Source organism: Equus przewalskii, chromosome 15 (assembly GCF_037783145.1).
Source record: "Equus przewalskii isolate Varuska chromosome 15, EquPr2, whole genome shotgun sequence".
In the NCBI taxonomy this organism is placed as follows: Eukaryota; Metazoa; Chordata; class Mammalia; order Perissodactyla; family Equidae; genus Equus; species Equus przewalskii.
Window position 1 is genome coordinate 85960781 of NC_091845.1, and position 60948 is coordinate 86021728.

The following is a 60948-nucleotide window of genomic DNA, read 5'->3' on the forward strand; positions in this document are numbered from 1 at the left end:
CTCCCCTGCCCAAGCACAGTGCTTCTGCCCCCATCCCCTTTGTCCTTCTCTCCCGTTTCTCAACTGATTCTGTTTCTCAAGACAAACCTGCTTTGCTTCTTTGCATCGAACTAAAGCCTACTTGTATCCTAAATGACAGCCTGAGCCTCATGTCTTAGGAAATCTTCTGGACTACTCCAACACTTAATAAGCTCTTTTTCTCATCGCTGTAACTTACTCATTCAACAAGCTTTTGAGTTGCTGCCTACAGTAAGCCATATCCTCTGCCCACACCACTGTCAGTCGTAGTTTTTAATCTATGCCTCACAGAGTCCTTGAGGGGACTGAGGGATCATTTTAGTTGACCAGGATGGTGGTGACAAAAGGCCTTGTCTTTCCAGTTTAATCGGTTTTACTTTTATTCGTTTTCTATGAAGAACTTGTGTGCATAAATATACAAGTTTCTGCTAATTTTTTTTAAGTCTGAAAATTACTGTTTTGATGAATTAAATGAAAAATAAACGGGTGATTACAATTGGCTAAGTCATCGTAGCTCCTCATACAGGTAGGGGGCATCTGGGAGGGGCACAGCTTCTTATTTCTGGTTGTCTTTGCATACCTATTTCCCCTGAGCTCTCTTGAAATCCCCTTGTTGACAGGAATCATCTCAGACCCTGCGCTAGAATCCACGAGGGCAGGATGCTGTCCGATTGGCTGGCTCTGTGCCCCTGATGCCCAGAGCAGCCCCTGGTCCAGTGAAGCACTGCCCTTCACCGGTTGGATGGAGGAGTCTTCCAGTTTATCTGCCCCATTTTGCCTACCGTGTGTGATGTCCCTAATAAACGTTCATGACATATTTAGCAAGTGAATTTTAAAAGAAACACATGTCTTGGTGCTAGATGTTTCAATCTTGACTATTCTCTACCCTTTCGCGCAAGAAGCAAGACTTTTTAACATGTGCAGAGAAAGGCAGGCAGCACAACGAGGAAAACAAAGTTCTGGGATGGATGTGCTCCTTGGAAATCCCTTATCTGAAAATAATTTTTGATACGAAAATGAAAGTTGAATTTAACTCTCCTTTCCTTGGTAATTTTTTAAATTTTTATGCATTCTTTTGGTTAAATTATTACTTAACCTTTGTTTTAAAATTTTTACTTTGAAAGAGGCTTTTGATAAGCAAAAATAAAAGCCAAATATTTTTTTCAAAAATGATTTTCTGTGTATCACCATGAGACTTAGGACCTTACCTTTAATCAAGTGATCTCAATGTCTATTCTTCCTAAGTGTCATGCAGGGTATGAGTGACAAGGGACATTATTAACAGGAGTCTCACTGGGGAGGAGGAGTCTGGCTGCATCCTTTTCAGAAGCAGGGTGGGTTGGCAAAGGCAACGAGCAAATTCAGGAGAATTCATTGGACAATAGCAAAAGGTAAGTTCAACAAAGGTTAGTTGAGGCAAAGAGTGGATATTTCCATTAATACAGTCAATCAAGCCATGATCAACCCATGCTGTTATATGTTATAAATTGATACCCCCAAAGGGACTCTTGTATGCCAGACTTGGATTTCTGTACATCTGCTCACGAAGGAACATTTGAAACTGATACATGCCTGCTAAAAATTCAGTTTTAGCTGCATTGAGGTCTTTGTCAGTAGAGTAGGACCATGCTTATGCAATTATTTTAATACATTATTGCAATGTCTTCCCAACATTGTTTCTTCTAGCTCCAGAGGTTTTGCAGTGTTGCTTATTTAGGAAGGTGGGGCAAAGGAAGAGAATGATGGAAGTAGGGAGTAAGATGACTTGGCACTAAGTCTTTTCTTTACATATGGAACTTCAGGTAAGATTTTATTTGTAAAAAAAATAGGGGGGTTGCTAGCAAAAGGAGTTTGAAAATTATTGCCTTTTTATAGAAGAGTGAACAAGGGAAAATGTGTTGATGCTGATGAAGGAAATTACAGGTATTGTATATTTAAAACTGATGCAAAGATAGAAAACGATAGTAACAAATTCTCAGCCTGAGTTGGACGCTTGCTACTCCTAAGCTGGTTGAATGCCTGTTGCTTGGTGGAAGAAGGGAAGTAAAGCACACGAATAAAAGGCCACAAATAGGAACAACTGCACCTCACAAGAGGGATGTGGCGAGGGATGTTTTTAAACTTTTTTTTTTAGCTTTTTGGAAACACAGAAACCATGGTCTTTACGATGAGTATTGTCCCGAGTGCCGTAGGATGTTTAGCACTATCCCTGGCCTCTATTACTAGATGCCACTAGCACTGTCTCCCCTGCGCCCGCAAATGTGACAAACAAAAATATTTCCAGACAGAGCCAAATGTCCGATGGGGGAATCATCCCCGCTGAGAACTACTGATACAACCTGTAAGACCAAGTCTGAGAGAGAGAGCATGACCTTAAAGCGAGGCTAGGATTGTTTCACATGCGTTCTAGAAATCAAAGTGACACAAGAACATTATTGATGAAAGTAATTGTCTTTCAGCAAGTCACAATTCCCTAATTGTTACACTTTAGGTCTTGATTTCCAGGCATTATTCTTAAATGGGCAAATTCAGCTGAGGCTGTTATGTTAATATTGTGAACCTTATTAATTTACAAAACATCATTCTACTGCTGTTCCGTACTTCCCTTCTGTGTCTTATGACCTATAAAATATAAGATCTAAGTGAGAGGTTTATACTTTAATATGAGAACCTTTGAAAGTTCTTCGTAGGTAAAACAAATGCTATAAAATATGACCTGATTTTGATTGGGTTTTAAATAAAAATTGTCGATAATTTGAAAACTCTCTTTTTAAATTTTTAATAAAATTTCTAACTACATCAAGTTAAAAATTGTGGTAATTTTTATTCTGTGAATAATTTACAACACAGGAGGGTCTAATCAACAGCTTCTATGAACTATTCAACAAATACCAAGTCAGCACAGCCAAATGCAAGACACCTAGAGTGAGCGACAAATGTGCGTTCAGTGCCTTCTTTTAAAGACCCTCGACTGAAATTGTGTGTTTTCCACCTTTCCTCATGTGTTGGTTTTGCTACCCCTTATTCTGTATTATAGATGCGGGGTAGCGGTCAGCTTGATGTTCTTTGCCTCTACAATCTCTTGGCGATAAAACCCACTTTTGTAGGTTTAATAACTAAATCTCCGTATTCAACCAGACGTCTTCTGAGCTCCAGACCTTCATCCCAGCTCCTCACAAGTCAATTCACTTCAATCTTCTATCAGCACCGGAAATGCAACAGATCAAAATTACCTTTATCCCACTCTCCATCTTATTTCCGAATTTCCAGCCTGCCGTGTTGTGAGAACTGATGTCTCGATGCGTTTATGGCCGCTTCCACAGACCTGGTCCAGAGCTCATCTGCTACACCACTGTTGCCTCATCTCCCCAGTGCCTACCAAAATCAAGTAGCTCTTCATTGTCATTCCAGGCCTTCTAAGGTGACTTTAAACCCACCTCTATATTCTGTTTGCTCTAAACCCTTGACTCGACCAGGCTGACTTCCTATTGTCCAGACCTGCCAGGTACATCCCTGCCTTTCCACTTCTCTCACAAACGAATTAAAAACCAATTACTGCCATGAGGGATCCAGCTTCTAGCTTATCCAATTTAACCTTTCTCTGAATTCTATCATTCCATGTTATTCTACGTGTTTTTTAAATTTAATTTTAAAAAAAGCAGATTATGTCCGTCTTGCTTAAAATCTTCCAGCGCTTTCTGTTGCAGTTAAAATAAACTGAATATGTCTTATGATAGCATCTTCAAATTTAACTGGGCATACTGTATTTTTATTTACTGAGTCTGGCAATTCTAAACTTAAACCATTCACTTAAACTGGCCGCCTTTCTCAAGGCCCCCGAAGGCATCAGTCCTTGTTCTATCTCTGTAAGAAATAATTCTGCACTTGATCACGTGCTTCCTCTTCTCTTTGTTCATGCTTCAGTTCAAATTTCATCTTCTCATACAGGACTTCCGTTCTTACCTAGTGAAAATGCCTCCACCCCCTTTTACTTTCTCTATAGAACTTATTTTCATGTATGAGTAATGCGTTAGTTTGTGTTCTTCTGTATTTTTTGTCTCTTTCATTAATATAAGGGAAGTTCTTTCTCTGGCTCACCCTCTTATCTCCAGAGCTTTGAACAAGCTTGACACACAGTGCTAACAAATATTTAAAAATATTTTTTGAATAATTGAATGAATAAACATATGTCAAAAATGGAGCAAAGAGTTCTGATTCCATGATGGCCAAGTAGCTCCTGTTATATCAATCCTCTTGCAGATAACAACTATAGGCTACAGACATGCCCACCAAAAAGCAAACAAAAAAACAAAAAACACAACTTGAGAGCAGGGTCTAGTCTATGCCTTAGGATTAACTAGAACTTTAATAGGAATTTTCATTCTTGCTTGCATAAAGAATAAGATGATTGGGCCAGCCCCAGTGGCCTAGTGGTTATGTTCAGTGCGCTCTGCTTTGGCAGCTGGGGTTTGGTTCCCAGGTGTGGACCCACACTGCTCTATTAGAGGCCATGCTGTGCTGGTGGCTCACATAACAAAAAGTAGAGGAAGATTGGCATGGATGTTAGCTCAGGGCTAATCTTCCTCAGCAAAAAGAAAAGAACGAGATGATTGACTTCTATGTGAATAGGTCAACATGAATGTGAGGGAGAAAATTTTCAGAGAGGAGGAATTCACTGAGGGAGAAGCTTAAATTCTGTGCCTAAACTCTGCCCCAATTTCTGGCTTGGCCCTGAACTAAGAATGAACTATGAATATGCAAGGCAGATGCAAAGAAGCCCAACTCTACAGTTAACTTCACATTTCAGCTCAGCATTTTTCTTTTTTATAGTTTTCAAATTGTTGAAATTTCCCATGGTTCATTCATAGGGAACCATATCTTCCTTTAATTCTTTGAAAATATTTTAGTTCTTTGAAAACATGTATATTAGCTGCTATATCTTTTTAAATCCAACATCTGGGTCTTGTGAAAATCATATTCTTACGACATTCTTTTATGCTGAGAATGAGTCACACTTTCCTGTTTCTTAACATGTCTAGAAATTTTTGGTTGAAAATTGAATATTGTAGCAACTGGATTGTGTTATGTTCTTATGATGATTTTGGTTTAACATTCTAGTGGGCAGGTAACTAACCTGAGTTCGAACGGTGAAATTTGTCTTCTTCATGGCATGCAGCCGTTGATATCACGCTCTGCCCAAGCCTAAAAGGCTTCAGTGTTCTGCTACGCACTCAATCTGTGCACTCTTGGGGGAATGCACTCAGCTAAAAAACAGTTACAAACTCACAGATTTGGCCCCAGTGCAGTCATATCCTCTCTCTTTTCTCGTTAGGTGCTCTGGAGTATTCCCTGTGAACATATAGTTCAACTTTCAGATATTGTTTTGGCAGAGTTAATCTCAGATTTTGGATATCATTACCCCCGCAGTTCTCTTGCTGCCAAAATTATCCCTTTAAATTCATGGCTGTTTTTTCAGCCCTGAATTTTTACCTCCAGTGTCTGGAACTGATAAGGATGAGGTTTTCTCCTGCCAGATTCTGCTGCTGTTGCCCTGGATACTGGGGAGCGTCCTCAGGCCAGAATCCTACATTCCCATAATTCTTGCACCTTCCAATTGCAGATTTTCAAGTGTGGACTCTCATGTGGCCTCTTTCTGCTTTTGGATTCTTTCAAGCTTCTTTAAATGGTTGTTTTATAATATTTTATTCAATTTTCATAATTGTCATCTCTGGAAGTCCTCACATGATCCTTCATTCCAGCCATCACTACCACACCTTTTTAAATTTTGTTTTGAAATGATATTTCTGGGTCTCAAAGAAATACCTCTTATTTTGGAAAATACTAACATATTACCAGAAAAGGAAAAAAGTCTCTGAGTCCCACAACTGAGATATACTTTCTCTAATTAAAAAAAAATCTATACCATCGTCCTTTTGGAGATTGTTAAATTTCTCTAAAACACTTTAAGTTCTTTGTCAAATCTTCTGTTTCAATGTATATTACTTTATATTTTTATTATATACAAATACATTTATATCTGAATTTTCATTGAAGCTAATCATTCTAGTCACAAATTAGATAAAATCTGAGTATCTTTTAAGTCCTGGTGTTTTACTAAATGACAGGTATCTATTATATATGAATAATATCACTTACAGAAATTCTTACAAAGCCATGATTTACAATAGAGTACGAGTTATTCCACGAATCAAATTAACACACAAATTATGGTTGGTCGATAATTATAAATACCCACTTTTAAAGATAGAATGTGGAACCATTAACCACTGTTAAAAATTTCTCATTATTATCTTAATTTTGAGCAAGAAGAGACCTTAGACATTTTAATAATTGTCTTTAATACTTAATATTTGTGACATAAGAAAAAAGTCAATGATAGCCTGGAAGCAATATATAAAAAATACCATTGGGCAGGAAATCTGTAATTTGCGTTCTCATCACCCTCGTATTGGTCGTTACAACATTCTTTTGGATTAGATTTCCGTGTCCCCAGTAATGAGCAGAGCTCTGTCCGTATCTGCAGAGGATGTGCCAGTCTCCCACCTCAGTGCTCCCTTCAGGGCTCAGGCACTTATTCTTCCAACTTCTAAGGGTGTTGGCTACTAACGGCCCACAGAATTGCCTTCAGCCAGAAGGAATTGTCCTACTCAAGATTATTTCCCTGGTTCAGACCACATCCAATGGCCTGTCAATGCCTAGTCCCTTCTTAAGTGGAAATGGCCATCCCATCTCCAGAGTCCCCGATGGAATTAGCTGAGGCCTCTGTTGCAACGGCATCAAAATTGAACCTCTCTCTCCCCAGTCTTGCTCCTCGCACACCCCTATGGATGTTGTTTCCAAGAGCACTTCCCAATAAACCCCCGACAAACTAATCTTTATCTTAAAGTATGTTTCCAGGAATTCAATCTAAGATAATAATAATATGAGGCATTCAAAGCCTGGCCCCACCATTTACTATTGAAGCCATTTATTTAGTTCTTTGGGAAACTTATGTAGTTTCTTTGAACTTTTCATGGGTTTTATAAAGATTTAATGAAGAAATAGATCTGTAAGTAATACTATATGGAACAATGTTCATAAAAATAAGCCTTGTTTAAGGAAAAAAGTTCATAAAGGTGTTACTTACCTGATATGCTGTACAACTAAAACTCTCCTTATAAAAAAAAACCTTTTAAACTTGAGGTAAAAATCATAAACTAAGGTGAATTAAATGAAAAAATCATGAGTATACAGCTAAATGAATTTTTACGTATCTGCCCACCTGTGTAACTACCACCCAGATCAATCTATGAACATTTCCAACACTGCACGTCCTCCGCTTTCAATACCACCATCAGAGACAACAATTATTCTGACGTTTATCACCACGTTAGTTTTTCCTGCTCTCGAACTCTTACACATGGAATCATTCAGCAGGTGCTCTTTTGTGTCTGGTTTTCTTTATGCAACATAACTTGGTTCGTCTGTGCTATTGTGGAAATCAATAGTATGTTCTCTTTCTAGTCACTGTGTAGTTGTCCATTATAAGAATTTACTGCAATTTACCTACTATTCTGCTCTTGATGATCGCTTAAGTTGATTATAGTGTTTGGCTATTAGAACAAAGCGACTATGAACATGTTTGTACTTGTTTTCTAGCAGACAGATGCACTCATTTATCTTCAGCAGATAACTAGGAGTTGAATTACTGAGTTATAGGTTAGGTGTACTGGGCAAATGAATCTTGATAAAATATGCCCAGAGTTAGCTAATACTTAGGAAATTCCTTTTGCTGAGGATTTGAGGACAAAAACTATATATCACTACTAGTTAACTTAAAATTAAAACATAAATTATGAAGATTATGAACAAAACCTATGAATACTCAACGAGGCTGACAGTCAGAAGCAGAGGAAATGGTTACTTAGAACATGAGTGAAAGACACAATGAGTTCCTTTCTGCTCTTCAGCTCAGCTACACAAACACCAGGGAATCAGTGTAACCAGAGTTCCACCCTGCAGTTCTACCTCAGGCCTGCACAGCTGCTCTTAACTTACAGACAATGTATCGAAAAGCCGTATTGAGTATGCCTCCTCCTGCACACAGGTTGGTGAAATAGATGAGAGCCCCTCCCTGTTTTGCCTGCAGTGGGCTCGGTAGTAATAATATAGCAAAAAGAGAAGTAAAACCGTAGGAGGATTCGGAGCCCCACTAATTAGGAGCCACTCAGCAGCTGCGCTGTGAAAATAAGTATCCTTTGTTGCAAGGTCTTCTGATTTTTCAATGATATGGGATATATGACATTTTATGGGTGTACCAGGAAAGAGACATCATATTCAAGCGGTATTATTGAGGAAAGCTTAATGAAGAGGCTATTTACAAAGGTAGAGGCAGGGTTAAGGGAAACCGGCAAGCAAAGCAGGGAGCCTTAGGACTGAGAGGGCCTCAGGAGACAGTCAGCAAGCCTAGGGAGCGCTGTAACCAGAATCTGGAGAAGTTAGCCCAGTAAAAACGGCGGCCTTAAGTGGATGGAAACAGCCAACTGGTGGCGCTGCTGCAAGGAGAGGTTTTAGAAATAAATATTCTAATTTCATTCTCCTCCTGCCTTCTCAGCTGCTGGAGCATGTGTCAATTCTGGGTTATTTCCATAGCAAATTGTCTTAAAGCTAGAATTAATAGGTCATAGGGTATGAATTTTTCAGGACCTTGATATGTTGTCAAATAATCTTAAGAGATGGTTATACTAGTGTATATACACAAGAGGATATTACACAAGAGAGCAACAACTGTAACAACTAGATAGGTAGAACATTTTATCTTATTCTTTAATTGGCCAGTAGTTTTTCTCCTGTGAATATTTTGTTCGTCTGTTCTCTACTCCTTTTATTGGTAGAGTGCTAATGGTTCCCCTATTAATTTGTTAGGGCTCTTTCATTTCATATAGTTAGAAACCATTTTTGTAGAATAATTCTTAGTTTTTATTTTTTGTTGTGATATAGAAAATGTGAGGCATAAATTAGGTAGACATATATAGGAAAATAAATTTTTAAATATTTTTTGAGTTACCAACTTCACAGAATATTTTTAATTCTAAGAATTTTTTTAATGCAATTAACTTAATGGTTATATAGATAAAATGTATTCAAAAATAATTCTACTCCTTTCTAATAATGATAACTCCTTCTTCAGGGGAAAAAAAATCCTTTGTTTTTATTGAGTCAGCCAAGATACTTAGAATAATGTAAGTAATAATGAAATTAGAATTATATTTTTTATTAATTTTATTTTTCAGTTATGGGTTACCTGATAATCAAAATTGTTTCATTGCACATGAATGAACATGTAACTAGATACAAAATTTGGGCATGTCTCAGTCCTTCTCTCTCAATGCTTTGTCCTTATTCTTTTTTTCTTTCTATCTCTGCACTTCAAATGTTTGCTAGGATTTGTCTAGCCATAACTTTCCTAATTACCATAATTTGTTGCGGCACTTAGATTTCTCCACTGCCAACAACATGGATTTTAATTCTACTGCAAAGTTTTAGTTTCCTTGAAAAAGTTCAATGCGGTTTTTTATCTTGAAATAGTCTTTTTTTTCTTTTAAAACATTTGAAGCCTAATAAGACTAATATAAAGTAACTTTTTAAAAATACATTCTGATATCTATAGTAAATAAGTCTGAGGGGTACCTTTTTCTTCTGTCAACTATGATTTTTGTTTTCTTTGCTCTGTAGTTTTTTTTCCTTAATAAGAATATTGTTAATCTTTTTCTGCTTACCGATCAAAGAACAGAGATCTATGAAGGCCCAGTACTTGTCCAAAACAGTGTAGGTTTCCTCTTAGTTCTAAATACTCTGACTTAAATGGTGATAAAAACAACCTCTCAGAATCGCATTTTGACAAAAGCCCCAATTTCCAGAGTTTAATAAGTATACACAGGTTGCAAGTAAACTGACATAAATTTTCTCTTAATCCTCAGTTTTCCGACGCTTTAAATAAAACTTATTAAGTGCAAAACCACAACCGCCAGCAGGCATGTCAGCTAGGAAGCTTCCTGTTGCCACTGCCTGCCTTCCCTCACTATCTTTGACCCAGTGGTTTTCTGATCGCCTTGTCTAGGAAGGGTGAGGTGGTTTTGCTAATGCACTGAGCAAAGACTTTATTGATCACGAATTGTGATTGCTCAACTCAGCGTCATGAATCTTTCAGTGAATAGGATTGCCTCCAAGATGCTTCCTTTTTCAGAATTGATGACTTCCTCTTTTTCTCTCTTTTTTTTTTTTGTGATTATTTGAAGGAAGGGTGTGAAGGGCAACATCAAGAAGACTAGTCACATATCACTGATGCCACAGTTAATTGTGTCTTAATGGAAGAGTAGAAATTCCCTAGTCAGAGAAGGGGAGGGAGAGGCATCCCCGGTCACACAAATGCGGCTCAAGGACAGAGCAGTGTGACAGAGCAGCGTGTTTGGCAGACACCATTTCAGTGCAGGTTAAAAGCAAAACGTGCAGGTGGTGAGAATCTTCTTGGAGGAAGAAATGTTCAAGGCTAGCTGACTGCAGATCCGGGAAAGCTGGACGTGTTTATATCCGGGTTCTGCGGTTAGTGGCGAAGCTTGGACGGAGTTCGCCAGAACAGTGATGTGACTGTTCTATGATTCGAGACAGGTGGTGATTGTGTGCAAGACGGATAAACAGGAAACAGAGATGTCGGAGTGACCAAGTAAGTGTCTATTCAAGAGTCTCAGTGTCTTAATAAAAGTCTTAACTAAAGCAAGGCCAGTGGAATTTGAGAGCTATTTTAATCACGGAATTAAGAAGACACTGATGACTGGGAGGTATTTTCAGAAGTGTGGGGAGGGCTTCAGATACGAAAGAGGGAAATTGATGTATAATGTGAATAATGGAGAAATAAAGCTGTGCGAGAGTAAATTGGTTCAAATCTCATGGAGGTCAATTTGGCAAATAACAGCAAAATATATATGTGTAATATACAATATATAATATATACAAAACCTTTGATCTCATAAACCCACTTCTGTGGATTTCTCCTATGATATTGTTGAACACATGTTAAATAATTTATATACTAGTCTGTTCATCACCTGAGTGTTATTTACACTAAAAGATTGGAAACACGTCCAATATATATCAGTGGGAAATTTAAATAAATTATGATATATCCGTCCAGTGGATTACAAAACAATGGTTTAAGGGGGAAGAAGCTTGTTTCTATGTATTGGAATAAAATGATCTCCAAACTAAGTTCATTTTTTTTTAAGTGTACAGCACTGGGCAGGAAGACTCTTTCTTTCCCTCTTTCTTTTTCTTTCTTTCTTTGTTTCTTTCTCTCTTTTTCTTTCTTTCTTTCTTTTTTTTTCTCTCTTTCTTTCTTTCTTTGTTTCTCTCTTTTTCTTTCTTTCTTTCTTTGTTTCTCTCTTTTTCTTTCTTTCTTTCTTTGTTTCTCTCTTTTTCTTTCTTTCTTTCTTCTTTTTCTTTTCCTTTCTTTCTTTTTCAGCTTTATTGAGATATAATTGATTTTCAATGAACTGTACATATTTCAGGTTAAAATTTGATGGATTTTGGTAAATATATGCGCAGATGAAACCATCATCTCAATCCAGTTAAAGAACGTATCTGTCACCTCCTAAAATTTCCTTGCACTCTTTGGTAATCCCTTCCTCCCTTTCTTAACCCTCCTTCACCCCATTCTGGGTTTTGTCACTGATCTGTTTTCTGCCACTATAGATGAGTTTGCATTTCATAGAATTTGATATATGTAAAATCTAATAGTATATTGTCTTTTTGGTCTTTCTTCTTCCATTCAGTATGTTTATTTTGTGATTTAGACACACTGCTGTCTGTATTAATAGTTGTCCTTTTTATTGCTGAATAGTATTCTGTTGTATGATAAACCGCAATTTTTTTACTCATTCGTATTTTGATGGACATTTGACTTCTTCCTAGATTTGGGTATTACAAATGAAGCCATTGTGATCGTTGAGTGCAAAGCTTTTGTTGTCTTGGGTGAATACCTGGAACAATGTTTGAGTGATCGGGTAAATGTATGTTTAAGACTTTTGAAGTTGTGAAACTATCTCCAGAGTGGCGGCACCATTTTGCGTTCCCACCGGCCGTGGATGAGAGTTTAAGGGGCTTCACATGTTCTCCAAGATGGAGAGTGGTCAGACTTTCAAATTTTAGCCATTTTATTGTGAGGATGGTGGACTGTTATTATGAAATTCATTAGCGTTTCCCTAATGATTAATTATGCCGAACCTATTTTTATGTGATTTTTTGCTATCTGTGTGTTTCCTGGGAGAAGTGTGTCAAGTTTTTAGCCCACTTTTCAGTGCTGCTGCACGTCGACTTATTGTGGAGTGCTAAGAGGTACGGATTCTAGATATGAGTGCTTTTCAGATAATAGTTTTGCAAATATTTTCTCTCAGTTTATGGTGTGCATAATCGTTTTCTCAAGAGTATATTTTGAAGAGCTAAGGAGTATAATTTTGATAAAGTCTAATTTGTTAACTTTCCTTTCATGTATTTCCATTCATGTATTTTGTGTCATGTTTAAGAAATCTTTGTCAAACCCGAGATGACAAAGATTTTTCCTATAGTTTCCTCTAGAAGTTTTGTAGCTTTAGCTTTTACATTTAGATGTATGATCTATTTCAAGTGAATTTTTTGCACATAGTATGAAATAAAGGTATACTTTGATTTGTGCTTTTTTTTTTCATCTCTGGCTGTTTAACTTTTCAGCACTTTTATTTGAAGAGACTGTCCTCCATTGAATTGCTTAGGCACTTTTGTCCAAAGTCAACTGACTGCACGTGCTACATGCATGGATATATCTGTTCCCTTCCATCTCTTCCCTTGATTCACACTCTGGGACTTTGTGCCCATGTCAAAACAGAAAGAAACTGCTTTACTGCCCTGTGAAACCAGAAGAGTGTGTGCCAGGCAGAATCCTGGCAGGAGGGAGCGGGAAGCCCCCAACGTGATTTCCATGAGGGGGACTTTGACAAAGGCTCACACAAGAAGGGAGCAGAGAAGGACGTTGGTTTTGGGAAAGAGAAAGAACCTAGGACTCTCTCAGGTAGACTAGCCATCATGAAACACCCCCATTTCAAGCATGTAATTACAATATGTAGTAACTAATTATGAGGAAAGGTGCACAGTGTTTTAAAGACACATAACCACGGTCAGAGAGTGCTGACCGAAAAAAAGAGTTAAAGTTAATTGGGTAAATGGCATTCCAAGTAGAGGGACTATCCCATGTGATGAGCCTCTAATGAAAGGTAAAATGGTACATGTTTTTTAGCTATAAAAATGCCAGAACGGTTGAAACAAAGTATGAGAAAATGCACCTGGAAGGCCAGCCACAGAGGGCCTCACAGTCAAGTCATAGATGGGGATCTTTATTCCAGGAGCAAAGGAAGGCACTGAGGAGGGAAGTGATGAGTGAAGAGCCATGTAATCCACTTTGTAATTGGAAAAGAATTCTCGTCTGATGAGCGCCATCAGACTTTCCACAGTATAAAAGATGGTGAGCCTACTGAGGTAGCTACTGCAATAATTCAAGAGAAAGATTTGGAAAGGCGACAGTGGAGAATAAAGTAAGATCACTGGATTTCTTGATGGAGTTGATAAAGTTAGACCTTACTGAACTTGAGGAATGAACTTTAGGAAGACCCACGATGCCTTTACTTTGGTTCCCACTCTATTGAATGTTTTGTAAGAACTGGATCCATTCTGGGAGCAAATAATACTCCTCTAGGCAGAGAGCCAGTTCTGGACCTATTAGCATTCAGATCCATATTTTCGGTCCGTTTCTGCTCTTTTTCACAGCAGCTAATCCCTGCAGACTGCATTTACCCAGCTGACTTTTGGTTGTGTTCAGCCAATATAAGGCACTTGCAGGAGACTGAAGGATGGGAGAAAGATGCCAAGGTAATTTGGTGTCTCTTTCTCTTTCTCTCTGTCTTTCCCTTTCTCTTCCTCCCTCTCTCTCTTTCTCTTTCTCTTCCTCCCCCTCGCTCTTTCTCTTTCTCTCTCTCTTCCTCTCTCTTTCTCTTTCTTTCTGTCTTTGTCTGGTATCTCTCTTTCTCTTTCTCTCTGTTTCTCTCTTTCTCTTTCTCTCTCTCTTTCTCTTTCTTTTTGTCTCTTTCTCTTTTTCTCTGTCTTTCTCTTTCTCTTTCCCTCTGTCTCTGCCTTGGGTGATGACTTTCTCTTTCTCACCTTGGGTGGTGTCTCCAGCCATAGATCTGTTTCCTTATGGCTCTAGTTCACACCAGACAGGGCTAATGTGTTTCTAGCTTCCTCTAGTGACTTCAGCCCCTAGAATTTCACAGCACATTCTCCCTTTGACTCTGCAGCCTAGGTTGATGGTAGCTTCCTGCTATTGCTAGCCTCTGGGTTGCCTTTATATACTCTATTTGACTTCTCAGCCATCTCTTCACTTGTGCAACCAAATCCCCTCTGTTTTAAATTCTTAGAGAGTTTTCTATTTTCCTGTTTGGACCTTGAGTGATACAAGTCTCAAAGCCCAAATCTGGAATTAATAATTATAAATGCTTAAGACCCACATCATGGGCTTGGCTCATGGTCAGTGCATTCCAGGTCAATGCAGGAGGTGATCTTTAGGGATCAAGAGAAACAGTCAGGTAATAAATTAAGCACTGAGCTCTTTTGTTTCACTAGGCAGCCCATTAGCTCATAGTTCTTTTTTTCCAAAGCAGAAAATTTTTTAAAGAGTAAAAGAGTCATTTTTACATATTTAACCAGTAGGGATCTATTGTAAGACTTGGATCTTAGAATGCTGTGGATTTATGCTGTCCTTCATAACATCCCAACTACATACAGTAATCATTCTGAACCAGATGTTAGTTCTTCTACAAGATTTCAATCTTTTTCAAAATTGTTATTGAAAATCATAAATAATCATATAAAATAATAATTTTATCAAGATCTATGTTGTGTCAACAATCATTTATCAAGTACCTACTAAATGAGAGGCATAATAACATTTCTACATATAATATTGGGTTTCATATCCCTTGTTTGTCACAATAAAAAATTTAGAAACTGATACCCAGAGATGTTAATGAAATTGCAGAAGGTCATTGTAATAGACTGTGGTGTCTCTCTTATGACCTGCTGTAGACAATCTATTTTATTTTTGTCATTCTTTAGACTGAATTTTTCTGCTTTTTTTTTTTTTTTTTTTTTGGTTCTTTAGGCCAGATACTAACTAGACATCAAAGAGAAATGACATATTAGGTCATTGCAATTTGATGGAAAGCAGCAATATTATAATTAAAATATTTCAACATATAGAGGCAAAACGGAAGTGTCTGAGAGAATTAACATCACATTGAAAGACTAAGCCTTTCTCTAGAATGAAATCTAGCATATTGAACAGACTGAGAAAGTTTCTGTATCAGTCAGCTTTCTAAATTTCATCCAACAGAAACTAATTGTGGCAAAATTATTAAAATAAATTTTGGAAAGAAAATTGGCTTCATACAATCTCTGATAAGTCCAGTGTTTAAAACCTGTTCAGTTAGGGGCTGGCCCCGTGGCCGAGTGGTTAAGTTCGCGCGCTCCGCTGCAGGCGGCCCAGTGTTTTGTTGGTTCGAATCCTGGGCGCGGACATGGCACTGCTCATCAAACCACGCTGAGGCAGCGTCCCACATGCCACAACTAGAAGGACCCACAACGAAGAATACACAACTATGTACCGGGGGGCTTTGGGGAGAAAAGGAAAAAAATAAAATCTTTAAAAAAAATAAAATAAAACCTGTTCAGTTAGACCAGGATGACCTTCACCAAAGGCCCTGGCCAGGGAATGTCACTTCTGTAGACAAAAGCAAGACTTGTTTTTCCCTGACAACAGACCACAGTTGAAGGGGGATTGGCAGTTTAGGGTCCATGAGTCAAGGGACAGCAGGAGTCTGTCTCAATGCAGCCATCCCAGTGACCATCTTGCCCCTTAGGTAAATATTCACGTTAACGTATTTAAAGAACTATAGCACTGGTGGAGCAGAGCAAATTTATTGTGGGTGACGATGATCCTGTGCAAGAGCTGTCCACCATCGTGGCACCTTGAGGAGCCACCATGGCCTGGTCTGAATAGGAGTTTCATAACGATCACATCTCTTCAGATGGTTTAGGTTTCATCAGGGACGATCTGGAGCTTATGTTGGAAATAGCAGTGAGCCGAAGAAGACTAGCAGAACAGGGACTGTAGCCCTGATAAGACACGTTTCTGGTTGTCTGGGATGTGTCTGCGGGCTTCCATTGATAAGGACACTATCTTCAGCTCCTGTGAGGGTAGTAGCATCACTGATCTTTAAATCTGTCTTCAAACATGGTTCTGAAGTAACACCAGGTGTTAGACATTGTGCAGTAGGCAGAATAATAGCCCCCTCATGATGTCCATGTCCTAATCTCTGGAACCTCTGGATATGTTACTGTACATGGCAAAAGGGATTTTGCAGACGTGGTCAAGTTAAGTAGAAAACCTTCCCTACCTGTGGTCAGAGACAGATGTGATGACAGAAGCATCACATGCAGTGTGGTTTGTTTTAGATAAAGGAAGGAGACCATGAGCCAAGTAATGTGGGTGCATTCTAGAAGCTGAAAATGGCAAGGAACCAGACTCAATCCTAGAGTCTCCAGAAAGGACCATAGTCCTGCCAACATCTTGATTTTAACCTGGTGAGCCTAGTAGCAGACTTCTGACATATAGAGCTGTAAGGCCATACATTTGTATTGTTTAAGCCACTAGGCGTATGGTCTTTTGTTATAACAGTGTAGTGAGTTGAATGATGGCCCCCAAAAAGATGTGTCCATATCCTAACCCCCAGAACCTGTGAATATGACTTAATTTGGAAAAAGGGTCTTTGTGGATATAAATAACTTAAGGATCTTGAGTGGATTATCTGGACGGGCCCTAAATCCAGTGATGTGTCCTTATGTTAGATTCATACAGTGTTTAACAATACATATGTCATAGATTTGCCGTGAGGATTAAATAAAATAATGCATTTTAAGTATTTGCCCTGGTGAATTATAAAAAGATCTTAAGAAATATCAAAAGCTATTTTCCTGATTGTTGTTGTTATTAGTAGTAGTTGTATCAGATAATCTTCAATAATTGATCAGATTGGGCCTGAATTTGATAACATTTTTGTGCACCTACTGTTATATATGTGCCTGGAACCATAGGAGAAACTTGGAATGCAGATGTGAATTAGAAATCATTCATGTTTTCAATAAGCTCAGAGTCTGAGCTTAATTGTTTAACTTTTTTATAAATGTCCCAATATCAAGCTTCAATGAGGGCACAAACAGGTATTAACGAAAACTCTTGTTCATCTAACACTATCCAATACTTTCAGCTTTTACAAGTAACTTCATGCATGTATTCAAAAATGTTTGAGTTCACTTCTTGGGCAAGGTGCTTTGATAAAACATTTGGCTATGTGAAAATGATACGACATCACGTGCTTTCAGAGCCAAGAGATCAACTGGGAGATGGTGATAATTGCTGTAGGAGAGGCCCAGGCCAGACCTCTGAGAGGGAGACGGAAACATCAGCCTTGCTTTTGCATTTCAAATGCTTCATTCAGAAAGCAGATAAATTTTAATTCATCTTGTGATAGTCCAATAACTTTAGCTCTAGTGATTTACTTTGTATGAGGAGGTGATTTCGTTCCACTGGTGTGCTGCGAGTTGATGGCATTCGAAATCAGCGATGGAAGATCCATTGCCTGTGTGCTAATCCAGACGCTGCATCTGCGTCTAGGACTAGAAGTCATCTTGCCTCACTCTCACTCCCCTGCACAATAGAAATGACACTAATCCAGTGGCTTACATTCAACTGTTTACTCTGTAAAGTTTTCTGGATGGCAGTACTTATACTTTATTTTAACTTTATATTTATTTACAAAAATCAATGGTTCTCCTGTGGGAAAACCAGCACCTTCACCACTCTCCCTTGCTCCTCTTGTAGGATAGAGGCAGGAAGACACCGAACTCTCTTAGGCATGACTATTTCCTATTCATATCTTTCCAACTAGGTTCATCTCTATGACGAAGAGACAAAGAAATCAAGGAATCATTGAGCAAGATTGACCAACATGGCCCCACCAGCGTGATTGCTCGTAAGACAGCCTGTTCTGTTGCCCAACAACTTTAAGAATAATAATGGCTAACATTTATGTAGAATTTACGATATGCCTGGTAGCATTTTAAGTCATATTTTAACTCTTCAATATAGACTTATGATTTAGGTGCTACTATTATGGGTGGGCAGACTAAGGCACAGAAAGGGTAATTTGCCATTTGTCACACAGTAAGTGGTGGAGATGAGATTTGAACCTGATGGTCTATCTCAAGAGTTTGTACTCCTAACCTGTCTACATTGTGATTCTATTAAGGAAGTTTTTACATTGGTTCAAAGCTACCATATTTCCGAAGCTTAGTCCTTGTTATTCTGAACGATTTTGCACAGATTAATTGAAATCTTTAACTTTTAGAATTATAAAATATTAGTCTTGGAGGAGTCTCCAGAAAGCAGGTGGATTCCTAGATGAGCATAATGTATAGGTACAGAATTCTAATCCAATGTCCACATATTAACCCTTCAAATATTTTTAATTCAATAAATCAACCATCATATTTAACTCAAAGCTATCTCATTCCAAGATGAAATATTATTGGGTCTATTCACTATTTATCCTGTAAAATAGTCCCAAATTTTTCACCACCGGGTTTGCTCAGCCCTTCTACACATAGAGCAGCTCGGTGTCCTTTGAAAACATGGCACTCAGAATCTCACATAATCCTTCCAGCTGAGTTCTTGCCCAAAGAGTGTGGGATAATTACAACTCTAGACTCAAATTCTATAATTCTGTGAATACTGTCTTCACTTCCAATGGCTTTTGGGGGCGATGTTGATGCCAGCGTGGCAGCTCTGAGTATCTGAGAGACAGTATTGGTTCACAGAGATCTTGAAGTCGGACAGTTTCCCCCAAGATGACCTGCTCCTGCTCCTCCCCCCCTCCTTTTCTAGAGTTGTAAATCCATGCCTCCTTCTTTTGCCATTATAAAGTTTTCTTATATATACAAACCCAGGGCTTTTTCTTTCTTTCTCTCTTGAATATGATCTATTTGACCTGTTAAGAACTTTTTGATATAACCTAAGTTTCTGAGACGATTCCAGCGTTGCATTTAATGCATTTAATAGGCTTACAGTTATAATAATAGTAGTTCTCACTCAATACCCCATCAGCAGATGCCCTGAATCTCAACTTCTTTCATATCCTTTTGGAATTAAGATGGACAATTCATGGACCACTTCCTTAATATCTTAATAGGCAATATCTATCAATTTCTTCCTCCTGATTATTTTATTTTATTCTTTGCTATTCCTGATTGATGAGGTAACTCTCTAGTCATTGCATTGCTTTCCTGGCGATTCTGCTCTTGTTATACCCCATTTTAGCACTTAATTTGTTTATTCCTGCATCAGATAAATTTTGTTTTGATGAGTGTTTTGAGATGATAGAAGACAATTATTTCTAAAATCCTATCTGGAATTTTGCTGGACTTATGTATTAAAATCATCTCAGGTCAGCTTCCAGAATACTCTTTTGGAAAATCAGGGCATTACTAATCAATAATATTCTGAAAACTTCCCATATTCCATTATATTATAAAGACTGTATTGTAAGGTTTTATTACAATAGTGTTGATAATATATCTGAGAATTATTGTAGTAGCCTGAGATAAAGTCTGCCTGGTTCTGGAATTTTAAACTAATCTTAAACTATTTTAAGTATATATAGTAAAATAAATAAGTACAGCTTGGGAAAAAGAGACTGACCACCTTAATAAGGACCAAAAGATCACACTTGCCTTGATGAAGTCACCATCATTCAGGATGCACACCTTAATCTTGGATAATGAGAAAGATGATGAGTCAGCAAACCAAGAATAACTCCACCAGCGCCAGGTAGCAACTTGAACCAATTTTACAGAAGATGACCTGTGAAATTTGCACTCTTTGCTTCAGGGGGAATTGAATATGGGCAGAAGAGAAGTAATTTCCAGACAACTGAATCTAGCCAGTATGTGGATCAAAAGTGAGGTTTCTCTCAGAACTTGGGAATTAGGTAGAAAAGACAACTATACAGCAAAGTCTAAAACAGATTTGAAAAATCATATCAAAGAGACAAAATGGCTTACAGGCCAGCAAAACTTGACTCTGTTCGCCCTTCTGTGTCCCTAAAAGTCCATATGTTGAAGCCGTAACTCCCAATGTGACTGTATTTGGAGATGCAGCCCCTGGGGAGCTAATTAAGCTTCAATGAGGTTTTAAGAGTGAGTTCATAATCTGGAAGGTCTGGTGTCCTTGTAAGAAGAGGAGGAGACGCCAGAGAGCTCTCTCTCAGCACACACACGGTGGAAAGCCTACTTGAAGACACAGGGAGAAGCCAGGAAGAGAGGTCTCACCAGAAATCAATCCTGACAGCATCTTAATCTTGAACTTCCAGCCTCCAGAACTGTGAGAAGATAAATCCCTGTTGTTGAAGCTCCCTAGGCTTGGTATTGGTAATGACAGCCTGGGCAGACTAATACACACTTGGAGCCTTTTTCAATCACCTCTTACTGTTGGAGGCTCAGAATCACTTTCATTTTCTAATCCTATAAGGCCATTGATTTCTCGAATCTGTTCCAATTCTTCCAAGTTCTGTTGAAAAACCTGGCAGTTATTGCTTAAGCTCGTATCTTTCTTGCCACAGCAGGCTAGAGGCCACTGAGGCTCTTCCAACTACTTTTCCTGTAGCTACGGCCTCAGTTGACACACGCTCAGTCTCCAAGATATTGCAAATGACAAGCTTAGCAAATTTTGTGCTCTCGATCAGCTTTTCGTACATTTTAGTTTCTTCCCGGACCCACAGTTGGACTATTTTCACATTCTCTCTTGCAGTTAGAGGTGTCTCTCCTCCTCCTACAAATAGAATAAAGACAACCTTCAGAGACACCTAGGAACCCTGTGTTGAAGATGATGGGGCCACGTAATAGAATGAGCCTTTGTCATTCTGGCTAACTGAAAAACATAAACTGAATTATTATGTGTGCAAGAAATAAAATTTTTATGTGTTAAGTCATTGACTTTTGAGTGTTTCACTGGTATGAGAGCTGGAGTTATCTAACACAAAAACTGCTACTGAAAGTGGATGCTCCTGAATCAAAATCCTCAAGTATTTGGCATTGACTCAGCAGTTAGGTGCTGAGTGATAACAGATATCTCAGCTGGAGATCCGTGCTCGACCCAGAGCTCCCCTCCCAACAACCCGTGTTAGAAGCGTAGCTAGTGTATGTAAGAAAAAAAACTGTTTTAAGCTACTGAAATTTTGGCATTTTTGTTTTCACAACATAATCTAGCCACCTTGACCAATATAAAAAAGTCATCTAAAAATTCAATCTTTAAGAATAAAACAAACTATAAACTACAAAATAATATAACTAGCAAAGTATGCAGGGCCTAAGTTTAAAAAACTGCCATTGAGCATCATACCAAAATACATGAATAAATAGTAACACATATCTAGTTCTTAGAAATATTTTGGAGATGTTCATTCTCCTTAAATCAATTTATTTTTATTCAAAGTGAACCCAACAAAATTACTGCCAGGTTTTATTTTCAGGTTAAACAAGGACATCAAACGATCAGGAAACTTAATGAAGAGAAAATATTGGAGGGCATAATCCTACCATTTATTAAAATGTATATTTAAAATTATAATAATTAAAACAGTTTAACATGAATAAACATTCAGATTGCCAAAAACTTTGAAGAGTTTGAGATTTTACTGTATGTACAAGCTAATCAGCTAGCCTGTGACTGTTTCAAGGATGCTGACAGGAGATGTGAAGCTCCCTCGTCAGAGGAAAGACTTCTTTATGCACAATACAACAAGCAGCATGACCATCAGCATATCTGCAGTGCTTACCTTTGCCCACAAATTCCGCTGGGATTGCGCCATGAGCCCAGATGACACCTGCATGTGCAGAGGGTTTTATTTAAGGGGAGGAATCCAGGGCAAAGGGCCTAGCATTTTTTGAGCAAACAGTAAACATTGTAGCAAGTAATGAACAAGCCCGTCTCCCCCAGCTCCTGTCCCGGGAAGCGAACAGTTCTAGGGTAGTGTTGACCTGTGTAACTAGATGCGGAGACTGCTCGGTATCAGGAAGTATGTGAGCCTTGCACACTCTGCAAGATTATTCAGGCATGGTCAGGACTCATGTTGGACTGCCTCTCCCTACGTGGAACAATGGAAATGGAATATGATAAATAACCCAAATACACATTTTTTAAAAACCCAGATAGTAATTTAATAAATGATAAAATGGCATTGCAATATGATAAGAAGAAGACGGATTTTCTTTTTAATGGTGAGGGAGCAATTGGTCAACTATTAGAGAGAACAAGCTGGATTCCTATAGTCATCTTTATATCATAATTCTGGATGGACCAAAATTTAAATATTATAACAACCAAGCCAGGGATTTATTTTTTAAATCTTGAAAGCAGGAAACCCTTTCTAACAAAGATGTAAAACATAAAACAAATGCAATTAACTTAATATTTAAGACGGTAAAAAATATCAGTAGTAAGTATCAAATGACAAACTGAAAAAAGTTTGCAAAACATTTATACATAAAATATATAGACAGGGTTCTTAATATATAAAAAGTTTTCATAAATCAATACAAAAACCAAGAGCAAATAAAAACAGGTCGAGACATAAACAGGCAGCATGCAAAAATACTATTGAAAATAACAACATATGAGAAGTGTTCAACCTCAATTACAATTAAACAGTTCATTTTTGGATGCTATGTCAGCAATATCCAGCAAAATTTTACTGCGTGTACACTATCTCTAGTACAATCTTAAGAGAGCAAAGAATCTTGTCTTGTGCCTGATCTTAAGGGGAAAGCATTCAATTTTTTATCATTAAATATGATGTTAGCTGTGGGTTTTCATAGATGCCCTTTATCAGATTGAGGAAATTCCCTTCCGTTCCTAGTTTGTTGACTGTTTTTATCATGAATCAGTGTTGAATTTTGTTAATACTTTTTCTGCATCTATTGGGATGGTCATGTGAGATATTTTGTTCTATTGATAAGAGATATTACATTAATTGATTTTCAGATGTAATTGAAATTGAACATTTTATTCAAATAAAGTCTGGTCCTTTGGGGAGAGCTCTGCGCTCTCTTTTCTTATGCACTTCTCCCCATGGGCTAAAGTTGAGCCACTATGCTGTGCTTTGGGCCGGGAGGCAGCCTCTGGTCTTCCTGGCTTGCCTCTCCCAGCTTGGAGCCTCTGCACCATGAGGGCACTTGGGTGAGGGCGGTTGGGTTCCCAGTATCCTCAGCCAGCTCTACCTGGGGAATAGCTTCTTCCTACTGGTAAGGACTGGGACGAAAGAGGGAGCCCCTCAGCTCTTGGCCACACTCACCATGACTTTAGCCTCTCCCCTCTAGAGTTGGAGGGGATGGGAAAGGCCAGCGGCCTCAATCTCAGTAACCTTTGATTGGGAGCTGAGGTGAGCAAACTCCATGTCCTTGGGCAGGACATGCCAGGGGGAAATGTACTCATGCTGAGTTGAGATGGGCAAGAAGGAAGGAAAGGATTGTGCCTCAAATGCCACAGATTCTCTGTTTTCGTCTAATTTTAGTACATTTTCTGGAATAAATGTTTCTTCGTTTGCTGTATGAACTTAGAGACTTTTTCAGGGGCTTTCTCTTTTTTATAGCTTAGCCAGCGTTGCTTGTTTTCTGGGCTATGGAGTTCTTCATGGTCCGATCCTGGAAGCTGCATATGATTTTATATATTTTAAATTTGGGGAAAGAAACCATAAAAATTTGCTAATAGCAATCTCTGAGGAGAAGGATTGGAGTCTGAGTAGGAGGGAAGCTCAATCTTCATTGTATTCTCTTGTGTACAATGAATTTGTTGAGTGACTAAATGAATTTTGTATGTCAGTTGCTTCCTTTTATGAATTTTTATATGAAAAATGTTTAAAATACATCATTCTTTTTCCTCTGATACCTAAGACCGTTTCACTACCTTAAGCATTCTCAAATAAGCACGTGGTCTCCAGCGTTGCTGACCAGCAGACTGTGGGTGGGACCGATTTCTTGACATTTCTTTACTAGAGGAGCACTGAGCACTCTCTGGACCCAGAAGGAAAATTACACAGAACTGAACATGGCCACCAGGCCCTCGACCTTCTGCTACGATGCATTTCTAGCCACATTTTTTCCCCAGCACAGGGTCACCTCTCATGCTCCAAAGCTCCTTTGTGACATTGCAAGCTCTCCTTTTCCTGCCAGGTTCCCTAATGTCAGCACATGCGGACATCTGTCACTCTTTCCTCCGTGCTCCACAGTGGACTCACGCCACCTCAGAGCTTCAGCTGTAAAGTGTTGATACGTGTGTGTCTGTTTTTCCCACTGGACTGAGCTCCTTAAGGGCTTGTTCCCCTTTGGAGCCCCCCTAGAGCCTAGCACATAGTAAAATAGGAAGAATATTGACATAAATGGGCAAAATGCAGGATCTTTAGAGGGTAAATATGACCTACCTCATATGTCTTTGATTGTCCTGAAAAGAGTTCGTTTACTTCCTGCTATGAAAATGAGCTCAAAAAGACGAAATTTTTGAAGTACAGGTACAAAAGAGAACTGAATCAAACTGCTATTATATGAAGCTGCAGGGAACATAAACTAAAGAAATGGCAAGGTCATGTAGGTAAATGGTGAAAGTCTGCCAGTAGTGAAAAGGAATGGCAAATATGAGTTGTTTGCATCTGTTTTTAGCACACAGCTGTCCTCATTCATAAAATCATCACATATTTGATCCATGTCTACTTCACTTGACCTCTAACCTGAGGGACTTTCGTTACACTTAGAGCCAGCACTAATACCTTTCAATTCGAGAACAGTTACTCATTCAAAATTGTCACAGAATAAAGCCATTAAGGTCTGTCTTATCTGTTTAAGTTTGCAGGTCTGTCTAGAGAAGATTTTATAATCTTTAAAAAGTGAAAAGAAACATATTCTTGATCCAGAAATAAAGGCCCTTTCAGAACGGTTACAAGAGAGAATAGGAGAAATTTTCAGAAATAACCCTTCTTCCCATGAATTCTAATTGGTTAATAAACAGTTTTTAAAAATCTTTGTTAATAGAATTTGAGAAAAGGACTTGGCATTACATCTGTAGTTCATTTAACCCAAAATCATCATGAAGGAAATAAAGGAGGGAAATAAAGTTGGAAATTATTATAACTGAACCAAATCCACAAACTGGTATTGGAATACACAGAACTAAAAGATATATTTCCAGTTTAGCGAGACTATTTCTACCCTGTATCCATATGCTATTGTTGTGATTTCTTTGTTATTCACTCATTCAATATTTATGGAGTATCTAATTGGGGCCAGGCCCTGTGACAAGTTGTGGGGATATGTAAGGAACAAACAAATTCTTCATGGAGCTGACGTTCCAGTAGGAGGATACAGACAACGAAAATGGAACAAATGAGATATGCCAGGTATAAGTCCTATAGAGACCAATAATACAGGAATGGGAAAGGAGAGTGCCTGAGATGGGGAATTGCTATTTTAACCCGAACTAGTCTAACCCACCCAGAAAAATTACTCCTTTTGAAATTAGTGAAAGTAATATTCCAAATTATGCCTGTCTTCCTTCTTTCCTTCCTTCCTCACCTGGTCTTTCATAATCATTCTTCCTCTTCAAGCATTGCCATAACACAGTGGAGGAGGCAAATAATATATTTTATTTATCGTGTGCTTTTCTAACTTTTTCCAAGAAGGACATGTAGATGGTTTCAATATTATCAGAAGATAAACACAGTGAGGAAATTTGCATAAAAGAAAAATGAAAGATGATAAAACAGGATGAAAACATGTCATGAAGCCCTACACTGATGCCAAAATTCCACAAATTTCGCTCTAAGCTTTCTAGCAAACAAAGAGGAGAGGGAAATTAGCTATGAGGTTCAAATAACCATAAGGTAAAACAAGTCAATTGCTAGAGTGACACATGGCTAGACTATGCCCCAGCTGGTCCTCCTTAAGAGGACGCTTCACAGTAAACTCAACAGCATCCCCAACAGCATCTTGCTTCATTGGAGAGTTTCTAACTGAAAGAATCTAAGTGTGAAGTATAACCCTATGCTATTGGAGTTCACAATCTTCTTGAGGGTATCCACCACACACCCAAGAAAACATTATTACTTTAAGAGGTACTGTAGTATCTTCGTCAACATGCAATGCATCACAAATTAAAATTGCAAAAAAGGGAGAATCCACTGTGGGCTGGTACCATGAATTTTTGTTTCTTAGGAAGACAGCTTAAACTTTGATTTTCTAGAACCAAGGATATATGGAGAAAAACATAAAGGTTATCCAGGATCCAGGTGAGGATGGTGGCAGTAGAGTTTAGGGAGATGTCACTATGACTTGTTTTGGAGACTGTAAGGAAATCATAGTGACTTGAGCAAACAGTTAATTTTATGAATAGTGGGAAAAGAGATTAAGATAGATAGGAGATGCTCCAGTCCTAGAGGACGAGCTTGAAAGTAAGGATTTGGTGCCTCAAGCTGCAGGCTCTAAATTAGGGGTACATGGATAGAGTTTTGGAGGTGTATGGACTACTTGAAATTGTTCATGATTGTGAATGTATGCACATATGTGGAATTATCTGGGAAAAGTGCCTGTCTTGTTCATCATTTTTGAAAGGGACCTTAATCTCCCACCAATACTGTCAAACAACAACAACAAGTGTAGAAAGAGGCAGTGGTCAGCTACGGACGCTCTTTAATGAGGAGCGGTGCCGGACTCTAATTGAAAATGTTGGGGCTGCCAGCATAAAGTTGCCCCTGCTTTTGATAAATAAAATAACCGAAATGTAACTAAAATATAAAATTATTGCAAAAGACTGGACTTGGACATCTCAATTCGATAGACAAGCAAAGGGAGCTCAGAGTTCTTTTCCTCTGGCTCCCGTGATATCAGAAGCAACAATCCCCAATTTTTGGGCAGATAGCGTTTCCCACACCCTGCCCAGCCCTTACTCCGCTAAATTTATTCTCTTAACTGGTTGATGCAAGACTTTGTAATTCAAGTCCCAGTTTAGGGATTACGAGATCACACTGGAACGTCATCCTCAGGTTCAGGAACACACAATGGCCGGTAAGAACCACAACTTTCTAATCCAATGAGAATGATTTTCATTATTACACTTGTCACATAGGGAACTTATTGCAATATAACTTACAGATCACTAACACATCTTCCACAAAGTAGAACTGAATTCTTCTTTTGGAAAGCCTAATGACCATAAGAGAGATGAAAATGCAATTTTTTAAAGTATTGGGGAGGTGGTGATAGCAATAAAGAGCAAGAAAGTCAATATTAGGCAAACAAGAAATAAAATGAATTAAAGTTGTTTTAGGATTCAAAAAGTTCAGTCTTTCAAACAAAAATCTCTAAGCATATAAAATTTCATGTAAATCAAAAGTAATTTACTTCGCCAACTGGCTTTGTTTACTTTGGGGTATTTTACAATGTTTTTCCTCATGTTTCTAATTATAAAAAAGCTAATTATCTTTAAATTAAGGCATATATGACAGCTGATTTTGCAGTAAACTCATGAAAACAAATTTGTGTTTTCCCATGGCAATACCATAAGATATGCAAATATCATAATATTGTGGTTAGAAATAACCACACGTTCCTGTAAGATGTAAAACTTGGTCCTTCCTTACTATACATCACTGTAAAAACTTAATTGTAATCTGTAAAACCCAGAAGCTGGCTGAAAATGTTATGTGTGCTCAGTAAAGACGACTGGCTCATTTGAAATTTCCTGGACTGCTCCTGTTGCCACAGAAGCTTGTTAAAACAAAGTAGCTGGATACATTCATGAGTTCCTTGACCATCTGGGGCCTCTCTCAGGCAATGGCACAGTGAGAGAGCTCCTGGCCAGGAGGTTGTGTGTGGGACCATAACTGAATACTAAGTCCTTTGCCCCTAAATTCTGGCAGCGTCAACACACCAGCCAGGTGAGCCATAAAAGTGGTTCTATTCTCTCTTACTGTGTTATCCAATATAACCCTTTTGTGTTCTACCTACATGATACTTTTGTGTCCAAGACCATTATATTTTATGTTCAGTGGTCAGTATTACTGGTCAAAGTCCTTGATGGCTAAGCCCTAGGGCATCTTCCTAATGAAATCTATTCTCTACTTGGTCATTTCAGTCATATTCTTTCCTAAGCCTCTTCACTTTCTTAGATCTACAGAAAAAAATATATGTGTGTGTGTGTGCGGTACATATATATGTTGTGTATCTGTGTGAGCCTACATATTATCTATCTATTTATCTATCTATGTATAGAGAGAGATGACAAGAAAGAAACATGTGACTGTGGTGCAGGATACCCACTCGTTAAAGCCTGTATATTTCTCACTACTCACGCGAAAATTTTGTTTCTTATATACCTGTTATTTTATTTATATTTAGAGAAAAAAAAGATCTGGGGAGGGGAGAATGGGGAGTTTTTGTTTAGTGGGTACAGAGCTCCATTTTGCAAGATGCAAAGAGTTCTGTGGATGGCTGGTGGTGATGGTAGCACAATAATGTGGAAGTACTAACGCCACTGAAGTGTGCACTTAAAAATGGTTAAGACGTTAAATTTTATGTTATATATATTTTACCAGAATTTTTTTTAAAGATGTGTTTGCCAATCTACCCAAATATTTCTTCTATTATGAAATTATGTTTCAAATTTAAGTAACTATTTTCAAAAACATTTAATGGTTCCCCATGAACAGATTAACACCACCACAACAATGTACATGACTTAGTGTAATCTTCATGGCCCTCGATTCTGATCTCATTTTATCTCTCTGAGATCTTGCAACTGGCTACTTAATCCAAGGCATGACTCGTGGTTTTCTGAGTATGTCATTTATCTCATACCTACAACCTTATTTCATGTTCTTCCCCCTTTTTGGAAGTCCCTTCGCTGCTCTCCTCCTTCTTATAGAAATCATTCTCATCTTCCAAGATTCAGGTAAAGTCTTCCTTCTGGCCTTAAGCCTTGTGGAATTCAGATCGCTCCAAATAATGTTAGATTTCTCTGTAAGCCCAAGACGCCTCACACAGATCACCACATATGATAACTTATCTACTTCTTTGCCCACCTTTCACGAAAGCGTCACATCACAGCTGGGCTCTCCCAGTCAACAGACAGATCTACTGGAAAGCACCATCTATTTACTATTTTTCCATCTGTGTCTTTTTACCTCTTGCTAGAGTGTTTTACGTGGTAGACACACAAATGTTTGTTAACTTGTATAATATATCAAGATTAGTTACTTGAGCACCTCATTTTAGACACTATCTCAGAAAGTTTAAAGCAACAACCACCATGACAGCAAAGAAAGTTGAAGAACAAGCAAAGTAAGAATAAATTGGCTCACCCCACCTAAAGGCATTTTTTTAATTACTAGCTAAACGTTAAATTACAAAATAATCATTTTATAGAAACAAAGGCTTTGTCAATTTTAGACAACTAAATGATATATTTAGTAAATTTAGCATAATTGTTAATTGAAGGAACATTCCAGATCATGGGTGGGGCTATAAAATATGACCCTCCAGTTTTTACCCTCTAAAAAGTGGTTAAGTCACATCACAAATAATTGGATTGATTTTGGCTCACAACATTCATTCTTTGCTGCTATTGTGTGTTGCTCAACTGTGGGCTTTGCGTGGATATAATAAGCTAGTTTTTGTTAGAAAGTCAGATTATAAAGCCAGTAACTGTTGGAAATCTTGGTTGGTCTCTGTGGAAACCAATGTATGTGACTGGCATAAGTGTTGTTAATGAGAATGTCTGTGAGAATTTGACATTTGGTGTAATTCTCTGGCTTGACGTTAACTGCATTCTGTCCCACTCTACTATTTCGTGCTTATCATTTGCAATTTGTAAAAATAATAACCACCGCATGCCTTCCCCTGTGCCTCGTCCTTGGTGGCAAGAAAAGAATATACCCATCCCTTGTGCCCTGCCCTCCAGGCAGGAAGGCCAGGGAGAGACTGCCTCAGTGCTTTGTTAGTAGAATATAGTCAGATTCTCCTTCTGTCCCACCCGTTTAAATATATCATAGGACCAATTTTAACCAGAAAATTTTTTAAAAAATTTTTAATTGTAGCTGCTGTAATAATTCTAACGTATTTGCTTGGTACAAGAGTCTAAAGTTACAGAAGGGCGTTCAATGAAAATTCTCCCTCCCACGTAAGTGTCATTCAAATACCTAGTTCTTCTGGGTGGGGACCCAGCTATCGGTCTCTTGTCTAACTTCCTACAGATATTCCATACACAAATAAGCAAAATGTTTATTTATTCTCATTTTACCCTTTTGTTCACACTAGTCATACCATCCTATACATATATCCACTTAATTTATCTTGAAGGTTATTCCATTTAAATATATAAGTGGTTACCCCACTCTCTATTTTTTCCTTTCCTATTAACTCTTTTAAACTGGGGATTGTGTCACATGTACATAAGTGGTGCATACATGTGTGTACACATATAGCATACGCATCCGTATAGTTTATGAAAGGTACACAGAATAATAATAAAATGACCACTTATATACTACCTTACGGATGACATAGAACATTACCAATAAACTTAAAACCCATGTGCATCACTCTCTAATCAAATTTCCTCTTTTTCATCATCCAGAATTATTTTTAAATTAAGTTTTATATTTAACATTCTATTACCTTTCTTGAATGTTTTTATCACAGATGTATTTATATGATTACTTATTTTCCTGTTATATGTGTTTGAGCAATAATGAAAAGAGAAATCATACTACATGTATTTCTCTATAACAGACTTTTTACGTCAAGTGTGTGATTCATCTATGCTAATGTACCTAATAATAGTTCCCTGAGTTTCATCATCACATAGGATTATCCACGCTCCTATTGTAAGACATGAATTGTTTCCAGTTTTTTCCTGCTATAAATAACAGTGCCATTAACTCTCTGATATATGTCTCCTGCACATGAGGTAGTCTCTCTACAAAATGTATCTAATAGTGGAATTGTTGAGTCATGGGATATGAGCACCACCAACTTTACTGGATGATACCGAATTGTTTTCCAAAATGCGTATGTCGATTTACGCTGCCACCACCACTTTTCTACATTCTCGCAATACTTTTTAGTTTCTGCAAATCTGTGAGTGTGAAACTGCATCTCATTTAATTTTCTTTCCTATTATTTCAAATTAGGCTGGGAATCTTTCAGAGGTTTGTTGGCCATTGTTTTTTTCCTCTTCCTGGAAATATGTGTTCACGCAATATAGCCACAGAAGAGAGTATAAAACATGTAGGCACAATTTAAAGAATAATTATAAAGCAGACTCTTGTGTAACTACAATTCAGGTAAAATTCAAAACATTCTCAACATTCCAGAAGCTCCCTCATGTCCACTCCCAGTCTTTCATCATTTATCCTCCAAGAGGTAACCATTGTCCTGACTTTTAATAATTTTCTTTCTACTGCTTGTTGTTTTCTCACTCAAATATGTATTTCTAATCAGTAGAGCTTAGTTGTGTCTCTTATAAATGTTATAAAAATGGAATCATACCGTATGCATCATTCATTTCATTTAGATAATGGCCAATTGTTTTCCAAAATGGTTGCATTAAAATTATACCTCCACCTGCAGTCTATCACAGTTCCCATTGCTCCAAATCTCTACCACTTCTTGTCTTTCTTTCTTTTTTCCAACCAATCTGGTGGGCATGTAATGACACATCATTGTAGTTTCCATTTTTATGTCTCTTTTTATCAGTACTTCACATTTTTATTCATTATTTGTATTTCCTCTTTTGTGAGATGCCTTTTTTATTGAGATATCTTTTTACTAAGGAATTTAGGAATTGTGTGAATAGTGTAGATACGAATTCTTTGCATTTATGTGTCATAAATATCTTCTCCCACTCAGTAGCTTACCTTTTCATTTTCATTGTGACCTCTTTTTATATATAGAAGTTTTTTATTTCAATGTAGAAGAATTTGTCAGTCTTTTTGCTTATATTTAGTTCTTGTTTTGTATTTCATTTTTGAAAATCCTTGCTTACCTTGAGGTTTTAAATTAACTGTCCTATACTGGCATTTAAAATTGCCTTTCACATTCCATCTGGAATTGATTTTTGTTTATGGTTTGAGGTAGGGATCAAATTTCATTCTTTTCTATTTGGATCCCTAATTGTGTGAGTGCTATTTATTAAAAAGTTCATCCCATCCCCAGTGATTTGCCATGTGCTTCTGCCATATATCAAGCGTCCGTAATTGTGTAAGTCCGTTTGGGGGCTTTCTTTTCTCCTCCAGTGGTTTATCTATTCCTTGCATGTCTTAGTTTTTATTGCTTAATAAAAATTATGCTGACATCTATTAAAGAAAAGCCTCCCACTTTATTCTTCTCACAGTGTGTTATGGCTATCTTTGGCCTTCTTCACTTCCATAATTTAATTGATACTTTTACAAGATTAAGTAACCCATACACAAACATGATCTATCTATTTATTTATTTAGGTTTAATTTCCTTCAACAGTTTTTAGTAAAAAATTGATGATTTTCTCCATAAAATTTCTCATATTTTTGTTTTATTTATTTCTGGATTCTGTGAGTTTGTTTTTTGTGGGTTTTTTTTTTTTTTTTTTACTATTTTAAGTTCTATTCTTTTTAAAATTGAACACTTGGTGTTCAGAAAGGCAATTGACATTTGCATTCTGATACCTTCTAATGTAACCTCTTTAACTTCTCTCAGTAATTCAAATGACATTAGACGATTATATAGATTTTCTTTGTTGGCAGTACATTGTCTAAAAAAAATGTTAGGTTTTTTTCTTCCTTTCTAAATAATGTGTCCTTTCGTTTATCTTATTTTACTGGCTTGGGCACTAAGGTGTATGTTGAATATAAGTGATAGAGTGGGCATTCTTTCCTTTTTCCTGATGTCAGAGGGAATGCTTTTAAGGTTTTACCATCAAATTTGAGGTTGCTATGGATTTGATTAGGTACCTCAAATCAGATTTTTAAAATCTTCTTTTATTTTTAGTTTCCTATAAATTTTTAACAAGAATTGATTTTAAATGTCATTGAATGTTTTTCTGCATTGAGGTAATGGTTAGATGATCGCATTGTTTTTCTTCTTTAATGCATTAATGGAGTGATTTTAACCAACTTTTTATTCCTGGGATATATCTAACTTGCTCATAAGTTACCCTCAAGAGGAGACTCCTCCTGTGTTTTACTCTTCCCATCGCCAAGGTACAATATCAACTCACAGCTACATTAAAATAAATACTTTGCTTGAGGTATTTCAGATCTCATGGCTAGTTTGAATTTGGGTCACCCACCTGAGTGAGAGCTAACTTGTGATTCCATTTTCTAAGAGGATGCTTTATTCTGTGATTCACAACCATGGACAATATAGACATATTGTCTAGGTTTGCACAATCTCCCCCACAGCTCACCCAACCCAGTAACCTTTTTATTAAGGCTGTGACCTTTTGGGGTCCTTTTTTTTTTTTTTTTGAGGAAGATTAGCCCTGAGCTAACTACTGCCAGTCCTCCTCATTTTGCTGAGGAAGACTGGCCTGAGCTAACATTGTGCCCATCTTCCTCTACTTTATATGTGGGACGCCTACCACAGCATGGCGTGCCAAGCAGTGCCATGTCTGCACCCAAGATCCGAACCGGCGAACCCCGGGCAGCCGAGAATTGGAACGTGCGAACTTAACAGCTGCACCACCGGGCAAGCCCCTCGGGGTCCCATTTTTATGAGGGAGTCTCTGATTCAACTCCCCACAATGCACAAGTCTGGCCTTTGCTCCTGTCTTACGTAGTTCTTAACAGTGAGGTTCCATGTCATTGAGGAACAGCGAGTTCTTTAGGCAACCACTCATTTCCGTACCTGCTAACCTCTGATATGTGCTTTAGCTTCATTTTGGCTTCTACGGAGTTTCCTTACTTTCTGGCAAACTTAGCCAAGTATCTGAAATTTTTTAATATTAATGCATTATGTTTAGTTGCTTTACAATGAAAGGATTTTCCTGGCTCCCTGGTGTACCATATTGAGGGAAACGAAAGTTGCTTTATATATGGCCCCATGATATTCAATTCTATGTACATAACATCATCTATGTAGCCATATAGCTTTTGTTTCCATCGTCTATAAACAATGCTATACCAGTCATACGACAGAAGAGGAATGTATTAGTAAAACGTTTTGGAGTCACAGAGACAAAGGGTTCCAGACTTTGGCACTGTGACAGATACCGCCAAATTGTTCTCCTTAGAGGTTGTGCTACATTACCTTCCCCCCAGCAATGCATGACACTGCCTGTTCCTCTTCACCCTCACAAGAGTATCTGCTGTCAAACTTTTGATCTCTGCCAGTCTTACAGAGATAAACCACAGCATAGCAGTTTTGGTTTAATTTGCAATTCTCATACTCTAAGTGAAGGTGAAGACTTCATGTATGTACAAGGACCACTCGTAACTCTTTCTCTGTCAATTTCATGTATGTATAAGGACCATTCATAACTCTTTCTCTGTAAATTTCATGTATGTATAAGGACCATTCATAACTCTTTTTCTGTAAATTTTATGTTCACATCTATATTTGTACTCTTTGTTCATTTTCTGTTGGATTGGTGTCATTTTCAAATTGATTTTCATTTTAGGTCATTGTGATGAGTTGGCAACATTATTTTTCTGCTTTTGGTCTTTTTGACTTTGCTTTTTTTGTCATAAAGAACTATTTTAATAAAATAAGAATTTTGCCTCTGGGTTTTGTATATCAACACTGGGAAAGTCTTCTAACTTGGGGTATTATGAATTGGCACTTTTATCATTATTTACTTTTTTATCAAATTCATTGTTACCTTTGCTACCTCCCTAGAAACTATAAGTACACAGGTTCAAGATATCTATGGCTACTTCCCATATCTCCTATGCATCTGCTTTTGCCAACTACCATGTGTAATTTTAGAGTCTCTCTTGCAACTGCACTCTATTTTTCTGGTATTTAGACACACTATAGCATTCTTGGAGCAATTGGTAGTCCTTCCAATGGCATGGCTTGTCTAAGTTGGAAGGAAAGAATGACCACAATTTCCTCAAGAGTCTAGGTATTATCAGTAAATATTCTATGAACTGAAAAAGAATCTGGTACAAAAAGCATCAAGTAACAGGACAGTAATTCCCCTCTCATTCAACATGATTGGAATAGGCAATTAGCTAATTAAAAAAGTTAAAGGGGGTTATCATTTTAAAAGATATATCTTTTAATACATTAATGTACAGTCATTGAACAACATTTTGACTCATCACCAAGGGCTTTGTTTGAACCTCACTTTGCTGATTAAAATTCAGTCATCTTATTGCAGATACCACACTCGTTACAGCACCATTGACATTGCCATTTTTGGTCTATTTTAAAGTGTGTGTGTGTCTGTGTGTGTGTGTGTGTTTTAAACACTCTTCTAGAATTTTCACCATCATTCCAATCATTTATTATTCTTCATTTAAAAGCATTTATTTTATGCATGTGTTAGAAAGTACCCTCTAGCTATGATCATGCAAGATTAGGTAGGCATCTATCAATGTGCACTATAGTGGGAATGAAGAATGATGGTTAATTCAGTGACTTGGTTAAGTGGAATTAAATTAAGTACACTTCAATTGCATCTGCCATGGAGAGTGATGGTTAATTCAGTGAGTTGATTAGGTGGAGTTAGATTAAGACAGTTGAAATTGTATCTGACATTTTTACCTTTCCGAGGAGTGACAGGCATATTTTCAAATCTTTTAGTTTTCTGATTTTTAGTTTGGTTTTTTTTTTTTTAAGGCAGATTGTAGCAATGTGGATTTATGGATATAATTATATTCTGGCAAGTGGATTTAAAACATTGTTAGCCAAAAAAAATCTGGGAAAATGATAAAATACTTTTCCCCTCACATAATTGGCACTATTTGATTTAAGATGAGTTTTTCTAAAATTTTTTCTTGTCTTTACGTGACCTTTAGCTATAGACAGCTTACAGAAGTTAGCACAAAGGTTCAGCTTCCTTAATTAGACGTATCGCATTTCACTTGGTTTCGGTCTTACCTGGAAATCTGAGAAAATACAACCTCATGGACAGCTGTGGACCACTGGTTCCACTGAAAGAAATATCGCAGAAAATAAGTGCCGTTTGTTATCTGTAAACGTCATCGTCATCCTCATTATCATCATCAGAACTGTCAGTTACTGAGCATACACTGCACGTCTGGCACTGCACTCTGTGCTTTCTTTGTTAAAAACCCGTGAGGACGCTACAAGTTGTGTCTTATCGTTCACATTTTGCAGATGGGGGAAGCTCCGGCAGGTATCACTTTCTGAAAGGCAGACACTTAACACACATGAGAGCAGGATTGATAATGGTCTTGTCTAACTCTTTCCCATTCAGTAGAAGCTTTTTCACCAACATACTCTCTGTTAGTTAAAAATCTAGTTTAAAGTAACAGAAATAAACTTGAGTCAACTTAATTGAAATATGAGAATTAATGAACAGGATACCAGTTCATCTCATGAAACAGATTAACTAGTCAGACTTTTGGAAGGGACTAAGATCAGTAACTGGAAGTCAGCAGAAATCCAGTCTCTGTCTCATGTCCTTTTTGCATTCTTTTTCTTCATTCCCATCCCACACCCTACCCCTCTCTTTCCTGGAACCTCATGGGTTTAATGGCTATAGTTTCAGCTACATGTGGAAATTATCCCTGAATTCTGCTTTCTAATTCCCTGGAATGTGTCTGAATCTGATTGGCTCAGCTTGTGACAAGTCAAGTATTCAACATTGATAAATGAGAAGGGGTGGGGAGGAGGGCTGTATGTTGCTAACATAATACAAAGGGGCATCTCCTCGCTGGAAAGGCAGGGCAATTCTCAGAAAAGAGCTACAGCACAGATTGCCAGGAGTGCACCCAAACCTGCATTCTCCTCTGGGAACTCCGCTGGACTACGTGTCTCAGTCAGTCGTACAGTTACGTAGAGCAAAGTGACTGTTTCCATCATAGAATGTGACTGAGGATGATGTGTGCCAATTCCAGGAACAGGCCCTAATAAAATTCATTCTTGTTGCCCCCCTTTTAGGGCTGACTGGAATAGGATGACCTTGGAAGCCATATTTTTAAGTTGGCAGAATTCTGCAGCCTGGATTTCGAAGCAACTAGGTGGAGTAGAGCTGCTTTCCCAAACTACTCATTACTGTTACTCGGAAGAAATACACTTTCAGTATTTTTGAGTAATACATTTTGGACCTAACTTTCATACCAGTAATGGATCTCTCTTAACTCATACCAAAGAGAGGGCTCATGAGTTGAGAAATCATCCCGGAAGATTTCTATACACTCCAACGCTGTGCAGAGAGAGACAGGAATCACAGAACTAGAAAGAAGTAACAATCATAAAATTTCCTTGAATCTACCTATTTAATCTCAAATACTTATTTTTCCATATCTATACAATGACTTTGTACGCCAACGTCCCTTACTCTAATCATGGTTATAGCTGAAATCTTGATATTATCCATGGCTTAGATTCATTTTGCTGAGTTCACACTTAATCACACATTGAGAGGATCGAGTTTAGTTGTTTTCCTTTTCTCCTTTAGGACATACTTTGCAAAGACACAACTCGTTGTCAAAATATATTGTTCCAAACTATTGAGTATATGTTTTTGTACATATATTTTAACAATAGAAATTCCAAATTAATTCAGCACAGCCATTGTCCCGAAAGAGGTTACTGTCTAACTGAGCAAAAGTGACACAGAGCATTACAATGATTAAACAGCAATAAAAAGCTTTTAAAATGCTAAACACAAATATTTTCTTCATGTATTCAGTTAAAAAAAGCTTCCAAAAGTATGTATTCTATACCCTACTGTATTCAGATAAATACTCTTTTAGGTTAGTATATGACTATATATATATATATATATATATATATATATATATATTGCATCAAAAATGTCTGGAGAATGAGTCTCACAAATATTAATAGCGATTATATCATTGTAATGGGATTACAAGTAATATTTAATAGTTTGTTTATTTATATTCTCTATTTTTCTTCTTTAACAAATTCATATTATGTGCCTAATAAAGAAAATTCTAGTGGAAAAATATGTGCAAAGAGGAGAATTCTGTTCATTGCCTATGAGTTAATTCTAAAATATTTTAAAAAGAGAGGTCAAGGAAAATGTCAAGTGGCAAGCTGTGTTTATTTTGCAATAGAGAGGGGTAAAGGAGGTAAGAAGGAAATTAATGGAACCACCACACCTAAGAACTCCTCAAATATTTGAAAAAGGACTACAACCTGTGGGAAGTTATCACATTCATGAATACATATTAAGATTTTATTACTGGGTTAACTTAAAAGACACTTTATTCTTTTGGAGCTGAGTTTCTTTTTGCAAGTCAAATGGATCTTTTGTATATTACTCTGGCCCAGGAGAGGGCATACCACCACACATAAAGAAATTTAACTTAACCTTTTAAAGAAATAATGCCTATAGCACGGCCAAGTCCTTAGCAAAGGAAATGGCAATTCTTCCTCAAAACATGTGTTGTCCTTTTCTCTCAGTATTTCCATTGCCATTTGTAACCATCTTCAAACACAAATGCACTTTTCTGAATAAACTGTTACTGTAATAACTTTGGTGTCATGATTATTCTTCCTAAAAGGTTTACATTTATTCTTAGACTAGATCTTTTCCATTTGGCAGTGGATCCTCCCTAAGAGGAAAGTTTGCTCCTTCTTATGAGGAAAACAAACAAAAAGAAAAATACTGTAGAAGTGGACTGGTCCTATACTTTTAAGTAGGCAAAGAAATGCATGCCAGAGTGGTTTATCTAAAATAAAGGAGAGAGAATGATGCTATGAACGTGAATAATTAGTCTACTGAAATTAAGCTCCTTCTACAGACAGGTTAAGCCTATTTCCAAACTATGTAATAATTTGATATTATTAAATACGTGTTTTAACATTTGAGACAAATTTCTTTCTTTCAACAAATTTAACAGATAAATTATCATATAAAATTTTTTGAAACTAACAAAGGTCTTTATTAAATGACCACAGAAGAGAACTTGAATATTCGATAAACGGGTTAAGTAACTATCCTGTCACAGTTGGGTGCTCCGCTAAGACTCACTAAGAATTCGTCATCGTCTATTGGACCCTTTCGCCATCTGGTCTACACTGCGTTCGAGGCCAAACCCTAAAGTATAAAATGTCAGGTTGATATTTAAAATAAGTTCAAGGTTTTAAAAGTTATCCAAAAACTTAATTGCCTTTGCTTTTCTCATTCTCTGTTTAATGAGCTGATATTAAAATGACCTGTGCCTATTAAGGTAAGGGCTTAACAATTACAAACATATGTGTGAATGAGCATAGAAATAAAGGCCGAAATTAATGGGGATTCAAGGAAGATGGGCTTCCAGGACATTTATTTTTCCGAGGTTTTATTAGCAACTCTTCTGCCAGAGGACATGGCTATAACTGAACAAATTACTCCAAAGACGTTAGGTTGTATTATGACAAATAATTTTCAAAACCAAGAGAAAAATTTATCGGAAGAGGTTAATATTTTCCTAAACCCCAAAGAGATGAAAAGTGTGTTGACATATCTGGTCAGAGCAACATAAAGCTTTTAGGTCAGTAATTACATTGAGCAAAGCTATTCTCCAAAAATTGCGTAAGAATTATTCTCACTCATTGTACTCTGGAATTGTTACTTATATCTTAATTATTTTATATTAGACAATTTTTAAAAATCTTGTGTCTACATGATTTCTCTCTTGAAAAGCAAACATTTCTAATTCTGAGATGGGAATTTTTAAAGTAAACAGGACTGCCTTTGAACTTGGAATAGGAAAAACAAGCCTCAATTCTGCTATTCTCCTCTGGGTGTGGCTCAGAATTCGCGAGAAAAGTGCAACTAACTCAGAGCCCTCGATTTATGACCCATTTGATTGGTTTTGCTGACTCACTTAAGGCCTAAAACAAATCCTCGTGTTATCTTTTGGTGTGGTTTTATAACTTTAGCAATAAAAAGGGGACACGGGGTACTATAAGGCTCTCTGAACATGCTCTCATTAGTGCAGACAAAGAAAGCTAAACGTCTGGTTACCAAAGATTTACAGCTCCTGAGTTTAACCAGTCGAGAATGTTTGCCTTGTTCTGCTTTTTCCTATATTTGGGGGCTCGATGGTTTTCCCCCCGCCCTGCCTCCATGGAACTTAAAACATCACCTATTCTAGATTTTTAACCTTCCTGCACTGAACAGCAAATGAATATACCATTTTAAATCTTGAAGGAATCTTAAAGTGCCCCTCCCTCATTTTTTTAGGTAGGAAATTAACGTCCGGAAAGAATGCACAGTTTCATCCTGTGGCCTAAATCAAGGATTTTTCATGTTAAAATCAGACACACTAACTCATAGTCATTTGTTTAGTAATAAAGAATTCAAAAAAACTTAAGATAAGCCCTGTCACAAGGACGAATGTTCAGGCCTTAGGAAGGCAGACATTGTTAGCCGCCGTTAGCCAGCTGGTTGCCCGCAGGGCCCACCCATGACCAGCCACATTCCCCAAGCTTGAGACATGTCCTGTTTCCTGATGAAAAAGGAGCTGTGAGTCTTACCATTGAGCTAAATTGTGGAGACGGGCTATGAGCAGCTACCTGTAGTGGAAGTTCTACCCAAGTGTTGTCCAACAGAAATGTAATTTGAGTCACAAAATCTTAAATTTCCTATTAGCCTCATTAAAAAAAAGGAAACTTGTTACAAATGCAGAGCCACTGACTGAGAATCTTCACTTTAACAGAGTTCCCAGATGGTTCATATGCACATTAAAATATGAGAAGCAATGTCCTAGAGATTAAGGAGAGAAATTATAAAAATGACAAATGTGATATCTGGGAATTACAATTTATGCTATAATTTGCAGGGAGAAAAACTGGTATATTAGTCAGGGTGCTCCAGAGAAACAGAAGCAATATTAAAAGGTATTGGCTCACACGATTTTGGAGGGTAGGAAGTCCCATAGTCTGCCTTCTGCAAGCTGGAGACGCAGGGAAGCTGGTGGGATATTTCGAAGGTTGGAAAGCAGGAGAGCCGATGGTGTAGACTCCAGTCCGAGTCTGAAGGCCTGAGAACCAGGAGTGCCAAGGGCAGAAGATTGATGTCCCGGCTCAGCCATCAGGCAGAAGGAGAGACAGGCACGAAGAGACAGAGACGCAGAGACAGAGAGAGAGCATATCCTCCCTTCTACCTTTTTGTTCTGCTCGAGTCTCCGACACTGGGGAGGTCGACCTGCTTTCCTCAGTCTACCAACTCAAATGCTGCACTCTTCCTCAAACACCCTCACAGACACACCCAGAAACAATGTTCAACCAGGTATCTGGGCCTCCTGTGATCCAGTCAAGTTGACACACACATTAATTGCCACACTGGGAAAAATAGAGAGATTAGGCAAGTGGGCAGCTATAAAATTATCAAATGCAAAAAGGAAGTTTGACACAGAGACAAAGTAAAAACCCAAGGAATGCTAACTATGACGATCAACTTCAATTTTAATGACTCATCGTCACTAGGAAGACTAATTCACTGAGGCAAAAAGAAGTCAAAAAGGCAGAAATAGACACCCCACGTCTGGGCGGTTCTGTGTCTCGCAGCCCTCACCGGCTAACGCCTCACATTTGCAGAGCAATTAGCTAGAGCCTCCTAACAGGCCAGTGAAGATGTTATTACAGCAGGTGATTTCCCCTCATCTGATAAATTGAGACTGAAACCTGGAGAAATCATGACTTTCCCTCATCACAGAGAATTAAACAGCAGAGCTAAAATTGGCATGACTGAAATGGCAAGCCAATAAAATGACAGGACTAAAATTTTCTCAGTCATAGTCTCATACCACATAAGCGTATAGAGCATAATAATACTAGGAATAGTAATAATAATGGCAGCAGCTAACCGTGTGAGGCGCCAGTCACCGCACTCCGGGACTCGATGTCTGTTAACTCACTGGATTACCGTAACAACTCTTTGAGGCAGGCGTTATTATTCTTATTTTCTAAATGAAGAAACGGGTGCACAGACGGGGTCAATTACTTGCCCAAGTTCCCAAAGCAAAGAGGTCACGGAGTCCAGCTTGAAGTCAGCAGTCTGGCTCCTGAAACTAATTCTGAACTGTGCCTACTGCCTGCTTAACTCAGTTTTGGGGGCAGGAGGTTGTGGATCACAGAAGACCTCGCTGCCCAACACAGAGTTGAACGATAAATTTACAAACAGGCCCTGACTCTACAAAGTACTTTATTCAGGGTTTCTTTTAATCCAGAGATAGTTTTTAACTTATAGCTCTTTCAAAAAATATCTACTCGGTAAAGCAATATTTGGTAAATTGGCTCTTAAAACTATGTAGATAAGGTCTCAATAATCTTCACTTTCTCCCATTATCATAGCAAATAATCAAGTCATAAAGAATTAAAAATCTAGACATTTAAATATAAATTAAGGGAGAAGTTTTTACTTTTCAGTAATATACACTGAATTAATAGGTATAAACACTGATAAATGAAGATTAGCATTATGGCAAGTACAAATGCTTTATTCAGCTGATTAAGAATTTCAGTAATAAAAATTGAGAAGTAAACCAATTGCTCAAATCTGTCTAGTCTACTCTAACAGTTGCTCCAATCTCCTCTTTCCCAAAGATTTGCAACGAGAGGATGGAAGACGTTCTAAAGCCAACCAGCTAAAGTCATCCTCAAGTTGGGAGATTATTGTTATTATTAGCCCCATTTTACAGATGAGGAGCATGAGGCTTAGAAGTAGTGTTCTTGCTCAAGGTTCAATGAAAAGCAGAATCTCTTGAATTATGACAATAATTAAAAGCATCTTCATATTGGCTCATATTAAAGATATCCATGGTATTTATACGATCTCAATAAAAAGATATGAGCTTTTCAGTGCATTTACCAAAGTTAGGTGATTATTATTTAGAAGTAGCAATAGATTCAGCTACTCATGTATGTCCAAGGTCATATGCTGTCAAAAGTCAATACCAAAGAAGATGAATTCCAAATAAAATTGGGAGGAAGCCAAGTTGGATATGTTGCACAAAAGAAACCAAGCAGATTTCCTTGGTGCCAAGGTATTTGGCTGCCTTCTCAAGCGTGACTTCTTCTGTGTCCCGTTTCTCTCACTTCACCCACAACATGTAGCCTTATAAATGCCTGAGCATTAAATCATAAATTGTAAATCAACTTATGAGATATGAGCAGAGATTATCTTAAAATAATGAAATGGCATTCAGGCCTTTTAAGGCCTGACTGTACACTCTACACTAAGTCCCCAGAATAAGTGTTGACCAGCCTGGCAAGTAGAGAAGAAAGAGAAGGCTAAGAGCTAAGAAGAAGGGAAGAGAAGAAAGGAAGGTCAGGGAGGGACCTGCTGGCTCTCCCAGTCCACATGGTCCAAGGGAGAGGATATCTTCCAGGCTACCTGAACTGTAGTCCACCCGACAGCAGTATCTCTTGTGAAGACTGATTCCTTAGTCTGCAAAAAATGAGATAGTAATCTGTCTTTTGTAATTTGCTAAAATGGAGAGAATAAGCAAGTAGGACAATGCCTTGTCCTGCAATTATCTTAGGTAACTAATACATATAGTTCTAATTAAATTAATTAATTGTGTTCTGGTTAATATGCCTCAGACTCTTGTGAATTAGGGTGAGTAACCAGTTCTTCTGGCCATGCTCAATCTGGGACCGTGATAAGAACCTTTATCACAACTAGCAAGGGCTGGAATCAGTACCATTGCAAGTTCTTCCTTCTTTTCAAAAAGTTCTCTCTTCTTTTCACTGCTCCTATACCAGTGGTTCTTAATTTTTTTTTTTTTAACTCAAGGATGCCTTCGAAAATCTAATGAAAAGTGCACATATGTGTAGACATGAAAAAATGGCTATCATTTCTGGGGCTGGCCCAGTGGCGCAGTGGTTAAGTGCGCATGTTCTGCTTTGGTGGCCCAGGGTTCACCAGTTTGGATCCCGGGTGTGGACATGGCACCACTTGTCAAGCCATGCTGTGGCAGGTATCTCACATATAAAAAACATGGAGGAAGATGGGCACAGATGTTAGCTCAGGGCCAGCCTTCCTCAGCAAAAAGAAGAGGATTGGCAGCAGATGTTAGCTTAGGGCTAATCTTCCTTAAAAAAAGAAAAAAGGCTGTCATTTCAAGAGATTCGTAGAGCTTGAAGCTCATCTGCGGACCCCCGCTTAAGAACCTCTCATTCCCAAGAGACTTGCAATCTGATTCAGTAAACGATAATCACAAAATTACCAACAGAACAATTACAGAATGCTGTATTGCTTTACGATTCCACTCAAAGGAGGAGAGTGGAGGTCCCTTTTGTTTAGACAAGCATGGAGATGGTTTTGTGTGTGCAGATATTAGCTGGGTTGGAGATGAATTGCCCTGGCCAATAAAGGAAAAAGAAATGTGATTTGCGAGGGGAGATGCCTGGAAGGAAGAATCTTGAGCCGCTGAGGCTATTGGCCTTAGTGAGGAAAGAACAGAGAAAACAGAACCCCAGAGCACGGGCTTCTGAGGGAGGACAGCAGCAGAGCCAGGCCCCGGCAGGATGAACTAAGAGAGGCTGACACAGCACACAAGCCTCACAGCTCGGTGCCTTAGGTGCCTTAACACACGAAGCTTTCTTTTTCCACAAATCACCCCATGGATCTGAGCAGCTGTCCAGGTCCACTGCCTTTTAAGCAGCTACTGAGCAATCCAGCCCAATTCCGTCTTTTGCTTCTGCCCTCAAAACCGAAGACCTTCTCATGACTGCTGTAGTTGGGGAAGAAAGCGTAGAGGGTCTCAAAGCTGCAGTGAACACATCACTTCTGTCACAGCTGCTTGGCAGGAACTAGTCACACAATCTGAACGAATGCAAGGAGGCTGGGAAGTCAGGATTTCCATACATCCAGAATGAGAGGAAAACCTGAAGTTAGTGAGTTCCAAAAGCATCTACTACAAGACCTGTGTAATGGAGGAGTCCTACTGTGTGCTGGAGGTGTCCGTTGTTAAACTCTCATTGTCTCCCCTAGGAGTCCTCAATAAGATATAGATCTTCTCTTTCCTTAAAGGGGAGTGAAAAGGTGCTGAGCTCTGCGTGTCGTGGGGCACAGCCTGGGCACAGAAAGCCCCACTCTGCAGGTACGGTTAGAGCACGGCGAGCAGAAGTCTCTGGCATCTGATGATAGAGTGCTGTGAGACAGGCAACATCCCCGGCATCCAACCCAGGCTGCATCCTACAATCCTGAGAAGGCCAGGCGACTTCTCCGTCTGCAAAATGAGCAAGCTGGATTTGATAACTAGTGTTAAATTGTACCATGCTGGCAATGGATGCAAAAGCAATTACAGAAGAAAGAAATCAATCTAAAGAGTAAAATTATTTTTGGCAGTTAACCTCATTTTTTAGCCCATCTGACCAATCTGTTACTCCCTCTGATAATCACTTCTATTAATGAGATTTTACTAGATAAGATACATCAAAAAATCTAATTTTGTTGTTCCTTAAATTATAACACTCAGCATAAAAAATACACTTCAGTCAAATCAAGTGGGATAAGATATTGACTTTGAGTCCATTTTATTTACATCTTATTTTCCAAAAGATATACCTAAGATGGGTAAAATCGAGCACAATATATTCTTTTCAACGTTTGGTAGCTGCACTTACATGATTGCATATATAAAGGTGACCATCTACCAGCGTTGCTGGGACAGTCACAGCGTGATTACGAATAGCCCCGTTTTGTTCTCTGAAGCGGCCCAGTTTGGACAGTGTGTTATGTGTCCCCCGACGTACGATTTTCAGTAAGTGGTTTTTGTGTACCCTCAACACCAGAGCCCTTATTTGCTGCTCTTATAATCAGACCCCAAATTAATTTAAATCCAATACTGGGGACACGGAGAACTCATGGAAAGTATGAATCTTTTATCTCTGTATCATTCACTCCAGATAGAGGGTTTTCCATGTTCACATCACCGACTAAAGCAATCGAAGTGAGTGAGCGTTTTCTCCGGGCTCATTGATGGGAAGAAATCCTCCACTCGAGGTGAACAGTCCTCTCTGATGTCTCCAGGGTGATGGAAGCCAGTAATGACAAGCATTGCCGTGCTGCAGTTCAGCACTGGTCTGAAGAGAAGCCCTGACACACGGAGCGCAGAGAAACACGAGCACAGCCTGCGGACGCTCTGTCTTCTGTCGTGGAGGAGCTCATACTATCCCTGAGAATAACTCTTTTCTAACTCAAAGGGAAAAAAATGGTTATTCTACCCTCTATTTAAGCCTAACGTGGATCTCCCAATGACCTTCTTTATAATTGCTATGAAAAAAGAGTAATTTTAAGTTGGTTTTAGAAGAGTGATCACCTGCTTTTTTGGTTTAAAAATTCAACACATTTTAATACTTCTTTCATGCTGACTATTTTTTTCCCATGGTACTAATTCCCTTGTGTTCCTCTAACTCACTACGTTCCTTAAGGATCAACAATTAGGTGGAGGAAGACCACCAAATGTTAGAAATAGCAACTCAAACGACGCCAAACTAGTGTCGCCAAGAGTAAAATTTGCATCGCCTCTGCATTTTGCTCTGACTCTGCGGGATTCTACAGAGGTGGAGATGTGTTACTTCTCCCTCGTAGACTCTTGGTTGCTCTGTTTCATAGGATATAGGTGGGTTATGTTAGCATGAGCCGGACACAATCATCAGAAAAGGAAGTGATGTTTTAGTTATGCTCTTGAAGATATTCATTTAAGTCAACAAAAATCTAGGGTAGTGGGAACCCTTGGCCACTCAGTAAATTTCATAATACTGCATTTCAGTAGCAAAATTGCCCTATTTGGTTTATTTTAATATCCATGCATTGCTGATAATTTTCTATACAATACGGAAACATCTTCGTTCACAGACACTTGATATAGAGTTTCCTGTGTTTCTATTAATACTGAGTTTTGTTCCACCTGTATTGTAAAGCTTTCTAAGCTAATTATCAGTGAATGCTGGAGAAAGTACAATGCCTGGAGGGTAGCCATGGGTAATTTTCCACGGGTATAAAATGACTTAGGTTCCCTCCTTCACTGTCTCCCAGAATCAATGGATACAACATGCAGAAGGGAGTCCAAGACATTTGTAATTAACTGGGCAGTTGATGGTAAGTGTATTATTTTGAAGCAAATCCCAGATAACACACTATTTTATCTGTAAACACTTTAGTCTGTGTCTCTAAAAAATAAGAATTCTTTTAGACCCAACCACAATTCCATAATTATACCTTAAAAAGGACAATAATTTGTTAACTCTATCCAACTTAACAATTGACTCATAAAATTTTTGATTTTTAGTTTAATTTTTTGAGATCAAAATAAGGATCATACAATGCAATGAGTTAATGTCATATTTCTCTTCTAATCCCTCTTTTAATCTCTTTTCTCTCTCTCTCTCTTTCCCTGGAAATTATTTGTTGATAAAAGCAAGTTATCCACATTCTGTAGAGCATCCTACACTCCAGATTTTGTTGATTGCATCCTCTGGTGTCATTTAGTGTTCTCAACAACTCTTAACCTTTTACGTTTGTCAACTCTTTGGTTAAAATTAGGTACAATTTCTATAGGAAAAGTGGATAAATTCTTCTTTTTGTGCTTTTATTTATCTTTTTATGATCATGTTTTGGGACTTGGGAATTGATCTCAAAATTCTTTATTCTCAGTCCAAACTTCTTTTGAATACACCTGCAGACACCCATTAACTTGTACTTATTTTCTTATTCATTGTTTGGATTTCATACATAGAATGACCCCAGAAAGTATCTGGAAGAATGTAATTTAAGGGAGAGGACAGAACTGTAGGCTGAGCCATTGTAAGACAGCTCCTTACATTGGGACGTAATGAGTTAACAGTGAAGAACTCTTAGTGACCATGTCAATGATTTTTCATCATACAATAAAATCCTGAGACTACACCCAATCAAGGTCTGGATAACACCCCTCAAAACAGTGCGTTGTTCACAGTAATATTAGCTGTTTAACTTTGGTTCATTTTTTTTCCAGACATTATTTCATAAAATATGACCTCCTCGATTAATGAGTTTGTGTTTTGTTCTGACAATTTTTTTCTAAAATATGGCTGCAGAAAAATAGAGCTGATGCTCTCAGGCCCCAGGGCTTGAAAATATCATTGTTCAGATGTGAAAATCCCTGATTAAAGTCTGTAAATTCTAGTAGATGCTGATTTGCTGACTTAAAGGCGGATCTTGTGTATGTTCTCGCTACACAAGTGAGAGTAAGGCAATACTTAATTTTGCTGTTAACTGCTTGGATTTTTGTTTGTTTGTTTTAAATTTTGTCAATACATCAACTCTTGTAGAAGTTTGAAAAGGGGTTGGAATTTATACAATTAATATTATAATACTCATTACAGAATGTGGATAATCATGGTGATATTAGAACTTATAAAAAAGTTTGGAAAGACCTTACTTGTCCTTAGCTATGTTAATTGATGAAACTGAGGCAATATCATACTATTCCTTTTCTGTTGCTGTTTCACTTGAAGAAATTGCTGGATCATTTGCCAAATGACCTGAGTTATGGCCTTGATATTTACTAACTCTGGGAACATGAGAAGGTCACTTTAATTCATAATACTGTTGGGAGACAATTCTCGTGGGTCTCCTGAGTATCTGCATGTCTTGTGCGTGGAGCACTGATGGCTTTTGTTGAGCCTGAAAAGATTATCTTTCCAAGGACCTGTGTGTAGCAAACAGCCTTGGAAGTGGGAGGTAGAGCCTTCTCCTGGGGCAGAGGGCAAGTTTGTTTACTTTCCAGTATCATAAAGATAATGTTTTCCTCCGGGTGAAAGTTGGGCAGATTGCTCTGCAACCCATTATAAAATAGTAGGATTCTCTAAGCTTGGGGCTTCTTGGCTGTGACACAACACGTTGCCCCTGTGGAACAAGGAGTTTGATGTGAAGGAGAAGCCCATGCTTCTTTCTGTATTGTGAGTAAAGAATTGTTTTCTCTCTGACCCAGCAGTCTTGTGATCTCTGCCAGTTTCCATAAGACTGTAGCAGGTTAACCTGGTAGTGTGCAAGCAGAGTTAAATCTTCACAGTTCGCAAGATCGTATAATTCGCTTATCTTTGAAATTAACGGCTTGGTCTATGAATTGGTTTAAATTTATTGTTTAGTTCTGATTCATGCCCTCAAGGGCTTACCATCTTCTGAGGTTGACAATATGTAAAGAAGTGTTGCAGGCACTGTACCTTCAGTCCCGGTGAGATTCAATCATCTGTACCAAGGCTATGACCTAGTTGGTGAGCTGAATGGGTTGGAAGGTGACAGTAAAGAGCAACTGTATGAAGGCAGATGTTTGCCTTATTGTTTGACAGAAAGGAAGAGATTGGAGATTGTAGTCTGCTGGGTCTGGGAAGACCAGAAAATGAAGATAACTCCCATGGAATGGAATCTGATCCCAACGTGGGGAGGGACTAGCAGAGTTATTTTCATGAAAAACCGTTGAGATATGGGAACACAAGCAGAGCTGTTTATCTCCAGTGACAAAGCATAAAACAGGATGGGAGAGATGCGAATTCTTTCCCCTTCTGCACAGCACATCCATGTCTTTGGCGCCATGAAGCCTCAGTCTGGTACATCTGGGTATCGTCTAGAGTAGCTGCATCAGAGCAGCAGCAGAGACCATGGTGCTCCACAGGAGACGGACATTTGTAGTGGACACAGCAGTGCCTGGTGTCAGCCTGGTGAGAGACGGTGAACATCACTTGTAGAACCAGCTTGTAAGTTCATGTGAAGCAATCTCGGGTACTACTAGGAATGTTGGACAGGCAGTTCCCAGGGTACTGAGTTACTACTTGAGCAGTTTGGGAAAAAACCTAAAGCAGTTTTGGTCATTATCGCTCATATGGCCGCATTTGTACTTAGGGCTAGTGAGGCATGAGGAAACTCAGGTTATACAGTAAATACAGTACAATCTGATGAGTGTTTTAACAGAGCTTAGTGTTACGGAATCATAGGACAGAAAACATTTGAGCTAGATCTTGAGGGATGAATAGGCTTTTGCTAAGCAGCCAATAAAATAAAGAGAATCCTTTACAGAGAAAACTATTGCAAAGTCATGAATTCTGGATTACATATTTCACATTGAGTTTTTAAATTTTGATTTGTAAAAGCTGAATTATTAACATTTTCAAGATTGAATCGTAAGTACCCAACTAACTGTCAAAGAAAATATGTTCAAAAGATGCACATACATGTACAAACCTGAATTTCTCACTTCAAAAAATTATCTACAGTGGTAGAGTTCCACACTTTGCAAACTCAAATTCTGTTAATAAAATAATTCTTCAGTTGTGCCTTTTGGTAGTGTTTGTGCCTGTAGTGTGTATATACGTTTGCATTCATTCTATCCAAGTTTGCCAACAAATATAATCTTCCATTTTTCCCAAAAGAATGTTCAATATCAATATAATACTTTATTTTTCAATTAGCATTTTACCAATAATTGATTTAATAAATAAAATGTAATATATACGTCTCTTTAAGGATATAATTCCTAACCTGTAAAATATTCACCTCTATTTTCAGCTTCTAATCGTCAACCAAGGCTAGTTAGGCCAGTTTGAAGGAATGCATACCTGAAGTTCGCTATATTTAGGCAGATGTTTGAAAGCAATGGGAGAAATACCTGTACACATTTGTACATTCTATTTCATAGGGAATATGGTGTGGATGAAAAATGCTTTGGCTGGTCTTTACGGCTTGATTTCTTAAAATTTTTTGTCTTATAGTGATTTTAAAAATCCAAGTACAATATAACCTGGAGAAGTGAGGCATTGCCAAGCCTGAAAAGCTCTAAAAGAATTTCCTTTTGATTCCCCATATCTTCTTTGATCTTTTATATGGGGGTTTGCAGTCTTTTATTTGTGTACTGTAAGTGTCACAGCATTATCTGGTAAGTAATAAAATAAATTATACCTTAAATTACATTGTTGAGAATTATCTTTGATGTATTGTTACCCTATTCCATTGAAATGAAGAATTTTTTAAGTGATGTGACTTTAAAACTAGCTGATAAAAAATATTTAGCAACATATATATTTGTATTTTGGGTGAGACCAGTGATCCATTATACCCAATATTCCATCTTTGACATTGATATCTGTAGCTGTTTCGCAGCCAATTGCTGTGTTGCTGTCCATGACACATAATTAAAGGTAAGACATATGTGGAAGATGATGGCAACAGTATCTTCCATAACATATGCTCTTCTTACCACGTGGCTTTGCCAGTCTACCCATTAATAGGTAAGGTCCGTGTTTATTTCCCTTGAATCTGAGCAGGCTTGTGAATACAGTGGAAGCGATGCTATGTGACTTCTGAGGCTAGATTTTTTTAAAGGCCATACACGTTTTGCCCATTTCTTTTGGGATGCTGACTCTTGGAACGCAGTTACCATATTACGCAGCCACACTGAGAGGTCCAGCTGAGGTTTCAGCTGACAGCCAGCATCCACACACCAATTACGTGAGTAAATGAGTCTTCAGATGATTCCAATCTACCCCTCTGAAGCCCATCCCAGCCTTTGAGCTTTCCTAGCTGAGAACTCAGATGTGGAGCAAAGGCAAGTCATTCCCACTGAACGTTTTTAAAATTCCTGACCCACAGAAACCACGAGCATAATAAAGTTTTTGTTTTATGCCACTAAATTCAGGATTGTTTATTATGCAGCTGTAGCAACTGAAACAATATATCGTCCCTTAAATCCTAATTTCCCTTTAATAACTCAAGACGAATCAATCTGCATATTGTTAACACGTTTTCAATGTTTGAGTTTTGGGCTTGTATAACATATACTCAAAGGTATTTTCTTTAAGTTGACCTAAATTCTTTTTCCTGGCCATGATCAAATTTTGCAATAATCTTGAGTGACAATATTCTGAGCAGAGTGAACTGCAAGTGAAAACACCCTGAGATAGAAACCGGTCTGAAGGTTTTGAGACACCGAAAACAGGCAAGTGTGGCTGGAGTGTAGAGAAAGAAGAAAAGTGGTAAGGGTGTGTCAGAGACCTCTTATACGCAGAGCCACACAGGCCATGATGGGAAGCTGGATTTTATTCTAAGAACTCTAGAAGGTTTTAAGCAGGAGAGTCATGCGCTCTGATTCACATTTTATAAGCCATTGCAGGGTGAAGAATGGTTTGTGGACTTTGGCAAAATATGCACAGCAATTTAGAGAACTAAGGCAGGAGTGCAGGCCAGAGACGGGTTTGGAGGGGCTGGGAGTGGAAAGGGTGGCCTGAGTCGGGGCAGCTGCTGCAGAGCTGGAGCAAAGGAGATGTGTTTGGAGTATATTTTGGAGATAGGAATTACAGGAATGTGACATATTTCCTGACTAGGTTTAAGACGAGGAAATGAATTAAGGATTACATCTAGATATGTGGCTGGAATAACTGAACAGATTGGGAGGGAAGTAACCAAATTGGGAAAAAGTTACAGAAAAGGAAGAGATTTGAGGTAGGCGTAATCAAGAGTTAAGTTTGAGATATTTTTGGCAATTCTGCTTATAAATCCTAATGAAAACAACCAGGTAAACAGACTTGGAAGCCCTGCGGTAAGGCAAGTGGATCGATCTGATCACAGTCCAGTCCATGCAAAAAGAAGAAAATATACTTTCTATGTAATAATTATTTGAAGACCAGATGAAATTTTCCAGATACACTACTCTTCTGGTTCCAGTTTTCCTTTCTAAAATATAGGGACTTGATGAGTAGACCAAGTTAATTCAAAGCGGTATTGTTATTCCAGTATTGTTATGTTTTGCGTGCTCCAGTTTTCATCAACTGGACTTCCTTTCTCTACTCAAAGTGGTAGAACGAAGAATAAATGTATATGATGAACTATAATCTTAGAAAACATATAGGTAAGAATGCGTCAAGGATGATTAACTAACACACAAGCCTTTGGCAGATCTGGTACACTCTTAGGAAGGAGCGTTTGAAGTTTCTAAGGTCAGGAGCCCTGGCCAGGTAATAAAATGGTTTAGACAGGGAAGAGCTGTTTTTCAATATCTGTGAATAGAATATGGGTAACTCATAAACAGGAGCCTCCCGTCTTAAGAATTTTGTTCTTGGCATCCTTTTGTTGGAAAAATTAGATACTTAGGGGTGCGTCCTTAAAAATACTAAAATCTTCCGTTTGTGGAAAATTTAGTAACATTATTTGGAAATAATTACCCTTAAGTGAAGGAAAAGTATGTATAGATAGTTCTCATTGATGTTTAAAAAATAAACAAAGCACAACAAACAAAAACTAACACTGGTGTGATTGAACTGAGTGTTGCTTTCTCTTTCTACAAACACGATTGCCACGTTTTGTCTAAGAGGAAGATATTTAAACCTGCTCTTTCCTTCTATGGTTCAATTGTCATGCAAGAGAAAGAACTCACTCTGAACAATAGATAGGTGAACTGTGTTCCCAGACAGATTGTTGTATGTTATATATATATAGTGGATTAGGACTGGTCCTGGTGGTTGGCTTACACATCCAAACAAGTAGTTCTGATGTTGTTTGCTTTTAAACAAACTTAAATTCTATGTGTTTTGTATGTGTGTACATGTGTGCTCATACATGTGTGCATGCAGGCAATTGCACAGGCATACAAAATTAACGTGTCTTTTAGACATCAAGCACAACATGACCACGTAACTGTTGAGGAGTTAAAAGCACTCTTCTCTAGCCCCGTCTCTCTCACCACTTTAGATGATGAGGTTCCCCTGGTAGACTGTAAATTGCTGCAGGCAGAAACTATATCTATCTTAGCATTTAGCTTAGTTTACTACCTAGCACATACTAGGAACTAAACATTTGTCGAATTGAATGCAGTTGCCTCTTCTAACTACTGCCTCTTTCTTTTCTGTACCTTCACACATCTTGCCACAGCGGTCTTCCCTCATTCATTATTTATTTCTGCTTTTAGGCAACATCCTTCTCATTCTGTTGAGACGGTTTACATCTAACAAAAGTGAACAATAATCATTTGTTTGCCTAATTCAATAGCTTCTTATTAACCCTCATCCAGTTTGAGCTCTTTGCAATATTTAGCAGAGTTATCCACCCTCACGTTTGAAATTCCTTTAACTTTTGTCCACCTATGTCGCCTTTTTCCTCTTCCTATCCACAAAATCTCTCCCTCTCTGTGTTTACCATTAAGTTTGGCAGTTGCATAGGCTTTGCCTTCAGACCTATTCTCTTTTCTCTCTACTTGCTCTTTCTGGACATTTTCATCCATTCCTAGGGTGTCAGCTCCCAAATTTGTGTTGATGATATCTAAATCTATATGCAAATATTAGCATTATTTTCTGAATATTTCTCTTTGCATATTGAACATCTCTATTCAGACACAGTATCAGACCACTTTAGCTTAAAAACAAACAGCAACAACAACAGAAACAGGCTCTGGCTAACTGCAGCTAAAATAAAGGAAGAAAGGGAAACTTACTGGCTTGATTACTGAAAAATTCCAGGGAGCCAAAGGATAGAATCTATGGCCGCCACAAGAGACCAAAGGCCTGAGAGGAACTCAGGAAATACTCTTTCTCCATCTCTCACCTGTACCTATGGGTGTCTAATATAACTGTTATGGGATCTCTGAGTATCTGTTGATGCCTTCTCTCACACTGGCAAGTAACTTTTTGTACTCTTTAGCCCACACACTGGAATGTGACAACTAATGGTTGCCGAGTTTATACATCCTCAGTTTCCGACATCCAGAGAGAGAACTACTTTGGTTTCTCTGTTCCAATTTAATACTCTGAAGCAAGGACTCTTAGTGGCTCATCCTAGAAAGATATTACCCCTAACCAGTCCACTGTGGCCACAAGGAAGTGTCCTTTGTACAAATGATATCTTCTTCAAAACCATGTGAAGTGAGAAGAGACATGTCTTAAGAACAGGAGATGAGTGAAGACGTAAGATTTGCTTGGCTAGAATAACTCATAGGTTTCCATTACAATGCCTCACAGGCACAGTAAACTCATGTGCCAAACTCGCTAGTATCCACCAACCCAGCCCCACCTCCTGAAACAGAGAGTGAGAGAGTAATCTCCGGATCCCTCCCGTAAGGGGATAATCCTGCCCAGATGTTCAAAGTGGAAATTGTCTTTGATTCCATCCTAACCCTGTAGATTCAAACACTTTCTGGCCTGTCAGTTCTAACACTGAACTGTCTCATGGCTCCACATTTCCCAATCCCATTGCCACTGTCTTCTCACAACGTCTCATCAACTGCCCCCTCTCTGGTCTCTGCGACTTTATCATTTGCTTCTCCAGTCTTTGCCCATACTAGATGAGCAAGCTAAGCCGTGTCACTTCTCTGCCTAAAAATCATCACAACCTGCAGAATAAAATACAAGTGGCCCAGCCTTATGTTTGGCTCCTCTTCATCTAGAGAATCCCACCACTGTCCATAGGCATCACTTATCCAATCTCATAAACTGTATTATTTACTCAATCTCCTGGGCTTTTGAATACATCAATTTCTAACTCTGAAGTTGCCTTATCTTTTTTTAAAGATTGGCACCTGAGCTAACAACTGTTGCCAATCTTCTTTTTTTTTTTTTCTGCTTTTTTTCCTCCCCAAATCCCCCCAGTATATAGTTGTACACTTCTTTCCTTTAGTTGTGGGTCCCTCCAGTTGTGGCATGTGGAACGCCACCCCAGTGTGGCCTGATGAGCGGTGCCATGTCTGCACCCAGGATCCAAACCGGCAAAACCCTGGGCTGCCGAAGAGGAACGCACAAACTTAACCACTCGGCCATGGGGCTGCCCCCTGAAGTTGCCTTATTCTTTTGTTTATTTGGCAAACTCTTTCTCCTCCTTCCGGATTTACCTCAGGACTCCATTCACATCTCATCCTCTCTGGGAAGCCTGCCTTGACACTTCACATCACCAAGGAAATATTAATTTTCCCTACCTGAATTTATCTCAGTACAATACTCTCAGCATCTCTTAGTGTTTCTAGAGTTTGTTATTTGTTTTCTGTATTAGCATTCAGACAATCTAATGCATCTTATATCTTTCTCTCTTCTTTAGAATCTCACAGAGGGTCTGGTGTATAGAAAGAATATTTATGAACATTCATGAATGAAAAATAGGAATATTTTTGTTATCGACTACGGATTTTAAGTGGGCTCCTTGTTGGTATGCAAATTTTTAAATTGTGAGCAATCTATTTTTCAATGGAATGTCTTCTAAAAATTATTCAACTCAAAATTCGGCATTGAGTCCTCCCTGTGTGACCTATGGCACTGGCGCCACAGCCAGGTGGTTTACTCTGTAGGGCTGAGAATGACACATGATCAAATAACGATATTACAAATCAGGTTATAAATGCCAGAGGTACAAGAAAGTGCCTGTAGGAAAAAAGAAAAAGGAAAGATTGATTTTGGTTGGAAACCAGCATTACAAATGAAACCACATAAGGCAGAGGGGGACATAGTCTCAGTTGGCACCCAAAATGGTCAACTAAATGAACCTTGTGGGTTTTTTAAAAATTCCGCATAAACGTGGTACATAGTGTACAAATTCTGTCCTCTAACTACTAAATTATTTTTGTTAATTTACAACCACGGTGATGATTTATAATGCCTGTAAAAACCAGCCTAAGACAAACATTCTCAAACACAAAAACACTCACACATACAGGACTGCCAAAGTGGTAATTTCATTGGCTGAGCTTTCAGCTCTACGTTTGAGTTCAAGGGGAGGATTAACATGTGCTAAAGTGAAAGTTGGCTAAGGCTTAACTGTGGGCATCAGATCGCCTGCATAAAGCAGTAAGTCCAATACCAAGTCAAGACAAAAGCGTCTGTTCTTCACTTAGGCTTCCAACCCCAGGCATCATGTATTTGAGAGCAAATTTAAATGCAAGCCTTTGGAGAATAGCGAATAATGTTGGCAAGCAGGTCATTCCCAATTAAGCAAACTAAATTTGGAGAAACAAACTATAATAAATGGTCATAGAATTTAAGAGAACAAAGCCCAATGTGTGGTTACGTCTTGTTTTTCTCATTTAATTGCTTTCTTCCCTATCCCTCTCAATAAGAGTTAGCATCAATGCTCTGTGGGATCTGAGCAGAAGCGCACAGAGGACTTAGGCTGCTGTGAGAGCACTTGCCTGGCAGGCTCCTTGGGTTTGGTGACAGCTGTCTGAATGAGCAGTCCTATGGAAAGATTAGTGGTGACTTCAACCTACCAAAGGTCTTAATGCACATATCAATTCATGTAGTAAACATGCTTCAGGGAACAGAGGGAACGACATCTTCACATTTGTCCCACCAAAAGCAGGGTAGCAGGCTACACTTGGAAAATTTATAAATTTTACTTTAAAAGAACAAAAAATACATCTTTTCAGGATGTCATGATGGGCTACCAAAATAAATCGTTCCATTAGATTGATTTTGCCATCAAACATTTGATAAATGACACTTCAATCTCATACTCTAATTCCCCATTCTTGGGCTCAGTTATTTTCATTTGTATTATTTTGAAAATGTATTTTTAGTTCATACATAATGAATGAGTGACTAATAATATACAGATATTCCTGACTGCTTTCATTCTTGATTATTCATGACATCTATTTCTTATTCATCTGGCAGGATAAAGAGCTCTGGGGAAGAAGATGACCTTTTCATCCACGACCAGTAGAAGACGGAAATGAGTTTTGTATGAAAAATCTCTCTATTGACCAGAATTCTATCAAGGATCATCCCAGATAGAGGGTTGTTCTTTGGCGGGTACACACTAGTATGGGAGAGTAGTCAGCATCTGTTTTGATTAGTCAGCACCCTGATGAGTAATCATCATGATCTGGATGGACAAACATACGTGGCAGTTATTTATCTCTGTGCCTTTTCATTTTTTTAAATAAATTCATTTTCAAAGCTAACTGGGAGAAAATTTTATTGTGGACACTAATAGCTTTCACATTTTTGTGCCTGCTCCTCTACCCCTACCCTCCGCGGCACCAGCTATCCTATCACTGCGATGTCATGCGCTCTTTCTCTGTCAATTCCCGGAAGCAGACATCACATGCCTCTATGCTGCTTAATCTGTTAAAAAAAAACCGTAGTATATTTTATCATATTTCACAACGTTTAAAAAGATTATCTATTTGGCACCTTCAAAGAAAATCCAAGTGCCAATAAGCTGTAGGGAAGAAGGTATATTTGGTTATTTATTCAATCAATGTATGCTGACCCTCGACTTTGAGCCAGGAACAACTAGAAGTGTAATGGCAGGTTGGAAGAAACAGGTTGGCACCCATCAGTTGGTAATGGTAGAATCTTAAGTTATTGAGTCAATTCTTTCCCTCTAGAAGGATCTTGATTGACCTATTTTGGGAAACCAGGAAATGCTGACTATAATTCTGCCATTGTGATTTTCAAGTTTAATGCATTTTTTTCCATTCTCCTTTATACTCTTCATAAGATGGTAAGTCTGACAGCACCCTGCTGCATCATCTCTCCATGCAATACTTCTCCTGACGTTTGCTCTCACTTACGTATATACCTGTCTGCAATTCACTAATAAAAAGCACCTAGAATATGAATTTTCACAGCAAAAACTTCAACGTCATCTCTAATTTACAGATGAAGTCACTCACAATCCAAGACTTGATAACCTTCCCAGAGTCTCACATCCGTTAGCAGTAGACCAGATATTCTTGTCCTAATGCTGTCAGAGATTTGACTAGAATGAGTCAAAATCAATATTTGAAGGATCATTTTTTGGTCTATTTAGTTCATATTAATTAAGCTGTTATGATTAATTAATTACACTAATACTGATGTCCTTTTCATTGCTAACATAAATTTTATTGATTTGTTTTAATTTCTCCCATTTCTAGGATTGCATGCCCACCTTGCTCTAATTTTCAAGGGAATGATATTTACTTCCTATGTGTACTCCATGCTCAAAATAATTCTTACCTAGATATGAGCAAATTTGTGTACTTCTGTATCATGAGGCTCAGAGGAGACAAAATGGAATGAAAACTTGCTAACTAAAAATTCTATATCCCATCCCCCAAAAATACTGATCTTGATAATCTGTATTTTAAACAATAAGAAGCAAAATGACTCATGTCAGATATTTAATTTTCCTCAAGAACTAGGATTTTAAAATTCAGAGACTGTTTCAGGATCAACACTGGTTCCAGTTGCTCACCAGACCACTTGAACGTATTCTTAGACTACCTACTTTTGTTTTATTAATGGCTTACCATCCTTTTGCCAGAAAATGCAGTACTTTGTGTTAGAATAACAAACAGAAGAGGAACTGGTTTCAACAACCATTTATTATTGCTCAAAACATTATAATTAACCATACTCCATTTGTTCTCAAATATAAACATAACAGAAGGAACAGCTAATGATACCTCAAAGGAACAAATACTTCAAAACTGAACCTAATAATTTATGGGTGTATGTAGCCTACCTACAAGGGAAATTGCATCTAGTTCTTGCTTGAAGACATTTAGCCTCTGCATTGCAGAAAAAAGAGTATTAAAGGAAAGAAGGACCACAAGCATAGGGTATGGTCAGATTCTGGTTAGTTTTTAATAGCCTTTATTTTCTAGAACAGTTTTTAGGTCCATAGCAAACTTGAGCAGAAGGTACAGAGATTTCCCATATACCTTCTGCTCCACACGTGCAAGCCTCCTCCGTTATGAACGTCTCTCATCAGAGTGGTACATGTGTTAAAATTGATGAACCTACCTTGACAAATCGTTATCATCTAAAGTCAAAAGTTTACCTGAAGTTCACTCTTGTGTTGTACATTCTATGGGTTTGGACAAACATTCAGTGATATGAACTCGCCATTATAGTATCATGCAGAGTAGTTTCACTGCCTTGAAGAGCCTCTGTGCTCTGCTCTTCATCCCTCCCTACCCCCAGTCACTGACAATCACTGATCTTTTTACTGTATCTGTAGTTTTCCTTTTTCCAGAATGTTGTATAGTTGGAATCACACAGAATGTAGCCCTCACTTAGTAATATGCATTTAAGTTTAATTCATACCTTTTCATATCTTGATAGCACATCTCTGTTTGGCACTGAGCATATTCCATTGTCTGCATTGACCACAGGTTATTCATCCATTCACCTACGGAAGGACATCTTAATTGCTTCCAAGTTTTGGCAATATGAATAGAGCTACTATAAACACCTCTATGTAGATTTTGTGTGGACATAAGTTTTCAACTTTTTTGGGTAAATACCAAGGAGCATGATTGCCGGATAGGACTCTGGTTTTCAACCAATGGAATTTAGATGGCCAGTAGGAGAAAGACTCATAGTTTAGGGAGACCTCTTTCCTCAATATTTCAATAAAATTTTGAAAAAATTAAAAATGTTGTCTCTCAATCCCCAAGGCACCTACCTGAAAGTCATAAGCACTGTTTGTAGCTGATCCCGCCTGCCAGGGTTTACCATCGGCCATCTTTCTGTACAGCCCTGCACATGGCGTCCTTTTCATTCCCACAAGTCAGCGCTTCTGATACGGCGCTTCCCGATGGCTCTGCCTATCCAGGACTGCCC

At 38.2% G+C, this 60948-nt stretch overlaps 1 long non-coding RNA gene across 5 annotated transcripts; it reads left to right on the forward strand.

The window, feature by feature from the left end:
- The first annotated feature begins 9771 nt into the window (after window positions 1-9771).
- Window positions 9772-58295, forward strand: LOC103551643 (uncharacterized). 5 transcript variants are annotated; one of them, XR_545045.2, is made up of 5 exons: window positions 9772-9846; window positions 10687-10741; window positions 13870-13971; window positions 18105-18188; window positions 37360-38393. It is a non-coding gene; the product is annotated as an uncharacterized lncRNA (long non-coding RNA). The 5 variants fall into 5 exon arrangements; XR_545044.2 differs by lacking the exons at window positions 9772-9846; window positions 37360-38393 and adding an exon at window positions 58006-58295 and having other exon boundaries at window positions 10504-10741; XR_011527636.1 differs by lacking the exons at window positions 9772-9846; window positions 37360-38393 and adding an exon at window positions 21020-21194 and having other exon boundaries at window positions 10504-10741.
- Window positions 58296-60948: the final 2653 nt, after the last annotated feature.